Below are 71,751 nucleotides of genomic sequence, written 5' to 3'. Positions count from 1 at the left end.
TTGCATTTTTAAGTGCTTTACAAACATTAGCTAGTCTTCAGAGCAACCCTGCGAGGTAGGTAAGGTATATTGTCCCCATCTTACAGATGTGGAAACTGAGAAACAGAGGGTCAAATTCAACCCTGGTACAATTCCAGTGTTCTACATGAATTAAATTCATTCAAAATGAACACAGTTTAAACAACTTGCCCTAGATTACGGAACAGGTAGTGGCAAAGCAGGGACAAGACCCCAGGAGTGCCCGACTCCTCAGCTTGTTACTGGCCACTTGGTCATTTTTACTCTCATAGGCAATGAAAAACAGCATAAGCTGGGCAATTATTACAGGTATGATTTGCTTCTGTAAGGCATGTGGATGGTAACCAACTGAGTTAAGTGCAATAATACTTTATGAATGTGCCGCCTCAGAGAGCTTAATTAAACATGAAGTAAAACTTTCATACTGTCATTTTTTGCAGGTGCACTGTTGACAAAAACCCAACATAGCTGGATTCAGCAAATAAATAATAAGCACAACACTTGGACAACTAAGCAAAACTATCATTTTAGCAAAAAACAATGAGTCTCTACTTTTAACTCCTAAATTTCTACAAGTGCAGCATGCAGATGAAACCTTTCCCTTTGTTTCCAGACTGCAGACTCCAGTCTTGCTACTGAAGCAGCTCAGAGCTGTACAGATGTCCTGGATAGTGACATTCAAATGAATACACTGCAGAAGAAGTAGTGGTGTATAGCCACAGAGTACGGGTGAATTACTACAGACCAGGTATATCAATCTTACACAAAGATGAGCTTAAAGCTTACAGGTTACTCAGAAGTGCCCAGAAGCTAGGCTTATTGAATATATGCCAACGTGTAGACTGCAGTTCTAGGCACATGCTGATTGCAAGGTGGGGGGGCGCTGTCCGTGCCACCAACGCTCCAGGAACTGGCCCCATCAACAATCAGTTCTCATTGGCACAGGTATGTCAGTCTGAAGGTCAGTGTTGGCCAAACACAGAAAGACACATAGGCATTTTCAGGCCATCACCTCATCTTCCATCCCCCACACAGATTCTACCACAGAAGGCCTGAAAAGCCTTTTTGGTTTTAAAGATGAGCTGTGGAATCCACAGTGTAGACCTTATGGCAGGTACTCAGGCAATAAAAACATTATGACATGTACTTATGCAAAAGAGTTTGTTTTCTAGGATGTCCTTATGCATCTAGTCTGCAGGTTACACCTCCTGTCTACGCTCTGGACACACCTATGATGTTCAGCCATGTGTGCTTTCACACCAAAAAGAGATCCCACGCCCTTACAAGCCACACAAACGCTGACATTGACTTCTACATGAGCAAATTCAAGCATTATAATTATAGATATCTTGTTCCACTTTTAACCTCTTTAACTCAGTTTTGTTCTGTCCATATTTATGGAGACTGGCTATTGGACATGGCAAATGGAGCAATTATCTACATAACATGTCCTTCACTGAATAAACACAGACACTCAGGTAGCGTTTCCCTAGATATTCTCCACACTTACTGTAACTTTTTAATTTGTAGCCACATTTTAAACAAGCAAACAGACAAATGTACATTAATTAGAACTCTTAAAATCTAATCACATCTCCCTGTACCCATTCACTCCTGATTCATACAGCCTGCTTACATTGGCTCAGAGAGCAGTACTTGCAACCAGCATAAACAAATAATTCCATGAGGTGCTCAGGCCCATACACGTGCCTCAACATTTTGCCAATAGAAACTTTTAAATGAAGCAAATTCCTTAATATCAGGGCCAGGTACCAAATCCGCAGCGTGACTGAGGCTCACAGGCAACTCTGGTAACAGCTGTAAGATTCCAGTAAAATTGCAGTTGGTTGCAATCCAACCTTTATACTGTTATCTGTCGTTGAGATATATATAGACGACCCTGTGTGGCCCAACTGCAAATATCAAATGTATTTTTACAAGTTAGCAACAGCCTTTTTTGTCATTGCCTCTTGAGATGCCCTCTGCATTGTGACTGACAAGCACAAATATAATTCATTATACAGTATGCTTGAAAAGCCTTTTTTAACATTTGGCTTTTACTGTTGCTTGTTTCTGAGCTGTCTTCTAGCGCTGAGATTTGCTGTCCCTGGCCTTTTTGATTTCTTTCTTAGTTTTTAATTGCTGGTTGGACACGCTAGTGGCATCTCCCAGGCAAACCCCTTCTACATAATTAGTTCTGAAACTTGGATGAGTCATTGGGCTCTAAGTACCACGTCTCTATTATTTTAACTTGAATACAGCACATCTCAAAGATTTTGGCCTCTTTTTGCAGTTGTGGAAATTCATAGGGTGACATCGTTGCAGGTCTTGAGCCATTTGCTTTCTACTGTGAGTTTCCAGGGGGTTTTCCACAATATAAAGCACGTTTCAAAGCATAACAGTATTGTGAACCAGCCTCCTCTCCCAGTGGTGCAGATCGTTTTCTGTTTTATTGGCAGTTGAATAAAGCAATGCCATATTTATGACAAAAGTTAGTGAAAATATGTAAAATTAAAAATACTTCAAGTCGTTTTCATTTTCTTTTAATGCAGGTTGGCAAATGAAAACAGCACAGACAGCCACACAGGGCCATGCTGGTTATTATGGTCCATCAGTGATAACTCAAGAGGCCACGGTTTGGGAACTGCTGTTTCAGAAAACTCTAGCCAATCTCAAGACACCACAAGTGACCCTACCACAAATTATACACCAGCAGAATTGTGGCTGGCAGAGAGGATATATTTTTGTTAGACCATTCTCATCATTCACTAAGAATCTAAAAGATCCAAACCATTGTATTTAAAATGGATTGAGGTAAAAGATAAAATGAAGTGGGTGTCATTTTCTTTTAGCTTATGCACTTTCATTGGAAAATTTTCACAAAGCTGACATTGGTACAGGACATATCAATTATTGGTTTCTGTGATGGTTCTGACCTGTATTAAGGATTTGACCTCACAATCCCTAGCTGTAGTCCTTCCTATATTCCCATAATAAACAAAGGGGGCTTTGTCTTACAGAAGTCTGTGGCGCTGGACTCTTGGGGTTCGGATGCCATGTCCATCAAAATGGGAAAGATCCAAGCAGAAATGTATTTCCACAACAGGGGCAAAGAGACTGAGTTAAAGAACCACTACGCTGTTGTGCAGCATGACACCAGCATCTCCTAAGGAAGTACCACCCTTCGTTTTGCAAATGGGGTATACAAGCAGTTTCTCACCTGAACTTCAAATTGTAACCCCTTTGTGTAATATTATTGCATACTTGTTCTGTCAGACAAAAATCAAAATGCATCTGTTTAAAATCTGTACATAGTTTACAAAAATGTCTTTCTACAGAGAACAAGTTCAAGCTATAGTTAGCTGTTTGTCATGTGAGAAGGATAATTCCTGGGTTGCTGTGAAAAGGTACTGCTTTGGAAGATGTCTCATAATTCTTGTCTTTGAGCTCCCCCAAAGCTCTGAAAAAGGACTTCAAAACACCCAGCTGCAGTTAATCAAAATAGGAAAAGGTGGGGAATGATGCAAAAGTGCCAGTATCCAGTACTTGTAGAGCCAGGTTTTAGGTCCGGAACCCAGATTCAGCAGTACCTTATTCTGCAACTAATCTTAGGATGGTGAATCCGACAGAGTGCTCTAATTAAAGAGCAGAAGAAACCAGTTCTATGTAATTCTTTAAAAGATCCAGAATGAGATCACATGCATCAGTTATTCTCTTTACATACACAGAACTCCCATCGAGCTTGGCAGGGGCTTATAGAAAGCCTGGCATCTGACTTTGACTCTAAAGGGCTGATTTGGGGGTGATTTACCAGGGAAGATAAAGGGGCCCCTTAGCAACCCGCTTAAAACAACAGATGTTCCTGAGTGCTGGGGGAAGAGCCGTGCCATTATGCAGTACTCCCCTTCTCCCCCCGCCCCTGCTCCAAACCAGTTTGACCCCTTTCTGGTTCAGTTATTTTACATATCCCTCTATTTTATTTTAGTATCCGAGTGCTTACACCAACCACTCACTGCCTGTCTAATTAAAGTCTCTCCATCAACTGGTAATTCCATAATAATTCACAGCTGTTTTTCCTCCCTCTGTTAAATCTATTGTTCCCTGGCTGAAAAGGCTGCAAGACCTTAAAAACTATGGATAGCTATCGATTTGTTTGCATTTAAAATCCAGTATGTGGCCACAAAGGCCTGTTACAGTATCACAGAGGAAGATAAATGTCAGTGCATAATCTGCTAGGAAATCTCACACAGGAGTTGATTAAAAGTCTATGAGTAATCATTGCACAAGTGTCTTCAGATGTATATATATACACACATATATATGTAGCTAATAAATATATAGCTATATATATAAATATATATGTATATACAGAGCTAGTTTAAAACTAATCGTTATGAAATTAGTAACTGGCATTCACAGTTCATGCATTCTTCCTAGTAGCAGAGCTAGATTATTTCAGCTTATACTCTAAGCAGCAACATACCAGTAAGCGTTTGCTTGCTTCCCCTGGTAACCTAGTAGTTTAAAGAACACGAGCAGTTCCGCCATGGTCATTTTCTCTGGCAACTCTCCATGAAAGGGACCTGGCTTTTCCACAGGTGCGTTTCCCCAAGATTTCACAGCATCTTCAGGACATGGTGGAGCTGGTCTGAAGGTCACTGGCCCGAGGGTCTCCGGCCCAAGGGCCACTGGTATGGTAGTTGCTGTCCCAAGGGTCACCGACCTAGCTAGTCCTGCTTGCAGAGGTCTGCAACGTTGAGGAACCTCCTGACAACCACGGCCAGGCAGAGTGCCAGGAGCAGCATATACCCCACAGTGCCCAGGTAGGTGGGGGCGGCCAGGGGTGCCTTGAGGAACTCGGCCAGCCCGTCTTCCACATAGTGCACCTGGTCGTAGATGCTGAGGAAGGTGAAGATGTGGAATAGCTGGTGGCTGTGCCCCACGATGTCGAAGAGCCCTGGCTGGATCCGCTCAGGGATTTTGCTGACATTGAAGAAGGCGGCCACCAGCAGCCAGCAGTAGCGTCGGTAGAAGTAGACAAAGAGCGTGGGGTTGCGGGTGCGGAGGTCAAAGAGGAGGCTCTCCAGCATGATGGGGCAGGCCATGCTCAGCGGCATGGCGAAGACGAAGGTGCGCACGGCGAAGGGGTAGGCGCAGCAGGCGGCGCGGCTGCGGCAGCAGGCGGCCGTGCAGCCCACGGCCAGCGCCAGGGCGACGGGCAGCACCAGGGCGCGGTAGGCCGCGATGGGCAGGCTGCAGTCCAGCTGCCAGCCCAGCCGCTGCTGCACGTAGCGGCTCATGGCGCTGGCGTCTAGCAGGCTCAGCCCTGGCAGCAGGTAGTAGGAGTAGGCCACGGTGCTGGCAAAGCCGTAGTAGCTGATGGAGGCGTAGTCCAGGTAGAAGAAGGCGGCGCGGAGGCGCGGGGAGAGGCAGCTGAAGAGATGGGCCGTGCAGCTCATGGCAAAGGTGAGCAGCACCCCCGAGGCGTAGCACCAGAGGGGCAGCAGGGCCGGGTGGTGGAAGGGCACGTCCCCGGCGCCCCGCAGCAGCAGCAGCCGCCCGAAGCGGCTGAGGAAGAGCAGCAGCGGGATGAAGTGGGTCCAGAAGTTGAGGGTCTCGTTGGTGGGCTGCAGCACCGAGGCCAGGCACTCCTGTGCCGAGCAGTGCAGCCGCCGGTAGCCCGAGAGGATGAAGCACTCCACGAAGTCCTCGGGCACCTCGTCCCACCGCAGCAGGGCGGCAGGGCGAGGAGGCGGCGCCGGCTCCTCCTTGTCCCCCTCGCCCGCCGGCATGCTGCCGGCCCCGGCCGCCCCCGGCCCACCGCCCGCCGCCGCGCCCCGCCGCCCGGGCGAGGTAGAGCCGCCGCTCCTGCAGCCGCCAGCGGAGGAGCAGCGGTGGCTCTGCGCTTCTTCTCCTCCTCCTCCTCCTCCTCCGCCGCCCCCGCCCCCGGCAGCATCACTCATTGCAGCAGGGGCACTGGCGGCATCGCCGCGGCTCCTCCCGCCCCGCCGCCCGGCATCGCGGTAACTGGAAACCGGCGGCGCATCCAGCGCTCCCGGGGAGCGGGGAGAGACGCCCCCGCCGCCCCGGGTAGGGTTTCCCGGGGAAGGAGGCGCTGGACACCCGACCCGCCGTTAATGATTGATGCGGCCGGGGCCGGGCCGGGCAGTGCAGAGCCCCCGGGGCCGCTCTCCGGCGGGGCGAGGGACGGCTGGAGCGGCGGCAGGCGGGCAGACCCGCCGCTTTGTGCGGGGCCCTTCCCGCGGGGGCGTTTGGGTGGAAAAAGCACAAAGGGGACGCGGCACCGGCTGCCCGCGGGTGGCTAAAGCCCCGGGAAGGGGGAGCGGGACCCCGCCGGGCTGGGAGATCCCCAGCAGGCGGGACAGACCTGGGAAACACCCCCAGACCGGGCGACATGTGGCAGCTGGGAGGATTTCCGCCGTGTGTGGCTCAGGGAGGCCGCCTGAGACCTGGTTTCTGTGGTGACATTATCTCATGCGATGAATGCAACCCTTAGGGAAAACGTTCCCGGCCAGGCGGGAAAGGGCGTCCGTCGCACTGACACATCGGGCACCCACCTTATCTCCGCGCTCCAAGCGGGGCGGCTCGGGGGAGACTCGGTAACGGGCTGACAGTAGCTGCTCTGTGTTGATCCATAGACAAATCCCACATTTATCGGCGGTGCGGTTATGCAAGCGGCACAGTTACATAATTGGAATCTAAAAATACAGGGAAAAGCACCGTACGCGTGTTACTGTACCTCAATGTGTCTGAAGTAAATAAAAGGCATTGTGGAAACATGAGTAACTATTGCAGGTGCAGGTGGGAACCAGAGCAAGGAATTGCTCTCCGCTGTTCCAAAGTGTTTCCTTTTTGCTTGTTTCAGACGGTCTTAAACGTCCGATAGCTCTGGGTTTTCAAATGTCTGTCATACATGGTGATATTCAGATATATATGTATGGTCACACAGTATAAACCAAGGTCCAGTGGAATTAGGACGCTCTGTCCAAAGATTTTTATAAAAATCTTCTATTCAATAGTCAGTCATGATAACATGCAAAATCTGAACATGGTGGTAATCAGAAATGCGGTTTTTAAAACTGACACAAAAAGGTAGTAAAAACGTGTTGCCAAAAGTGATTTTCAATGCGTTTTTTTGTCACAGTAAAAATATTGTTTTTACGGAACTGTCAAAAGTAGGGCAGACTGGTGACGCTGCTTATAATCTTTATAAAAATTACACAGGAGTCCTGCTGGGAAAATAAACACAACTGAACAGTGCTGAAAAGCCAAGGGGAGGAGTAAAATATTAAACTGAGAGATCTATTTTTTTTTTAGATAACGGGCCTAACGTGCTCTGATGCCCATGCGTTCCAGAGGGCGAGAGGGTGGGTGAGGGCGCCTGGCGGCGTGCAGGGACGCACCGGCCACGCACTCCTCGAGCAGTGGCTGACAGAGGGCTCTGCGCAACCTGCCTGCAGCGAGCCTCCGCCGCACCAGGGGCGAGCAGGGCCCCCCGCGCTGTGGGCTCTGCAGTGTGTGATTCAGGGAGAGGAAAGGCTCTCCGGGATTAAATGAAAACTGCTCAGCCCCTGGTAGAGGTCAGGATTCTAAAGGCGCTGCTCTGTACTAGAGAGGCTGCCCTGAAGAAGAGGCAGGCTGGATGCTACACCATTTGCCGCATCACCACAGATGGATGAGGTGGTGAGGGGGGGGGCTGTTTGAAGGTACCTCTGCCCCTGCCCTGCTTACCACACCACACCCACAGGCGCTGCTCCGTAGGGCTCTGGTGATCATCCCCCCAGTCCCTAAGCGATACTTCCATCTACGGTGGTGGGCGCCATTGCAGGCTCTAGGGAAAATGACCGAAGCGACCGTGATCTTCAGCCTCCCTCATCAAGGTCAGATGAGGAGAGGTGGTTGACTGGGAGCAATCTGGTTTTAGACCTGCGCTAAAGAGCCTGTTGGAAAGCCACCAGCAGCTGTTGCAACAGATGGTGTCTAAAGAACAACAGCATCCACCGCAGATTGGGAACTGCTGGCCTTGCAGCAGCTCGTTTGACAAGTTCTGACTTTCCTACAACCTCCAGATTTCTGGGATGTGGGAGGTGTTCAGCCCTTTGCCTTGGGGTGTACTGGGGTATCACCTGGCTTCCTGGGAGAAACACCCACTGGGTTTGTGTTTCCGAGGGAGGCAGCCCAGGCGGGAGGAGCAGGTGAGGTTTGCTTGTGGGTCAAGACTGACACAGTCCCAGTGGCCGTGGGACTGGCTGGGTATTGGTGGAGATACGCATTAACACTGCAAAGAAGATAAATGTCTGGAAATTTTTCCCTACTGTTCATGTCTTCCTGTAATATTTTAAGACGTCTTAAAATAATATTTAGGTGGATGGGGGCTTTCTGTTTTGCAGAGACAAGAAACACTTGAGAGATGTCTACGTACCAGCTCCTCTGGAGGAAGCACAGGCTCATGGTAGTGATTTGGTTTTGTTTGCTTTGTCCCTGGTGAGTTTAGCTGTGTGCTACAGATAAATACAAGCAGTGTAAAATAAATATAAATTTTATTTTCCCTGCCTCTATGCAGGGATCCATCTTTGGTTTTTCCCAAGTGCTCTGCTGATGTCACACACGTGCATAACCTGGGTCTCCCTGTCTGGCCAGAAAGTGCCACGGCGATCTCAGAGCTTCTAACAATCACAGTTCACATCATCGCCAAGTGACAGCAATGTAGCTTTAGCAGCCACATTAATGAAACTCATTACCAATGATCTGGTCCTTTTGCTTTTTTCCAAGGCTGCCTCATCACAGGGGAGAATGGTCTCTGAGGACAGATTGGGCTTTCATAAAGACAACTGCATACATCTTACATTGAGTTAATTATTCTGCTCCCAAGCCAGCTGTGGAGCAGTGTACTGGGAACCTTACAATTTAAAGCACTTACATCCTCAAAATAGCCTCTTATTCATATGTAGTACATCAAGGATAGTATTACATGACTATTATGTGGTAGGCAAGGGAAAATCAGGGCATTTGGAGGTCACCGAGAGGAGTCCACGTAATGTAGCACGTGAAGAGGCCTCAGTGCATTTTTCTAAACCAGAGTTTATATTTAGAAAGGCATGGTCTGTACCTACCAGGGTTTCTTCTAGCACATGTAGAATTTTCTGCAGGCTTTCTCTCCAAATAACCCTTGAGAAGATTCTTAAAACACTGGTGAAGGCACTGCCTAATGAGGTAAGTAGTGGAAGGTAATGAGTGCTGGCTGAAGACTCAAAGAAAAGGATGTGCCAAAATACCAAATGTGGGTTTGTTTCTACGTTATACTTTTGTTTTATTCATTTCACAACGTATCATTTTGTCTGAATTACTTCAACCATCCCCAGTGAAATTATGCCTTTTATTTAGAAAAAAAAAAAAAAGCTGAATTTATCTTTTGCACTCTAACATACTCAGCACACTAGGGAAGAGGTCGTACTTAGCCCTCCTATTACCCATTGCCTTTCTGAATGACTAAAGAAATTAACTTAAATCTACCACTAGAGAGAAAGTCCTCTTGTGTACAAGCAAAGGTGCTGTTTGGAAGATTTAAGATGCTTTTGAAGATATACCTTCAGCCTCACCCAACTCAACCCACTCATACTGGCAAACATCAATCTTAAGAGCTCTTGCTTGTCATAATCCTTTACCATACAACTCTGTATTTCTCTTTCATTTATTCTTCCTTTCTATATTTTCACATTCAAGACAGATTTTACTGATTTATTTCTTAATAAGTTTTGACTGAGTAAAAACATTTAACCCCTTTGCTTGCTCTGGAATTTTTACCCTTCTTCACTCAAATCTCTTTAGGAAATCTGATTCTGTGCTGACATCTTCATTGAACCCCACTGACCATGAGTGAGGGTAGAATTTGGCTCTATTCAAGAAGAGTAGCTGTTAAAGAAAGAGATCTAACTTTGCCTGGTGTAGCTCACACCTGCCGTTTCTCTGGGAGAACACCTTAACAGATACACAGAGGTACAAACATGGTCCTTTTGTTCTATGTGATCTTTTTTTTATCCTTTCACAAGTGGGTAGCAATCTTGTGAAAATAATGTCTTGATGGGTAACTTTCTACTGCAGCGATTATGATCTTTTGTAATAATTGAGTAGGCACAGTACTTTGATCTGACATTGAAGAGATTAAGTTGCCTTTAGAGATTCTACCCCACTATCTTTTTCAGGCTGGATAAACAGGAATCCTTGCATCATTTTCTCCTTCTTGAGTAACTAATTACGGACAATTATATTTTATAATTCCTTAATAGATAAAGACAAGTGAAAGTGATACTTGTATTTTAAAGCCTCACTTGGAGGTGAAAAAAGCTAGTTATGGTAAAGGGAATAACAATAACTGACACCATAATGGTTACATAGCAATGCTTATTTTAACCTCTCTTTCACCAGAGTCGTCTAATTTTCTGCCCTCTTTACCTTCAGGTTGAATATTTTCAGGTTTATGAACCTCTTTATGCTTTAAAAACCAGCAATAACACCAATCTGAAAAAAACTGTAAGCACAGCAAACTGGGAAAAAACACATCTTAAGAAAATGTCTCTGAGTATTTGGTTGCTGTCTTTTTAAAGTTCTTGTTTTTGAAAGATTAGGGGTAGAACTTGTGTTTTTCTGGACAGCAGCAAATCTGAACATAAGAAGAACAGCATATTGTGTGTATACATATTTCATATATCTTTCCCGTGGTCAGAATGCACCACTATCCCACCTACCAGGGGCTCACAGCAAGAGCAAAGTACACCTTGTCCTTTGCAAGGGTTGCAGGACTGAACCCTCACTTACAAACTGCACAGCTAAGGAAATTGTTTTGTTTGTATGTGCAGAGTGAGAGTGTTTTCCAGAGCACAAATTGCTACTCGCTGTTAGTAAGCTGAAAGGAGGGACTCTTGGTATGGACAAAGGAAAGATTGCGGTTGCACTCATCTTGAACTTCCATGCTTTTAAACAGCTGATAAATTTGCCAATCTGGATTCAGCCACATAGGCTAATTCTCTCTGACAAGAAGCTGCAGGATAACTTTCGTAAATAAGCCTTCATTTGATACTTGCACTAATGCCTGGAAAATACACGGCAAATTACCAACCTTTCTCAGCCAGCCAGTACGAGTCAGATGTTGCCCCTGTGACTGGTTTGCATAATGGGCCTCACCGCTTGAGGAGCCCCGGGGGAAGAAAGAATCCAGGTTCCCTGATGAGACAAGTGTCCCTGGAAAGCAGTGGGGTCCTGGAAGGGAAAGGGGCTGTTGAATGGCAGGACTGGAGCAGGACTCGCAGCTGAGAGAAGGTAGGGCATCAGCACTCAGAGATGGAGCAACACAGAGATGGCTCCAGCCAGGAGACAGAGAGCAGACAGAGCAGTAGCAACAAGTCCAGGCTGCTGGGAACCTTGGAGCCAAATTGCCGTCTCCCAGCCACCCTCTATGACTCTTTGTTGTTATTCTGGGGGTCCCTGCTAAAGCATCTCAATTTGGCCCAGTGGCTCCTAGCAGCCCAGGCTACCTGTGCTCCGGCTGTGCCTGCTGCCTGCCTCTCACCTCATCTCTGCCCTGGACTCCTCCCGTGCTGCACACCCGTAGCTTCCTAGCAACACACGAGTACACGGGGGAGCGTGCATCTGCCTATTTTGAGGATCCTTGCCTAGCGGTTTTCAGTCTCAGGGGTGGGAAGGAGACGGAGGGTGGAAGAACGGAAAAGCTGGACGACTGCTGCCTAAGCAATGGTGAAGCACCACACACAGCCGGAAGCTTTAGGGAGCCGTGAGCAGTGGCTGAGAGCATGAAATGACTCACAGTTACAAAACTGTACACCCAGCAGCTACACTTCTGTCCTGTTCCTGATCTGCCCGCCTCATGCTCTCAAACGTGCTTCCTTTGCTACAGGGTAGGGAACATCAACAGTGCTTTAAATCTTTCCTCTCCCCTTCCCTCACACCCAGCTTTGCAAAAGGATTGCAGCAGTTCAGCCATGCTCTGGCCTGGGGTGAAAGCAAGGGCGAGATCTCTTCTGAAAGTGGGGAAAAAGCAGCCAGAAAGACAAGGGTAATGCACCACAGCATGTGGTTTACTTAATGTAGCTTAGTGTTAATTATTTATGATAATTCATGATTTTCCCTAGTACATTGCCTAATGATATATGTCGTCGTAACAACAGCTAACAAACAACTCCCAGGTCTGCATGCAACCAGTCCTACTGTGTTATAATGAAACATGTCTAATATTCTCTTTTTCATATTATTATTAGCCTACCCTTTCCAACATTAATTCTCCATGGATTTCTGCATCTCGCTGCTTCCTTTCCTTCCCTCTCTCCTCCCTCCCCTTTCTCTCCCATTAAGCCCAAGACACTGACATATGTTGCCATTCACTAACTGTACACGAGCACCACTGTACTACTGCAATGTGCTATAAATAGCACAGATTCAGGAGTACAGTTCATTCTGAAAAATTATCTTTAGAGATGACCTTTGAAACTCTATCTTTCCTGTTTTTCACAGCGTGCTCTGGATCACGATGCTCTTAATTTGGTGCAGTTTATTAATTACAAAAGAGCATACAGGCTGAGCAGTAAGCAGAGGATTTAAACAATTAAGTGGATAATTAAAAACGATTAATGATGTGGATTAAATAAAGGGTTTGGGGCCAAACAGAGCGCAAATTTTCTAAACATTAGTGGCCCCAAAACTCTAGCATCCAAGGGCACATTCCTCTTTCCATCTCCAGAAGTGTCAGTCTTTCTTTCACACCACGTTTATTAATGCAGTCCCAGAAGAGCTGAGCAGCATCCAGTGCCTCCTCTTGCGGCCCCAAGTTTCCCTTCTATCTGGTACAAGTTCCCCAGCTAGTCTGCTTCTAACTCATTGCTGCACCTGTTTCCACTACCATGTTAAAAAAAAATCCGAAAGCAGGTCACAGATGACACTAATCCTGTGCTTCTGTGAGCTGGTGAAGCGGCTGTCAAGAAAACAGTGACAAAGATGGGGGAAGAGTAGGGCTTGACTTGGATTCTGAAGCAATACCCTGCCTAATCCATCTCTAAACTTCCTTGGCCAACACCATTCCTTCCTGTCAAAGGGCTCTTCTATGGGCAAGTTTGGAGCTCAACAGCAGCCACCTGAGTGGGGTGGTGGTGGGTGGTGCCCACTGCCAGAGCGTGTGCACACAGCCACGGAGGGTGGTGTTTCCCCTGCTCCCCGCTGTCCCTGTGAAGCTGCTCTTCACAGGAGGAACAAGAAATGGTCATAGTTTTTACTTTGTCTGTGCTGCTGGCCTTGCATATTGATGCGTGTTTTCCAGTTTTGAGGGGGACTTTTCTCCTTTTCTCCCACTCCTGAGTGACTGTTCGTTTTCATAACGCTGCAGCGTTACTACTACTAACCAATGTATTTGGCAGCCAGCGTCAGGACCTCTACTATGACAATAGCCATGAAAAGACTCACAGCTAAACCTTCACCCTAAAAATAGCTACTGTCTGAGCAACATGCTCTCATCAGACCACCTCCCGGTGCAGCTAGATGCACACCTACAGCAGGTGAGGCTTCCTGAGGGTTTTGCCTTCCTCTCTAAACTCCCAGTGCTCTAGTTGCCCCTGCCCTTCTCACCCTCTCCTCCTGCTTTCTTTTTGCCTCTTCTGGAAGCTTCCACTTCATCCTCCGCTGACAGATGTGGTTATTAGCATAGGCCCTGCTCCCTCCTGTTGCTAACAGGGAGGTAGGTGTCAGGAGTTGGTGGATTTAAAGATTCATTCATTTTTGTGTATCTACTGTCTTTTCCTTAAGTATTATCTCAGCCTCAGCATCCTCCACACTATGATGAAAATCCATAAAAGGACAGGAATGCAAGACTCACGATAAATGTAACGTGACCTATGGCTATAATCCCTAGTTAAGCAATGTTCAATACAGACAGTTGCTGTGGTAGTGTGCTATCAAACCCAACAAGGAGGATTTGCTGTGCTGTCCTTTTCAGTATTTATTCTTGGGCTTTCCTTGATTTGATGTAACAGTTTGATGTTGTTCAAAACAGTATTCTGTTTCACCTTGCTAGATGTTTCGGGGCAAGCCCTCCCTTCAAACTGCACGGCCGCGCACTGCTCAGTGTCCGCGGACACGGGCGAGGAGAGCCGCGCAGAGCGGCCGAGGCGCAGCGCTCTGCAGCTGCAGGACGCGCTGCCCGCCCAGCCCGGCCCTGCGCGAGGCCTTCCCGCCCGAGCCGCGCTGCGGGCCCTGGGGGCGCCCCCACAGCGCTCCGAGCTTTTCCGCGCCGCCGGGCGCGCACGCAGCCGCCCCGCGGGCCGTCCCAGCGCCCTCAGCCGAGCCCTTCTCTTCCCGCCGGCACCTGCCGACTGCTGGGGGAGAGGGCTCCGTGTGACCTGCGGCCTCCGCTCCCCTCCCCTCCCCTCCCCTCAGAGGCGCGGGCGAGGCGGGCCAGTGCTTTGTGCCCGCGCGCCGGCCCCTCGCGTTCGTGTTCGTCCGGCGGGAGAAGGGCCGGTGCCGGCGCTGAGCCTCAGGCCAGCCGCTGAGGGAGGCGGCAAGGCGGGCTCCCGCTGCCGACTGCCCGCCACCCCGCAGCTGGTTGCTCGGCGGCTTTAGGTCGCCTAGCGACTTCATTTTTTTTTTTCTCCTGTTAACGGGAGCGCGAGGGACGCGGACCCTACCCCGACAGGTTGCCGCCGCTGAGGGGACGGTACCGGGGAAGGAGGCCCCGCCCCGCCCGGGCGGAGGCTGCCCATCGGTGGCTCGGCCATCGGCTTCTCGCCCTCCGCTCGCGAACTCGCAGCGATCGGCGCTCGCTTCCTCGTCGCCAGGGCTGAGCGAGCGGAGAGGCAAGATGGCGGATAAGGCGCCCAGCGGCTCGCAGAAAGCCAGTGGGAAGGTGAGGCCGTTCCGTGGGGCGGCCCGCCGCACCGCTCCGCCGTCGCCGGGGGGGCACGGCTGCCGCCTACCGGCGCGGCGACGGGGTCCCGGGAGTGGCAGGGCGGCGAAGCGCGGGCGGCGCGGCCTGCTCCGTCCCTGCGCGCTGCCTGGGGTGACTGTGGGCCTGGGGCGAAGGCGGGGAGGCGGGACGGGGGCGGTGCGGCGGGGCCGGGGGTCCCGGGGCTCTCGCGGGGTACACCCGCTCCCGGGGCCACCCTGGGTATGGCTCTGCACCCGGCCGGTGGGAGCGGCCTCCCCGCGGGGGGATGTGAGGGCGGGGAGCGGGGCCGGGCCCGGCCCGGCGCAGCGCGCTGCAGCCGCCGGTCGTCCGGGGCTTCTCACCGGTGCGTCCTCGCTCTCGGGGGCGGGGGCTCCGTAACGACCGAGTCTTACCCCTGTACGTGTGTAATTTCGCTCGGGCTGGAAGCCCCGATCCCCCCCATTAGCCTGAAGCCCACGTGGGGTTAGCTTCGAAATTGCGAGTGTGAAGGAAAACGATAATTCTAGATCGAGTCGTTTCTTTTGATTTGCAGTGAAATTAGGAATTTCAGCACCTCCCCACCCAATCCCGCCATTCCCCCGGTGGCGTTCCCCGCTCTTTTCCCTGTACCCGCTCTACTTCCTGTAGCCGCGTTCGTTGGATTTGCAGAGCAGAAGTCCAGGCAGTGCAGGAGTTGTGGCAAACTTGTCCGGAGCTGCGCGCTGGAGCCAGCGCCTGCCTGGCCGCGGGTAGCAGCGGCACAGAGCTGCCCGCTCTCGGAGCATCCCCCCCCGCCAAGGGAGTAGAGGGTAGGATGTCTTTTGGGGGACACACTGGCAGCTGATGGTTTGACGATTAGTGACAATCCCTTTCACTCAGATTTGCCGCAGGTTGTAGACAAGAAGTATATAAATCTTGCACGTTTTGGTGTGGGGTTTTTGTTTGCTTGTTTGTGGGTTTTTTGTTTATGTGTTGTTGTTTTGGTTTTTTTTTGTGCATGTGTGTAAATCAGTCAAGCCACATTTTTGCTCAGGAACTTCTAGTGCTATATAGATTAATAATTTTCACCCATTTTTTAATTCAGCTAAAACAAGATTTTTTTTTTTCTGGTAGGAAACTAGCTAAAATGTAATTACTGAGAGCTTTTGCATGTTTACCCGGTTGGGGGTGTTAGAGTAGAACAGGTTTGGGTTTTTTTTTTGCTTTTATGATTTATTCCAAATATTGCCAGGAAACATTTTTTGGGATCTTGCCTTTAGCTTGGATCTACACGGAAGAGCTGGACAGAAAACTTTAGTAGTACAGTAGGTCTTAACTTATAGAGGATGGCTTCCAGGGAATAAGATATTTGGGGATTTTATATATAATTAGACATAGAAGAATAATTTTATTATTGATTACTGCAACTGATAACATGGTACCCAAAGCCAAGCCAGAAGTGATCCCTTTCTTTTCGTTACATCATAGACTGTTTTGTTGTGTCATTTACTATTTCTGTGCTGATGATACTCTTTTTAATATACAATAATAATTAATTTATAAGAATAGTTTTCTGACCTAGACCTCAGCTCTGGAGAGGTATGCGCAGGCATTTAACTCTTCATACTAAATTGTCCATCCCCTTGAAGTCAGGGGGACTACTAGAGGATATAAAGTTAAATCTATGCATTAATCTATTGAGGCCTGTTGAGGAACTCCTGTGTCTTACCATCTTCGTGCAGTTCACCCTCACTCCTCAATTTCCCATTACTCTAGATATATATGCTGTGTTTCCAGTAGTCTTTTCTCCATGCTTTATGTTGTAGATCTTATTTGGTTTGTATTGTCAGTATTATTTTATGTGCCAAAGTAATAGTGAAGGTTTATACCTGGATCTGTGAGAATGTTTTTGTTGAAAAGTGAAATAAAATAGACATGCCTAGCTCTTGGGATTTATTTCCTTCAATCACAGCTTTCTTTGGGGGGTGGGGTACATGTGGTGTCTTTCTTTGTCATTTCATGAATGCTTATGATGTGTAGATCCATAGAGGTACTTCTCAGATGTCTGCAGAAATAAGTATGACAAAATGGTACTGAAATTAGTAATATTCTTATTTTCTGTAATTAATTTAGTCACGTAAGGATAAAACTGTATTTTTAGTTGAGCCTGTATGAAAATGTTCATGGTTTAACAATCCAAGCAAATAACCATTTTGCTCAATTTCTTAAAGTAATTATTTATCAAACTTTTTAAAATCATTGTAAGATTTATTTACTTACAAATCAAAGTTGATGTTTTAGGATCCATTTCATTGTATTTGCAAGTTATAAGAATAACTGTACTTGCAAAACAAACATGTCTCATAGACTCCACAGGGTATGTTTCAGTGGCAATTTCAAGAGAGCCTTTGGCTCCTAGCCTCCCTCCTGGGAAGACACAGTGACATTTTATTGCCTGTGTTCTGTGAAGAGCTGTGGCCTAGTGGTTGGTGGCTTTAACACATATAGTAAGATGTGGCTTCTCCCCTTCAGAAGGGGTGGTGTTTGTTCTTCTGTCTTAATGTCCAAGTACTGATTTTGAACATCTAACCAGTTGTTTTATAGTGTAAAATAAAGCTTGTTTCAGTCAGGCATTATCTGTTTGATTAGCTGTTTGAAAACTGTTGCTGGTCATGGTACGGGTCCAGGAGCGCCCATTGCCTGTGTCGCTGTGGTGGTAGTTGCTTTTTATGATACCATCAGCTCCTAAATAAGTTTGAGAGTCTCCAATGTTAAATATGTTGCAAAAGCATCACCTATTCCTTTGTCACTTTGAGATTAGGGTAGCAATATATGTGCTTGAGATTTTCAGAAATCTAAATAGGAAACAAGGACAAAATTACGGAAGAGAAACTAGATTGCCCAAGACTGCACAGGGGGTCAGTGTAGGATATGAATCTGAAATGGCAGATACTGATTATGTTCAATTATTATTTTGATGTAATGAATTATTAGCTGCTCAGTGACTCTACCGTTTTCTTATTTTATCTCCTGAGAATAGTGACTGTATTGCATATTCACTGCTTTACATATAATACTGTACAAATTGGGTAACATGTGGCAGAAGAGATTATCCACTTGGACCAAGCTGTATGTTTTCCTCTTTCATTCTAAAAATGTTTTAAAAACATTCCTTAATCTGAAATGCATTTATCAGGCTTTTGAATAAGTTGTGAGTTAATGAAATGTTGAAGAACAGTGATTACTTGCTTGTGAATGGACCACTTTCCTTGGTAAGTTAAAGTGTATGAAGAGCAGCAATGTAAAATCTGTAGGTGTGGTAAATTGCAGTTAGATGTAGTATTCTGCAGGATGGTGAAACTCATGATCTTTAACTTTCCCTGTATTGTTGTTCGGCTGGTGACCAGGAGAGACATAAGTGCATTCCTCTGTTGATGGAAACATAAAAGGAGGTATCCTTCTCATTTCCCCTCTAGCAGGAGAAAGTTAAATGATGGCAGCTCCTGTTCATCTGAGTTTAAGATTATAATGGAATAGCATTCCTTGCAAGTATTTTGGAGAAAACCATTTTTTATTTACTTTTGTGTCTGCAAGTGATGCCTATTTAAATAGTGAATAAATTAATATGTGCTATTCCAGTAAATGTGAAGAGTGAATAGATTAGCTATAAAATAATGTGCAGGTGTTTGGAAGCATTTGTTTTCTAGATGGTTTGCTAGAGAAAGTAAGAATAAAAAAGACAAGTTGGGCTAGAAACCTCCCTGCTTTTGCTGGATTTCAACATCTTAAATTAAGCTGTGATGCCGTTTGCTCTTCCTTGGTATCAGTGCTGACACAAACCAGTCCCAGCCTTAGCTACTTTCTTCTTCCCAAACATTGTCCTCTTTAGTTGACTTGGCATGACTGGAGAGAGGGGGAGCCTGCTATGAATTGGAAACTGGTTTGGCTGAACCTCCTCAGCTCTCTGTTGCCTCGGTGATCAGTTAGATGGGGAAAAGTGGTATAGTTCAGTGTGACCAGCTGCCCAGTATGGGGGCAGAATCAGTGGAAGGTGTTGAAACAGGGCAAGAGTTTCTTGTAAACACTTCACCCAGAAGCTATTAGTTTTTGCAAGGGCAGGGCTTTTATTTTTAAATTGTAGCCATTAGTGTTGTAAAAATAACACTTGGTATTTGGAAGGCCACAGATTGTCTCCTGAGTTTTATTGGCAGCTTTTGTGCTTTTGTTGCTCTTTGACTAAATGGCATCAGTATTAATTAAAAAAAAGTTTGCTTATGTTAACAACATATTTTAAATATTTGTGAAATAACACGATCGTGCCAGTTTTACCCAGAGATTGTTAAATTTGGAGAAACTTTGAAGAGCTGGATTTATGGGCACTTGCACTGCTGACAGGAAGGAAGATGTGGGAGAGCAGTCATCTCTTCTCTGTTTTCTTTGGAAGCTGCTGTGAAGCTGGAAGAAAATTGAAACATCAGAGTCTCAGGGAGGGCTCTCTCCCTCAGCTTTCTGATAGGAATTAATAAAAAATCTCGTTTGTATGATTTTTTTTTTTTTCTTTGAAGGTTGAGTAAACTTGGCTAGACTCAGTAATGGAGCTGTGAGTGACCTGACTTCCAAGAGTGTGGTTTGACAGGGCTGTATTTTACTGGAATGCCATTTCAGCAGCCTGCATTGCTTCTTCAGTTATGCTGGCACAATTCTTTGAGGAACCTGTGCAGTGAAAATGATTGAGAAGGTGATCCAGCTGGAAAATACTCTGGTCTGAGGGTGAAGGGGGAAGGTTTCAGGCAGAGTGGTAGAGGCAGTGAATTTGGGAGTAAGAGGACATTTGTAGGTTGTTTATGCTGGCAATGACTGAAAGATGAACTCATTGCATTTTTTCTCTCCGTGTTTTGTACATGAGTTATTCTCGCATATCGGACGTCACCAGGTGCAGGACAGAGCTTTAGGTATGTTTATTTAAAAAGTCGGTTCAGTTGAGCTACTTAACATGATGAGAAAAGGGGAAAACCAATCCTTTTCTGGGTTTCAACACAGGTGGGCAACATCTTCTGAAATGCTCTCTGTGAATGTTAGATACAGTGATTCTGCTGAGTCAACTCAGCTGGTGTAACTCAAGGAAACAAAATTGCCCCTTTGGCAAGGGGATGCAGATGGATGCAAAGTACAGTGCTGTGGGAATTAGTTTCTTTAGTAACTGCTCTTTAGAAACTGGCAGATAGCAATGCATAATTTTGTCAAGAATCATTTCATTTTGTGCTTTGTGGGTACATTTGCTTGGATGGTCAGAAGCAGTACCAAGGGTACGAGCTAAATTTATAGATGGGAAGAGAAAACCTTAACAATAAGAACTGTTTAAGGAGGAGAATAATGTGGCTCTGCAAAGCTGCTAGTTGCTCTGGGATAAAGTTGGCCTAAAAGCTAAAACTGCTTTTAGAAATTTTCAGAGTGCGCCTTAGTAGAAAGTCTGTTGCTTGGCTAATGTTTGGGGTGGCTTGCTCCACAGTGCTGTGGTCCCTGTTGGTGGGTTGGGGAGCACCGCTGTGCTTCTAGCTCAGTGTCTTCCAGACTTTTCTGATCATTGGCCTGCTTTCCAGCTGTTAGGCTGTGTAATCTCTGCATGCTACCATGCATTGAAAGCCTTTTCGAGCAGAATCATCTGCTCTGTTGCTGGAGAAACAGATTTAGTGTCTGTTACTTTTTTTTTAATGTTCTTCCCCAGGATATTGTGTCTTAAGTGTTATTGTACTGAGTATTGGTACTGCTTGTTACTGTCTGTGATGCCTTGTTTGTCGTTCCTGTTAGCGGCTTCAGCACCCATCCCTGTTGGAAGGTGTTGCTTTCCAAAACTTCTGTAAATGAAACAGTGTGGAGAATTGAGAAATGGTAATTTCATTCTGCTGTTGCCAAACAACCTCCTTCCCCAAGCAGTGCTAGGTCTCGGCTCTGTCGGTACACTAAGATGGCATTGTATCAGTCTACCTTTGAGACTTATCTTTTTAACTGCAGGTCTGAATTTTAAGGGTGGAATTGTAACTGATGTGTTGGTTGCCGCAGGGTGGCAGCTGGCAGCAGGAAGAATGCCATTTTCAAGCCCTGGAATTATTTTGCGCAGAGTCTTTCTGTTATCTGTGTGATGTTGTGCTACACATTCCCCCCTCTCTGGGGGAGGACAGCTTTCCTTAAGCTACATTTCTGCAGTACATAGAACTGTGGATAACAGATTACTGATTTGAGTGCCATAGGCGGTTGTGAATCACAGGAAAAATTCCAGCACCAGACAGAAGAAAAATTTGCAGGAAGCGGTATTAGTAGAAGATGCTTGTGATATTTGCTTCCATGTGTGTTTTAATGAACTGCTACTGGTACAGGTGAACTAAACTTTTTATTAACTTCTGTGCAAAGATATGCCTTGTGAGTAATGTATAGTGTTGCAGGTAAGTGAATTTGGGAGGTCTTTGAGAGTAAGACATAATTTTTTTTTTTTGGTTCAGTGTTGTGTTGTGTCGTCGTCCCATGCCGTCCGTCCCCCGTCCTGTCCCGTCCCCCCCCCTCCCCCCCCCAAAAAAAACCAAAACCCAAAACAAAAACCCAAACATATGTTTGTAGGAGCCTTTTGCTTCTCCCTTTTTAAGGGTTGTATTTTTCTGTCTCTCTTTACTTTTGTGGACTTAGTTCCAGTTCTTGAAGTGCTGTCTGCCATTGTTTCTAAATTGATTTGACTGTAAAATGTAGGAATATAGTTGTCCAAAGATAAATGTCTCAATCTTACTTGATGAAAAAGCATGATGTGAAATGAAAACAAGGTCTAGTGAATTATCTTCTAGAGTAGCATTTGGTGCTTGGCTGTTTTGGAAGACTGGCGATGAGGACTGTATATTACTATTTCTGGTAGAAACTATAAATTCCTGGCAATAAGGAGAAGTGCTAATGTTCTGTAACTAATGAACATATTTCAGCTAATGGAAATGTGTTATTTTGACTTAAATTTCAATTTAGATATGAATTGTGCATCAGGCAGTTATCTATTAATAGTGGATGTTATGTCAGTGAGGTTTTCTGGAATGTGGACATTACAGAATTTAAAAATGTGTTTGGTCCTATTTGGAGTGTTCTCCATCACTTAAGCTAATTTAAAAAAAAAACCTATGCAAATTTTATATATATGTGGGTTTATGTGTTAAAGTTCAGTTACAATTTGAACTAGTAATGTTAATTAGTGCATACTCACAAATTGGACTTAAATTAGTGTTCTTGAGGTGGCCAGCTTCCATCTATGCCCAGCATGCTAAGAACAGTTTTGAAACTTATTTTATAGTTAGGCAAATATAATAAAGTACTTTATGTAATCTTTAACAGCCTTTAATGACAACTCTTGCAGATTCAGTGTAACAAATCTAATTTTTTTGCCTTGCAGTGCTGTTAGTGGCATGTTTATAAAATCTAGCTGTGGAAATTTAGGTGTTTTTAATGGTAGAAAGAACAGTCACTTTAAACCCTTATTTGCCTTATATTGAAATTGTTCACGCTGTGACCCTGTTCAGATATATCATTAAAATACATTGTATGTATCTTTGTTCTTGTGTATTTGGACATTGAAGTTGAAATGAAAATCACATTTGAAGAACTGAATAAAAAAACCCCAGAGGTTATTTGTCTGTTTCTTTTTCCATGCCTCACCTCCTCTTCATTTTCTCTTCAGGTCAGAGTGCCAGATGCAGTACACACCACTGGATCTGCTGATGCACATGTAAGTCCAAAATATGTAGAAACAAAAAAAAACTCAAACGAAAACATCCAATCAAATCCACAAACTCAAAATAAACCTGTTCTCTAAAGAAAACTGCTTGCTGCAGGCAGACTCTGGTGCATTGGGTATCTAATCTGTAGGTGTTTGTAAATGAACCGTTGATTTTCTTGTTTAAAATATTCCTTGAAACTTTCAAGCAACCACTAGTGTAGGAAGCTCTGCTGCATGATACTGCATTCATAATAGATGCTTGAGCAGGAAGAAGCTGTAAGGACTCTGTATGTGTTTATCTCTTATACTGAGGAATAGTTCAGAATACGAGGTGATTAATTTTAAGAATCACTGTATATCAGTGTCTTTTTTGTATACAGTTGGCTTCTCAAAAATGAGTTAGTGTGGCTGTAATTTCATCCTTTTTTCTTCTTTCTGATAAAATATACTTAAAGCAAAAGTTTAGAATAATTACCTAGTCCTTTTTTTTTCCCCTCCCCACTGAAGAGACCTTTGCCTGTCATGTGGTTGGTAATGTTGTTTAAAGGCCTACCTATTTCTGAGCTAAAATGAAAACAGGCAGCAAGAGCCAAACAGAGCGTTAATACCAGACAATTCATTCTGTGGTTTGGATTTTCTTCAAGATTTCAATTTGGTTTTGTATATGAAAAAGTCAATTACCAGCTGTTAAACTGCTTGTAAGATAACATTATTCAAGTTGTGATAGAAGAAACTTTTCACAAAGAAGTAGGTCCTTTTATTGATGTGTTTTACTTGCTACAATTTGCAAAATTACTCGTATCTCATCTGAATATTTTGTGTTGTCAGTGGAACTGGGACTTCAGTACTTTGTGCCTTCTTATAGTCAATGCAGTGTTATGTTTAATGGGAGTTTGCTTTCATACAGTGATGTGATTACTCAGAAGTTGTCTCTTCGCTTCTGTCATTTGCTTTACCCTTTTCACTGTATTAATTTCCATTTTTTGAAGGAAGAAGGCCTTCAAGTTTTGTATAGCTGTGTTGTTAGGAATTCTGTAAAGCTGCATACAGTTAATAATAATGTTATAATTGCCTACTGGAATGTAGCTAGTAGGCATAAATGTGTTCAATCCTATTAACTTTATATTGCTCCAGGCACTTTGAAGGTGGTGGTCTGGGGATTGGTGTGGGTTCTTTTTTTCTGAGACCCTTTCTAAACTGAGGAAATCTTAGTGCTAGAACTCTTGTTATCTTACAGCTGCTTCCCTGATGTCACTAGAACATATATTCATGTGGCTGATCTGCAGGTATCCTGTAACATTACTGTGAGAGATTATTTCCTGATGACAGGATAATCCTTGGGTAGGAGTGTGGTATTTGTTTTGTCTGCATTGCTGTGCCATAGCAATATGCTCATGTTTTGCCAAGGTTATATATTGTTTGTCATACTGAAGTATAAGCTGTCTTTCAGGTAACAGGAAAACTGGATTTTATTAATCTTAAAACACACGGATGCATGGAAAGCTCCTGATAAACCTGCCATAGCAGCTCATGTTGACAAACATAGTGTCATACCCCAGATAACTCCTCACACAGTGTCACATTAGTTTGTGACTGATAGTTTTCCTTTTAATGATGAAGTAGGGAACATTTTTTTAAGATATATGAGGTATTTTGGTCATACGCTTGGCACAGACCTAAGAGGTGTTTGTGATACTTTCAGTTTGTAATCCTTGTTTAGTATTTCAAACAGTTTTTCACAGTGCTTTTTCATATGTAAAAAATTCTGAATAGGAAGCTGATACTAGAAATAAAACCATTTACAAAAAATAAAATTATTCCTAGAGGAAACTCTTCACAGTTAACTGTTGTATTATTAAAAACTTTGAGATGTCAAGATGTTCACCTTACTTGTCTTGATGGTTTACTAAAATGAGATAAAGAACTGTCATAGCAAAAGTGGTGGTTTTAAGCATCACCGTGCACTGTGTAAGATGAAGGCTAATAGCTTATGTTTTGCTCTTTTGAGGCCTTTTTCTTGTTCTTGTGCTGATTCTTTATGAAATGCTGTGTTAAGATAGGAGTTTCCAGAGAAGTTTCTTATCTTTTCTCTCCTTTCCTTCCCATTGCCCATATCTTTCGAACTTGGTCTTCATCCTGTTGTCTTTTCTCTGTCAATGTTTTACTGTCTGTTAACTACCTAAATGGAATCTTGAGAACTCTAATACCATACTCTCCAGAAATGACTGTTATGTGGAGTCTTTCCTTCATCAGAGTTTCAAGAAGGGGGCAGTGGAGGTTAAATGAACTAAAACAGGAAGAATCTAGGAGCTTAATGTGAGGTCTCTCATTTTAGTTAACTAGTAACTAGAACTAGAAACACCCCCCATCTCTCCCCCCCCCCCCCCCCCCGTTTTTTATTTCCCCCTGGAAATGGCAATGGTCAAAAAGGAACTATAGTGCAAAGCATATATTTCCAAAGGTTTAGAAACTGTCTTGAGTAGTGATAAGGTCTCCAGGCTCTTCCAGCAAGTACCCTTCAGGTATCAGCTGTGTTTGCATGGTGTATTAAAAGCTTTCTCATTAAACCAAGGATGTTTTTTTTTTTAAAAAGTGATTTATATTTTTTGCTTGTGTTTGATAATGGCAAGTTCAGAGAGAAGTACAGGAAGCCTTTTCTTTGTTTTGTTTAGGTTAAGTGGCTTCAGGTAGAAAATTTCTGGTCTAGACCAAGGTAGAGAGTAACATTTTTAAACTGTTTTGTAAACAGTTTAATGTTTGCTGTCTTATTCCTTTTGCAGCCTCTAATGGAAAGCAAACTCAAAGCATTCAGTATAGGCAAAATGAGTGCTGCCAAACGGACTCTGAGCAAGAAGGAGCAAGAAGAATTAAAAAAGAAGGTAATGGTATACAATGAAAATTCTATTTTGTATGCAGAGCTGAAATAAGTTTTCTTTTAGATTACAACCAGTTTTACCACCAAATTTCTTTATTTTGATAATTGTCGCTTTCTAAGAATGAGAGTGAATTGTATTTTTACATGTTGAATTTGTTCTTGGCATCTGTGGCTTTAAGATAAAGGGGCTTGCTTCTCTTTCCTTCTGTGTGAGAAATCAAGTTCTCTGGCTTCCTGAAATACTGAATTACAACAATCCATTGATTGTTGTATTGCTTAAAATGAAGACAGCCATCACCTTAGGTTGTTTTCTGTTCTTCATTTGCTCTCTATCATTGGATTTCAGTAATTAGAAAGAGTACCTGTCATCTCTGAAATTGTGTTGATAAGTGCCCTTGTTATTCTCTAAAACATTTTTGTTTAATGACTTCTTTTTGGAATTAATAAAAACATTAACATTTGATACTGAATTTTAGGGTACTCAGGAGCATCCAAATTTTAGGAAATATGTAGCTTATAATTGGTAAGGTGGAAGTTTTAAAAATTTTGGGCTTTGAACTTTACACAGACAACTCTTACCATATTTCAGTGAAATATATCCTGCTAGGTTGTTGGGAATACTAGCATAAATAAACATGGTAGTGCTAAATTTAGTATCTCTCTCAACTTTAAGTCACTGAATTAACTTCTCTGGGAAATACATAAAGGTGATCCTATTAACCTCCTTCAGTCACATGGGTTGGATCGTAGCGGGTAAGATGGAATATGTACTGTTCTCTGATACTTAGGTCTCATAATGCTGGTCTTCCATACGATCTTTTCTATTTGGCATCTTTTGAATGTTAAATTGCCATGTAAACTCTTGTAAATGAACAGTCATGTTTGAGCATACAGGCCTTATTTGCTTTATATATTATGTGGTGTGTTCTTCCCACATCTCAGAAATTTGAATTCTGACTAATATGGAAACTCATTTGATGCTGTTTGTAGCATGAACTCTAGATAATAAAAGGAATGTCACGTAGCTAATTTAAGAGTAGCTGTCTAGTGAAGGTTGTTCTGTGATGATAGTAAATAGATTAACATTTGCTACGTAGGAGGATGAGAAGGCTGCTGCAGAAATATATGAAGAATTCCTTGCTGCCTTTGAAGGAAGTGATGGTAATAAAGTGAAGACATTTGTAAGAGGAGGAATCGTTAATGCATCTAAAGGTATAACAAATTTTTGCTTTTGGGGAGGTGGGGTGGTGGTAGATCATTTGGCTTTGAGTAAAGATGAAGATTGGATTTGAATTGCATTTTAAAATTAATTGGTTACATTAGAAGCAGCAAAGGAAACTTGACGTTAAATTGACTTTATGCTTTGACTCCCTCAGTAGGTAGTGGCGTGATTTGTCTTTTAAACTTCAAAGTAAAAAATGCTTTGTTTTAAAATACCTAATCTTTGTTCTTTTTCTTCGTATTAAAAGATGCTAAATTACAGGAAGTTTGTACTGTCACTTTTTAAAATGAAATAATATATTGAATCGAATGAACAAGACTACAGAATAGCATTCTTTCTAATGAACAGTATTGTGCAGCATTAGTTAATACAACTTGTTTTTAATTTCAGAGGAGCATGAAACAGATGAAAAAAGGGGTAAAATCTATAAGCCTTCATCACGATTTTCAGATCAAAAAAATCAACCAAGCCAGCCATCTAATGAGAAGCCTCCATCCCTCTTAATGATAGAAACCAAAAAGCCTGTAAGTTTTATTTGAATATTAACCCCATATTTAGGAAGTATTTAGAAGTGGTTAGGAAAAGGTCTGTGTGATCTTGCAGAGTAGTTTAAGCTGCGTTTATCACATATTAAAACAAGGTGCAAATTTTGGTTTGCTTAATCCCATAGCAAATAACAAGAGGATGAAATGCAAAGGTCTAGTAGCCCTGTATGCAGCATGATATACCTTGTACTGCACTTTGGCTGCTGTATGTTTTTACTGTTCTGCAAATTGAGACAGACTTCTCATGAATACAGATTTAGTGACTGTTGCAAAGTAACAGTATCTCCAATCCTGAGAATTTGTGAAGTTTTAGAAGCAATTCTTCTTGCTGCCATCTGTTTTTAGGTTTCTATAACTTAAAAAGAAAATTGACCTTTGCATTGATCCAAGTTTTTCTTGATGATGTTTTCTGAATTTTTTTGTGGTGAAGTTTAAGAAGCCCTTTTAGCTCTTTGAGTTGTATCAAATAAGTTGTAGAACTTGCACATTTTTGAAGCTGAACACCTTGGTTTAATTTATTTTGACTCCGGCATGGTTTCATACTTTTTTTTGATAAAATGAGATTTCATCATAAGAAGTAATGAAAATATTATGAACAAACTTAGTCTTCAAGTCAAGTGATAGTTACATATGATTACTGTTACTACTGTATATGTGTAAAGTGTAATGTCTTGGATGTCTTTAAAAAGTTTTAATAGAGCTTACTACAATTTTTAAGCTTAAATGAAACATATGATGCTGCCTGTTAGGGTGGGAAATGACATGTAATGTGATAATTATGGGTAATCCCATCCTAGCATCCCTCCAGCTTTAAACAAAACTCAAATTTACACTAGTGGGATAATATTGGATGGCAGTGTTGATTTTCATTGTATGTAAAGCTCTACAGTTACAGAAATTAATTGTAGCATTTTTTTATTATGCTGAGCTCTGTTCTGTCATATGCAAGTGTTTGTACTGTAAGAATATTACTGCTTTTCAAATTTGTCATAAATACTTATCAAGTAATACAATCAATTTACTCACTTGCCCTGTCCAATGGTGATTGAAGATAATGAGGTAAAAATGATTTTATTTATTTGGCAGACCCTCCCCAAAAACAAAAACAAACAAACAACTTTGCCTGGGGTGAGTAGGAAGTCCAGTTTTTCCAAAGCTGTAGTGTGTAACACAGTATTTTGTATGTCTGCCTATTGGAAACGTTTTCATTTAAATTTGGTTATATAAAAGCAATGTTGTTGAAGATAAGAGTTCACATGAGTTAGTTAAGGTACATATATTACAGTAAAAAAAAGTATTACAATATCCATATTCTTTGTAATACAAGACTCTCTTTTTTCTGAGAATCTTGAACTATTTAGAGTAACTTTCTTCAGACCTGTATTATATCCAAAAGGAAGCAAGAGAAGGAAATTCTTTTCACATAGAATGTTTGTCTGTCGATAAAATAATTGAATATATATGTAAATTATTTTACATATATATGTACTTATTTATATCAATTTAATTAGAGCATGATGGTTTGCCAGGGGTATAGTCAGCTTCTAAGTTTAAGTGGAACAAACTGACAAAATACATCATAGATATTTTAAATTTGTATGTTGCAGAGAGTGTGTTTGATCACACACGCTGCACTGTAATAATGAGCAGTAACAAAGTTTAGTTTAAGCTATCCTTAACTTTATATCTTCTAGATTTGTGTTTGATAGTGCTCAGTCTTAATGTTTTCAAGTCTGTTTGTTTTGGTGTTTTGTTTTTTTTTTCCTTCCTGTAGTTTTCTTGGTTTGAAAGCTGTGGGTAAAATATGCATGGAAATTATCTAAAAATTTGTTATACACATAGAATTTTTATTTATGTTTCATTTTTACCTGCTGAAATGTTGCCTGATACATCTTTCATTTTAGCCTTTGAAGAAAGGAGAGAAGGAAAAGAAGAAGAGTAATTTGGAACTTTTTAAAGAAGAATTAAAGCAGTAAGTTTGGCTAATTTTTACTGTAAATAAAGGAGATGCAAGTTTTTACCAGCAATATTTAGGATCATTCTTGCTAAGCTGTTTCCTAAAGTAGGTTTTTCTTTTGGTTTGGGTCCCTGTCGTCCCGTCCCGTCCTCCCCCCCTCCGAATGCTTGTGGAGTGATATAACTTAATTAAAAATGGCAATGATAATTAAACAGAGTATGAACCTGTGCTGGTAGATGCTTGGTATAGGTATCTGTGATTTGGCTGGGTTATCATTTGCCATCTAATTAGTTCTCTGTTGTTTCTTGATACTTCTGCCCTTTCTTTTGCTGATTGGTGATAGGAAGTGTTTACCGCTATTGCTGAAAAACACTTCTGTGTTGAAATCTAGCATCAACCAGGTGCTATAAAATGATCAGAAACAAACGAAAAAGCCTGGTATGCGTGCTGGCTTAAATTGATGTTTGATTTGAGAGGTGTTTGATTGTGACCTTTGAAACAGTTTGGTACTGCCTTCCTGAGCAGCAGAATATCCAGAGCAATTAACCAAAAAAAATTACATATAAATGCATAAAGTATTTCGGAGATCCCAGTAAGTGAATGACTGGCTATGCTTCCAAAGCTATTGAAGATGACTTTTGGATCAGTTAATTGTGAATAGAAGCTTTGATGATTGAATCAACCAGCCATCTACCAGGAAAAAAAAATGGAAACCTAGGTTTGTTTCTTTGATGGCTGCTGTCAGTATTTTGCTTACAAGTGGAACTTGGGATGCAACTTTGTTAAAAACTAGCAAGTGTGAGCCTGTAAGTGAGAACACTTGTTAACATGGTCTCATGCATTGTTAAAGTTAGTGAAGATACAGCAAAACAGGTAGGTACTGTAATGGGTGAGGATGTTCAGGTTTTTGGTGTGGACTTTTCTCTTGATAGGGATGTAGCGAAGAGATTGGTAGCAAATTGAAATGTGTATCAGACTCAGGAACAATAGAGCTTTGTCAGTGTCTTTAAAAGTATATCCAGAGAAATTGTAGCATGAGGTAGCATGAGCTTTTGTATTAATGCAGAAATAAGACTTGTAATTGAAGTTGAGATGTTCTTCAGCTTGCATAATTTTAAAAAACAAGCTAAATAATGCTTAAAAAAATGGATTCTTTCACTTTTGAATGTGTAATACAACAGAAAGAGCAGCACACATATTGAATGTAACTGAGTGCCATGTATTTGCTCTGATGTTAGAAATGGAAAACAAAATAATCTGTATGTATTAGAAGACAATAGGTACTGCATTATAAATCCATAAATGGCTCTTGTGGGTAGTGTCTGAACTTTACTGTTGTCTGTTCACTAATTGATGTAAATGAATTGAATTGACAGCTGTGTATTCCTGGTACACAATATCTTTGTACCAGGATTTAAGGCCAAACTACCAAGAACCGAATAGTTACTTGTGTGAGTACTGTCCTTGGAGATATAAACTTGAGATGAGATCCTGTATGTTCTGGAAATAGTCATGTGGGGTGTCTTATCCTACAAGGTGACATCCTAAATGAATAAGGCTTAAGAAAGGTGGGAGGAGAAATAGACACTAAGGAGTTGCGAGCATCTTAAAGTCATCTGAATGGTCAGTGGATCTCTGGCAGTTGGGTGTGGAATTTGGGTCTCTCTTTCAAAGCACATTTCTTATTTATGGTCTTGTAAACTGTTTGAGAGTAAAACACCCAGGCAGTATGAATGAGGAAGCATGCAGCTGGAATGTTTCTTGTAGATACATTCCAGGTGATTAAACAGAAATTAAACACACTGGCGATTTGAAATTTTTAATAAGCCCATTTTTTAATATTAAAAATTCTCATAATTCTAAAGTCAATCAAAAATTTTAGAATACAAAGCTCAAAATGGTATTAAGTTGTTACCTATGTTAAACTTGTTTTGTAGAATACAAGAGGAGCGTGATGAAAGACATAAAACAAAAGGTAGATTAAGTCGTTTTGAACCACCCCAGTCAGATTCAGATGGCCAGCGTCGTTCAAGTAAGTAGACGTTATTTTTTATGTTTGTTTGGGCTACAAAATTTGTAGACTAAATTATATATATTTTCTTTTTATTCAGTGGATGCTCCTTCAAGAAGAAACAGATCGTCTGGTGGTAATATAGATTCTTTTTCTCATTCAATATAACGTTGTCACTTAAATGCATAGCAAGGATTATGACTTTTTTTAACCTGTCTTTTCCTCCATCATTGTAGTACTGGATGATTATGCACCAGGGTCACATGATGTTGGAGATCCAAGCACAACAAATCTGTATCTTGGAAACATCAATCCTCAAGTAAGTTTGGAGCTGAGGAGTGAAGTGTAGTGTTGGCATGCTTGGATCTGCTAAATTTTTTTTTCCAGTGTCAATTCTGCCCACGTTTTATTTTAAACCATACACATGTTTATACCTGTGTACTAGGTACAGTGGGTGACTGTAGAGGCAGTATTCATTTGAATAAATGCTCTGTACATGATGCCGCAGAAGTTAAGGTTTAGGCTAGCAGTTACTAGATGCAAAAACACTCAGTTAAAATTATTTTTCCATAGGTATCTCCGTGCAAGGTGGATCATATCTCAAAAATTTGAGTGCGCTCAGTTTCAAATTCTTTAAATTATATTTTTGTAGTAGATTGCATTGAGGAGGTATAAATGAAGTGGTGTTTTTCAAGAAGCTCAGAAAATTAAAATCTCGACACTTGGACAATAACATGAATTAGTATCTTTGAAATACAATAGCAAGATGCTAATTTTTACCTTTTTTCATGCAGATGAATGAAGAGATGTTATGTCAAGAATTTGGACGCTTTGGACCATTAGCGAGTGTTAAAATTATGTGGCCCAGAACTGATGAAGAAAGAGCAAGAGAAAGAAATTGTGGCTTTGTTGCCTTTATGAACAGGAGAGACGCTGAAAGAGCATTAAAGAATTTAAATGGTAAACAGATTTCATAGTTTGGAATTGTCATTATCTTTGTAGGAATATTGAGGGTAACTGTAAACATATCTTCAGGTTGTTTTATTAGGCAGGAATGCTGATAGGTATGCTGTAACTCCAGTAGGTACCACACTGGCAGTGATTTTAGTTTACAGGGGCTGTTTCACTGGTGGCTGAATATCATCGAACTGTAGCATGCACAGGGGCTGGGAATACTGGTGGCGTTTGCTGTGGGCAAAGATGTGAAAATTCTGACTGTTTTGGAGATGTGAGCGGGAGGTAATGTTTGATAATCTCTCTTTAAATAAGACTATTTTAAGACGGAATCTAGTACTTGTAGTTGTTTACCAACAAACATTTTTTTGGTGAATAAATTTAACTAGTGCACAGGATATAATCAGTAATTGGTGATAAATGTGTTATGGTCTTTTGAATAATGGCTGAATTCCTAATACTGAAGAGGTGACTGTACTATACCAGGCATGTAATTTTGCATACACACTATCTTGTCTATCTTCTCTTTGAAAAAAAAGGAAGAAAAAAAATCTTACGTGGTGAAGAAAGCAATGTCCTTACAGTTCAGGAAAAGCCTGAAAATAAAAAGTCAGCATCCTAGACAAAATAAAAAGACAAAAGGTTGCCCTTGCGTAGCTTACTCAAAAGGGTCCATTACTAGGACCATTAGTAAGTAGGCTTGCACTTTGTAGGAGTTCTAATTGGTTATTATGTTTGGTTTTGAACAACATAATGTGAAATTTGTTACTATGGACAAAACACTCTGAAGAAATGAAGTGCAGAAATAATATAATTTTAAAATTTAATCTGTTCATTCTGATGTGCTGAATATCAAATGTTAATTTTTTTCCTCCTGGCAAGTCAAATAAGTGTCCTGTAGTCGCCTGAAAATGTACATTGGGGGAAGATTAATTAAATATTTCATGTAATAGGTGTTCATTTGCACATGATGTCGTCTGATAGATGTGATACACTAATCAAAAATGTAAGCAAAAAGTAAACCGTGGCAGGCAAACCTAAGCACTGCACTTACATGGAAAAACTTTGAGCGATGCAGAACCAGTTTATAATGTAATGGTGTTTTTGATTTGTTTTATTCACCTTCACTTTTTGCAGGCAAGATGATTATGTCATTTGAAATGAAGCTAGGCTGGGGCAAAGCTGTACCGATACCACCACATCCAATATACATTCCGCCTTCCATGATGGAGCATACCCTCCCACCTCCTCCGTCAGGACTGCCTTTTAATGCCCAGCCAAGGGAGAGATTGAAGAATCCTAATGCTCCAATGTTACCGCCACCAAAAAATAAGGAAGATTTTGAGAAGGTAACTTACAGTACCCTGGGCCATATCTCATTGTTAAATACTACATCTGTGACAGTATTTCAGTGGCTTCATAGATTTGCCGTGTTCAGGATGACTTTGGCGGCCCTTAGTGTACAAACTCGTTGGCTCCCTGCTGTAGCCCAAGGGAACCTACTTAATTCCTGAAGCTCTTGTTTCATATCTGTATTGGGGTACAGTATATTGGGTCTTGATTTATTTTAGTGCTGCTTTGTATCTGGCTATCATTTTCCCCCTCCAGGCTCCCTGGATTTTTTTCTCCTACGTCCCCCCATTTTGTTGGCTGCCAAATTGCAGTATCTAAATTGTTTTCTTTAGAGAAAATACTGTGTTTTAATTTGGGTAGCATTATTTCTACACTAGAGGAGTTGATGTGTTTTGTATAGAAGGTAATTAATCTGGACATTGAGTAAGTATTTTATACTACTTATGGAGTCAGTTTTCAAACTTTTTTTTTTCTGGAATATTAGCCGATAAAAGGGTAAGTATCTTGTAATCACAAATCAGCTTGATTTACATTTGTAAGAATTTGTTGATTCTTTGAATGACACTTAAATGTTAGGGCTGCTTTTTGTAAGACTTGGGAATCAAGTAATACCAACATGATCCAAGTCCAATAGTTCAGAACCTTTTCATAAATTTAAGAACTCCTTTCTTAATTATATTCAGTGTAGTACCTATTCAGTGCATCAATGTACATTCTGACAGGAATGTTCTGATACTTTGCAATTAGTGAACCTTTATGGTTCACTGACACAACCATTTGCATTTTGTGTAATTGCTTAGTTATAACTTCACAGCAGTGATTGCCTGCAAAACTTGTGATAGATGTGTAGTATTTTCATTGCATATGTATATTTTTGCTTGTTACTTGTTAACAATACTCACATATTCTATGTTTATTATCTGATGTGACTTCATATACAGACTCTGTCGCAAGCCATAGTCAAAGTGGTTATCCCAACAGAAAGGTACATGTTTTTCTTTATTATTACTGATCTAAATATAGAAAATTTCCCCTTCGGAATTTTAAAGACAAATGATGATGTTGAGGAAAAGGTAATGGCTTGATTGAGCAATGGTTCTTTCATGACCTTGAGAGAAATGTGTGTGTTTTACAGTCTTATTATCCTTAACTCTTTTTTTTTAGTGAGGAGCATTTAATTTGAGCACTAGAAATAGTTGCAGGGTAATTTTGTGAGTGAACGCTAGAGTGAAGTAGCTTGTCTTAGAGTACTTTGTAGCTAGGATACAGCTGTTTCCAGTGTGGTGTTGTGGGTTTTTTCTCTTTTTTTTTTTTTTCCCCCCTCCCTTCTACACTACTACTTTTTTTCCCCTCCTCTACTTTTTTTTTTCTTCTACACTACTTTTTTTCTCTTTTTGACTTGTTCAATCTGGAATCAATTCAGTTAACAATCACTTTTGATTTCTGCTTTTTTTAATGTGCAACAGTTAATAATTTTCATCACTAAAATAGGTAGTTCCGTATTGCAAGGGTATTTTTACATTTTGGTCCCCATTAGTGCTCCTACCTGCACACTAGTCTAGGTATACTCTTGCTCAGTTAAGCTAAAACCTTTTCCCAAACATAGGAACACAACACTGTTTTAAAAGTAAATAAGCACAAAAGATTACCAAATTCTCTTTGACATTGGCCTTGGTGAGCAACACCAGCTGAACTGTCTGCGGCAGCGGGGGACCAGGAAAACATCATGGGATGGATTGGGAAAGTATACAGTTTTTGACCAGACATTGGTACGATCGGCTCCAATAAATGTGGTTTTATTATAAGTGAAAAACTTTTTTTTCTGTTGGCCAACTTAAGCTAAATGACATTTTAAAATAATGCACTTAAAACTATCATCTTTTTACTACACTGTTTTAATTGTCACAAAGTCCCTTTTTTCTTTTTTTTCGTGTGGGGGGGGGGAGAAAGAGGTTTGTGAAGCTAGTTATAGTAGTATATTAACATTTATCAATAGATGCTCAAATGCACGATAATGAAATCTTAGGACGGTACAATTTTTGTTGGGTGAGACATGAATAATTAGGGTGGTCAGGAGTCTTGATCTGAGAAGCATACTGAGTAGTAGAAAGTACTTTGTAAAACTGTACAGTACTTACAGAGTAATTATCTTTCAGAGAAAAATGTTTCCATTTTATTTACTGTAGCATTTTGAAAGCTCATATGATATGAAAAGCTCATGATAATTGAAATGTATTTGAAAATACCTATAAGGTTTTTTTCTGATGACTTTCAAAGATTCTAGTGACAACTGCTAAGACTATTACACAGTGATAACATCATGCAGAAATTTCAGCTCACTTTGGTGGGATATATTTAATTATTCTCCTCTTGAAAATTTTCAGTACTGGTTTTTAACATCTCTTACTAAGTATTTACTAAATGGAAAACTCTGAGTGTACACAATCAAGTTTTTTTTTCCTGAGAAATTCACTTTCAAGTAGTTGTGTCTTATACATCAAAGTGCATGTAACATCCTCTTTCAGATACAGGATGTACTGAATCTTTTTTCATACACCTGGGTCCTTCCAAAGCAGATGATTTTTCAAGCATAAGCTGCTCTTATGCAACTTTTATTGTACTCATTGAAATAAAAATTAGATTAAAACCAATGACATGGTTCTGTAGGAAGCCAGAAGGGATCCCATTGAACTTGCCTTAAAATAAATGAATGGTGTAATAGCTCAGAAACCTGAAAGTTAATTGTGATTTTTTTTTTTTTCTTACTGGTGTTTTCAAATACAGTTCATATAACAAGAAAAGCCTTGCTATTTAGACTTTCAGAACACTGCTTTAAATAAAATGGCTACGGAATATTGAGATTGTGTCCTCTTTACAATGTTTCTGGGATTATAAAAAGCAAACAGACAGGAGAAATGAGCTGTAGATAGCTGTTTGGTTTTTTGTGTAATATTTGAGGCAATGGTAGATTTCATGCTAGGTGGTATAAAAGAGAATGTTTGCTAAGTTTGCAGATGGCAGGGGTAGGTTTTTATTACTATGTTTTTAAGTTGAAGTCTTTTATCTAGTGCATTTTATCTGTGGCAGAACTTTGAATACTCATAGAAAATAACCACCTCATTACTAAGAAGTGATAGAAAATTCTGCAGCTTTTTCCATGTAACAATTCTTGAATTTTACTAACTAAAAAAATCACTAAAAGAAAATGAGATACATGTAAAGAACCAATATCAATTTGTTACATCTAAGAAAATAAATTTTAAAAATGTAAAAATCTGGTTTTATTTTTGTTCGCATTACATTCAAAGGACATGTGCTGTGAAGCTTTTGATATATGTAGGTAATCTATATTTGAAAATTCAGGATCCTGTTTCCGAAAAGCTCCAAAAGTTTGGAAACTGATGGTCACTGTTCTCTATAAAGCTTATATGACTGTCTCCTGTTAGCGTGCTTGTAAGTGGCTCTGCATTTTCAGATGTAGCTTCATGCCTGTCTCAGGATGTAGTGCTGAATGAAACAAATACAGATTTTCATATTTTTTTTTTAAATTGTGATTTGGCTCACTTGAGAGTATGAGGGAGGAAATGTTGGATGGTATGACAGAAATGATGGACAGTTTTTGTTCTATGCCAATAGTTGAGGCTTGACCAAAAAGAGATTATCTAAATTTAAGAAAACCATCTCCCTGTTTGGCATCAAGAAGGCTATTTGCTTTTCCTTTCATACTTGAATAGTTTGAAAGCTGAGTGTAGTTTCTACTGAATATTCAAAACTATGTGTGTTTAATTTTGAGTATAATATTCAGCCACTTGTTCCTCTGTAGAACTTTTAGCTAACACTTTGGTCTTTAGTTCTGGACAATTTAGATGAGGGCTTAGTTTTTGGTAGTTAATTGTACTTTGGTGTTCAGTTGTCCATTTTCATATATAAGGACTATTAAGCTTCTGCTGAGCAAGAGATGGTTGTAGGTTAAGCCGTGGAAATTCAGGGAAGAGGTCTCCTTAAATTCTTACTCCACCACTCCTAGGCATGTCTTTATTTTAGAATGCCCGTGTCTATGATGCAAGGCTATAATGTGTTCCATGTTACCTTATCTTTTATACAGTTTTCTTAACAATACAGCAAAATAATCTCCTGCAGAGTTGTAGTATCTTAGGTGGAGTGTAGCTTTACATAGTGTTAGGTCTGAATCAATTTTTCTTTAACTGTGTTGTTGTTGTAGGAATTTGCTCGCTTTGATACATCGAATGATAGAGTTTGTGGTACGGGAAGGACCTATGTTTGAAGCCATGATCATGAACCGAGAAATCAACAATCCAATGTTCAGGTGCTTATTACATTGCTTCAATTTGAAATAGCACTAACTATTTTCACTGTTGCTAATCTTTTGCATTTCTGAAATACTAATAAGATTTGGCTTTACTATGTCTAGTTTCACGTGAAGATTTGAATTTTACAAATTGTACAAATGCTTATGCTATCATTTTGAACAATGCACTTTTATTCCAGTTGTTGCTAACATGTACATATAAGTAAATAAAATACTATATATGTGCTATAGAACACATTTTTATATATGTAAAGTATATATAATAGATTACATTTAATGCCTACTTTTCTGAGGGATTCAAAGTCATCTGTGGAAGCAGTAGCACATACATTTTTAAAAAACGAAAAAAAAATCCCTCCCAAACTAACTCAATGTAAAGTCCAGACTTCCCGGAGCCTAATTTCTAACCTTTAGCGAGAGCTGGGAGTAATTTTTCTTTGATGTCAATGCAAATAGAATTAAACTTCAGCTGACATAGTGAAGTTGTCATAATTACCAGTTCTTGTCATTAGTGGAATAAGAAGGGATCAATTTCTGAATTTCTTGTGAAATTCAGTCTCTGAAAAACTTTTTCAGGGAGATACTAAATGACCTTTTAAAACTGTTTTATTTTCAGTAAGGTTGAAAGTGAAAGTTCATTGTGATTTTTATATACAAATTGAGAAAATATGCAGGTCAAAATATCTTGGCTGTTAAAAATGGGCTGCCTTTCCTTGCACCCCCAATATTGTCAGTGTGTTCTGACAGACAATTTACTGGTGGAAAACTTCACATCATTTAGTATTTGATTGGAACAACCTAACTGTGTAACTATGAGCTCCTGCACCACTTGTGCTGAGGTTGCACTCTTTCCCGTGGTGACTCTCTGCACTTAATTCTTCTGCGTTACTGTGGGGCTGCACGGTTGTTCTTTCTGACCCTGTTTGTTCTGCTTTTAACTTCTGAGAAATACTGTACCTTTGGAATTCTGCACTCTGCTTTGCAGATTAGATATTTATGTGCGTGGAACAGTTGCACTTGTTCTGCACAGCTGTGCTGTAGTTGAGTGTACATCATTTTAGCTGTCTTGAGTTCACTCGGTAGCTGAGGTGGGATTCTGAACAGGGTTTAGTTATATTTTTTAATTACTTCCTTTGAATTTGCTTCAATTAAATAATTCGTAATGTTTTCTGTCTTTTCTTTGCCCACTGGTTTAGGTTTTTATTTGAAAACCAGACTCCAGCCCATGTATATTATAGATGGAAGCTTTATTCGATTCTTCAGGCAAGTAGAAATTTAGTGACAATTAATAACCTCAAGCATAATGAAATAAAAGAACACCAAAATAGAAATACATGTGGTTTTTTTGTAGGGAGATGCTCCAACCAAGTGGAGGACAGAAGATTTCCGTATGTTCAAAAATGGATCATTTTGGAGGCCACCACCATTGAATCCATACTTGCATGGGATGTCAGAAGAGCAAGAAACAGAAGCATTTGTGGAGGAACCAAACAAGAAGGGTGCACTTAAGGAAGAGTATGAACTTCTATTAATTTATAGTGCTGTATTAATTGCTAATCTGCTTGGTTTTTTTCTCTTTTTTTTCTGTAGTTATAATACATCATCCCTAAATAGTTATGATGCTTGTCATAATATTACTTAGAAATTCTCTTAACCTCAGTGTTTTTCAGTTAGTCTCTTTTGATGATACTTGTTGCAAAATACATTCTGGATTTGGTTAGGTTTGTCAACATTAAACAATGAGTCCTTTCAATCCAGTTATTAACCCTTTATTTCAAGGGGATTGGGAAGATGAGTATTTCCTCATTTTCTGTTCCTGTCTGGTGGGTGTATATAGCACCTTTTTCAACATTGTTATGATCTCATGAACTAAACAGTTGTTATAATCTTAAATTTACTGATGAATTTAATTAGAAATCAAAATTGGGAGCAGTTGTTAATAAACAGGAAGGGACAGGTTGTCAGAGTTCTTTGCTGTGAATTTTAAGTGTGGTGGGGATGGCTGTGGTAGTGGAAATTATATACATGAGTTTCTTAATTCTGCTATTATTATTCCAACCATGCTCTGAGCATGTAGATTTTTTCCTGTTTTATTCTTTTCATCATAGTTATGATACCAGTCATGGTTCTGGAGGTTTTAATATGTAATTTATTTCTTAGATTTTATTTTTGAAATGCTCAAAAAGATATTCTTTTGGAAGTGCTTTCTGTGGAGGTCAGGGAAAACCTGAAATAATTGCTTCTTACTAGCTTTCTGAATCTAATGTTTCTTATCCTGTAGCAGAAATAACTTGCATGCTTTAGATTTACCCATTTTGATTTAGGCATAATCTAAATCCAGGAAGATAACTACTTTATTACAGATACTGATCTGCTGCATTAGGTATTTCTCTGTTGTTTTTCCTTGATTTCTGTGTAGTCAATACTTGAGTGGGAACTTCTTGCACTTTATTTATGTAATGTGAATTCGTATGTTCATGAGTCACTGAAAAAACTCATGCAACAGAATTTAGAAATACTTAAAATTACTTTTGTGCTAAAGATGGAAAAATTAAATCATTATTAAATGGATATTCCCCAAAGTACTGCTAATATTATATTGAAAGTATTAAAATTCCTGGTATTTCAGACAGAGGGACAAATTGGAGGAAATATTGCGTGGATTAACGCCTCGGAAGAATGATATTGGTGATGCAATGGTTTTCTGTCTAAATAATGCAGAAGCTGCTGAAGAAATTGTAGACTGCATTACAGAATCACTGTCCATTCTGAAGACTCCTCTTCCTAAGAAGGTGTGGAGATTTTGTATAATCTTGTTTTTCGGAGGAAGAGCTCACTTAACAGCATGTGCATATTATTTACAAGCATTGTTTTGTAAGTTTCAGATAGCATTGAGGCTTTGTATTAAAAGGTGGGCTTGAATTTAAGTATGCTTTCTTCCTGTGGGATTTTGTTACATATTTTTATTCTTTCTGAACCTGTTTGTAAAGAATGCTATACCATACTGTGAAGTTGAAAACAGCAGAATAGTCCGTTCAAACATGGAAATCAAAATTTTAATGCCATGATCTGTCCTTTGTAATACTAGGTAATACCGTTAGAGGGGCTAGTACCCTGGTAGCATAACGGGCTAATTGCCTCTTACCATATTTATTAACAATATGACCGTTACACTTAGTTCTATTTCGATACTTCCAGATAACTTAAATTATCCTGAAAATGCATGAATTTTCCAGAAAGAATACTTAATTTGAACACTCTTTATTGTAGATTGCAAGATTATATCTAGTGTCAGATGTGCTATACAACTCTTCAGCTAAAGTTGCCAATGCTTCCTACTATAGAAAATTGTAAGTATAATATTTTAGGTGATTGATGATTTAAAAAGAACAACAAAGAATGTCCTTATATTCAGTTTTTTATGTCTCTGGATAAATGTGACTGTAGAGAAATTCACACTTTTCTATGAGGATACTGTTATAACACTGATGATGTTATATCTCTTTGCATGAAAATATATAAAATGTAGCATGTTAGTGCATAGGATTGCTTTGTAATGCAAAAAGTACACATGCCCTATGCAAGGGACCACTTGCATGGAACCTCACAGGGGTGAGAATAACTCATGTGCTTCTTTACAGAATGAGAGCCTGTAGATATTATTCAAGGTATGGTTTAGCAAATAATCCATGCAAAGAAGTCAATTTTTTAAATAGATTTTTTTTTTTAATTACAAAGAGTTTTAAAATTGTCAGTGAAGTTTGGAGAACTGAAAAGGGGGTTACGTACTTTGTTTTGAAGGTGCTGAGCAGAGTTTAGGAAAAATGTCCAAGGGAGAGTACCTTTGTCCCATATAGATATTTGATTTTCTTTACTTCCTCAAGTCTCTCTGATGTTATGGTAGCATGATGGGGAATATTCAGCATGTTACAAAACTCTAGCAATTGCAAATGATCCTTCTTGTTGTAGTGGGTCTTTGCTGTGCCAGTTTATTTTTTGCACATTGAGAGAAGCTCAAGGGAAGCTAGGCAGCTGTTACTGTGCTTTCATTGAGGGCCTCATTGAGTAAATTAGAAACATAACTAAGCCTTTTTAAAAACACAAATTGAATTTTGAGACAATTCTTTCATTGTACATAGGTTGTAAAACTCATTTTATCCTCCTCCAGTCTTTCCAGGCTGCGTAAAGAGACTGCAGCAGATGTGAAGATCTCCCTTCACAATTCTGTTGTTGTCCAAGGTGGTTTAATATATAGTAATCATGTTTACTTTATAGTTCAGTTCATGGCTACTATAGGGATCAGAACCTTGTGCTTTTGAGTCCTGTCCCAGGTATTTTCGTGAATTATGTATGTCCAGAAAACATATTACAAAGTTTAACTAAAGAAATGTATATGTTTAATTCTAGTTTTGAAACAAAATTATGTCAGATATTCTCTGATCTCAATGCTACTTACCGTACAATACAAGGCCATTTACAGTCTGAAAATTTCAAGGTATGTATTTCATTGTTATTTACATGACATAGAAGTCAAATAGATGTTCCTGCACAAGAGATTGCATACTATGATAGGTGGCTTAGACCTCAAGCTTCCTAATTTAGCTTTTAAAAAAAAATCAGCTCTTGGAAAGATATCCTTAAAATTAAGGAAGCGAATGAGCATCCAACAAACACACATGTAGTAGATATATAGTTGAGGAGTTGAAAGGATATCTCTCTAGTACTTAAATTACAACAAAGGCCTTCTAGCTTTATGATTATTTTTGGACCACCTATATTTCAATTTCAAAAATACATTTGGGCTGCTCAGTGTGGAAAGAAACTGCTGGACATAACAGCATAAAGTCACTTTTAAATATTTGTGTGATAGGTTTTATTTTGAGGTCTGATAAGCAGTCTGACTGTGGGTAGTTGAGAATGATTTTTGAGATGAAGTGCTCTGCTTCTCACCATTCTTATGCTTAGCCTAGCTTTTCCTTCTCTTGTTTTAAAGATGCATCTACAGTTCTTTTTTTCTCTTTTTTTCAAATCAGAAGCTTTAAACACAAAGCTTACCATATAGTTAGTTTTTCTGTATTGTCTTCATTGTGGTGGTTCTACCTTCTCTGCTCCCAGTTGCTCTGGATTGAGAATCAATTTTAGTTATCTGCTATTTTAAAACTGTTTATTAAGTTATATGGTAAAGACAGGCAGTAGATTTTTTTCTTTTTATATCTACATCTCCAGCTACATTTAATGTGTCAAGCTTGAGCTGAAGCCCATCATTTCACGTATAGTTCACTTCCACAAAAAAAAGTAGAAACATAAATTCAGTTCAATAATATGAATAAGCCAGTGTTAATTTTAGTTATTTTATTTTACAAAGGGAAAGATATTTTCTGTTATATTTAGTAGAGGTACCTGCTTGGAACATCTGGGCAGAACGAAATTTACTGTTGAGATAGGAACAGTGAACTGCTGAAATTTAAATTCCTGCTACATTAATCAAGGGAAAATTAAATGCAAGTGAGATTTTTAAAAAAGTAGTTTCTATATACATATTTTCATGAAATTACTAGTCTCGTGCAGCATGGTATCGTTGTAATATAGTCCACTATGGACCTACTTAGGAGTAGCTGTCAATAGTAGTAGCTCTCTGTGGTGTACTTCCCATAACTTAAAATTTCTTAATACAAATTTGTTAGAATTCCTTTTTTCCTATTGCTTCTAGCAACGGGTAATGACATGCTTCCGAGCATGGGAAGACTGGGCCATCTATCCAGAACCATTTCTGATCAAACTACAGAATATTTTCTTGGGGCTTGTAAATATCATGGAAGATAAAGAAACAGAGGTAAGTGACCTTGGTAGTGATGCTAGCAGATGGTGAGGAAAAATGTATAAATACAAAATAGGGTTGGCAAGGATTATCTTGGTATCCCTGCTCGTGTGAATAAACCTTTCTTTTTCTCTGAATCCTTGCTCTAAATGCAGTTGTAACATATTTCCAGATGCAAATACTATTTAATCTGTTTATGCATTTGTTGCTTGTAGATAAGCTGCTGAGGTGGAGCTATATTGTGAGACCATTTCAGAGCAGACTAGTGCAGAATGATAGGTGTCTCCTGCATATTGGAAATACTCTGTAGTGCCTGTCTGTGAGTTTTAGGTTAGAATTTCAGGAATTAGTTTTCATTTCAGAATCCTAAATAGCTAGGCATGTGGCTACCTGAATCATCCACTTTCTTTTTGTGTGAATGTCGTACTTGGATGCAATAGAGCCATCTGAGCTTTCTTAGTTGGAGAGAAAGGTTGTGGTAGAATGTTTACATTGGTGATATTCTACTCTGATCTTTACTGTGTTGTATTAGAGCAGCAGGTTGCTAAATTTCTAGTTTTGTTATAGCATTTATCTCTTTTTTTTTTTTTCCTTTATGGAGGTGATTTTAAATGAGATATAATGAGTTTTAGTTACTGCACAGTGACATGTATAAATTATTATTCAATATTTTGAAGCTCTAGGCTTAAAATTTGTAGAATATCATTATCACTGAGTTGAATGTGTACTAATCTGTTTACAGTCATGTATATATTGTATTTAAGAGAATCAAGACAGTAGACACTAATAAATGGATGTATGTTTTGGATAAGTTCATGTATGTTTTGGATAAGTTCATGTATGTTTTGGATAAGTTCATGTATGTTTTGGATAAGTTCATGTATGTTTTGGATAAGTTCATGTATGTTTTGGATAAGTTCATGTATGTTTTGGATAAGTTCATGTATGTTTTGGATAAGTTCATGTATGTTTTGGATAAGTTCATGTATGTTTTGGATAAGTTCATGTATGTTTTGGATAAGTTCATGTATGTTTTGGATAAGTTCATTTTGTAACTCTGGAAACTTTCAGAACAGTGGGAGGGAGACCTACATTATAATTGGAAAGTTAGCTTATTTCCCATAGCAGTAGAGCAGGGTGAACGTGTATGTATATGGGACAGTGCCTGTACCTAACAAGTTTGAATATGTACATGTATTTACCATTTATGTGTATTCCTTAAATTTGCGTTCCTGCTAAATAGTTGATTTCAGACAGTTGTTCAGATTACTGGTTCTCAGGGAATCTTCCATATGTAGTAAGTATAATTTATCTGACTGTAATTGGCTCATTTTGAGCTCAACCTCAGCTTAATATAACTTCTTTTGAATATAGGTATTGTAAAGCTTCCAGTCATTGTGGACAAATTCCATGTTCTTTGTTGTGTGTTTTTAGAGGGGGATATTGTCATATTTTTCCTCTGCAATAAGCAATTGTACTTGGTAGCAAAAACAAAGTTGAGGTTTTTTGGGTTTTAGGTAGTTTTAAAGCTACTCCTTTGAAAAGAAAGGAAACAATAATTGGAGAAGTAAAGTAATGTAGATTTGTTCTTGAAATAATTAACTAGTGTTTGCTTTCAGGAAGTACCAGATGATCTTGATGGTGCCCCAATTGAGGAAGAGCTTGACGGTGCTCCACTAGAAGATGTGGATGGAATTCCTATTGATGCAGCTCCTATTGACGACCTGGATGGAGTCCCAATTAAATCGCTGGATGATGATCTTGATGGAGTTCCTTGTACGAAATGTTTCAACTTCACTTTTGACTTGAATCTTCAATTTTTGATGTTTTTTTTTTTTTAACTCCTGAGTAGTTTTTTATAAGTACAGCCAAGAATTAACATGGCATGTAGCTCCATAAAATGTTTAATTGATTAATTTCAATTTGTTCTAAGAAGAATTAGTTTTAAAACTGCTTTTAGATTAGAATTGCTTCAGGGGCACAGTAGGTGACTTTGGTGTTATGCACATCAGGTTCCAAATCCAAACTTCTTTTCTTAACAAATAATAAAATGGTATAATACGCTTCAGTATTTAAATCTGATTGTTGTATTAGGATTTTTCTGTTTGAACTTTTGAAGAGCTTTGGAGATTATTTTTCTGTGTCTCTTTTCTCCATCAGTGGATGCGGCTGAAGACCCAAAAAAGAATGAGCCTATATTTAAAGTTGCCCCTTCAAAGTGGGAAGCAGTGGATGAATCGGAACTGGAAGCTCAAGGTTAGTTTTCAAACTATATATTTTCTAAAACACTTCCTTAAGTAAACTGAAAGCTTAACGTCACTTGCCTATCTCATGATTATTTTCAGTTGATCTTTTTAAAAGTGCTAATATGATTTCTGTAGTAACACAGTAGGATTTTTAGAAGTAACTTTTTTTGGCTATAACTTCAGCGAGGAAAATAGTGTGTTCTGGTTTTGTTATTCTACTTTGATAACGTACTAGCCTTTAAAAATAATTCCCAGTTCATTAAGAATAAATGCAGAAAAAAAAATCTTTGTGAGTGGTTGGCAGTCTTTCTAAATATTTGTTTGAAATATTTTACAAACTGACAAAACTTGGCTGCTTTTGAAGGCTTTACTGAAACATGTGCAATGCAAGCGAATATCTCTGCAAATAGTAAATATTCTGATAATGTGTAGTTTTGAGTATTTCTATGAAATAGAAAGTCTGTATTAAGTGAAAGGTGCTGGTAACTTTTACCACATTGTAATTTTTATTATATCTACAAATACTAATTTTCAGATTAAGTGATTGCTTTTTCTGTTGTTAAAGTTACCTTACTGTCTCTTCTAGCTGTTACTACTTCTAAGTGGGAGCTTTTTGACCAACATGAAGAATCTGAGGAGGAGGAAATTCAAAAGTAAATACTTTTTCATTCTGATGAAAATATATTAATTTTTTGTCTAAGGTTGAGTGTCTTTTGAAACTCACTGTAAGATATAAATGTACTATAAGAGCAGAACAAAAATGAAATTTTTGACAGTGGGAAAATAAGCAAATGGAGAAGAATCAGGGTTTTAGGTACAGCATGCTTCTAGCCCCCATAATTTTTTCTAACAAGATAAATTACACCTTTTGGTAGAGTTGTTATCCATAATCTTTAAATTGAGACTCATTTGAGAACTGAATGGCAAATACGAAGAACTGAGGTAGTAGTAGTTTATAGTTTGGAAATCTTGATGTCAGATGTGTATGAATGTATCTAAGACTCTGCCTTTTGCTTTTGAGACACAGTGGATAATATGCTGATGTATGTGTTTCTTTGGATGCTGATACACTCCCTGTCACCTGTTAGTGACTTCGCTCTGTAGGCAGTTGAGAACATCTATTAGTAGTGCTTTAAATAACATACTGCATTGCGTGTAGTACTGCAGCACTCTAGTGGCCAGTCTGGGAATTTAATTTTGAATATGTGCCATCACATGCTTGTCTCCAAAGAACAAAATTTACTCTACTTTTGGTTTTTGATAAAACTTATATCTGAAAAGCATGATTACGGTACTTAAAGAGATTTTATTAAGGTAATGGGCATGTTTTGTAGCTGAGTTAGATATGGATTTGGTGACTGTAAATTTCAAGAATTCTGCATTCTGGTTATATGAAAAGTGTTAATTATCTGAGTAATAAAAGCTAACAATTTAATTAAAAGATTGAGATGTCTCACAGATGGAGACTGTTTTGTAGCTGCAGACTTTTACATAATAGTCTTAATTCACAGATTTCAAAACTAGTAACTAATCATAAAAATAAGTAGGGGAGATTGTAAATTTTGTAACAGATAATTGTCTTACTGAATTAACTTAAATATATTTGTTTTCTGTAAAGTCAAGAAGAAGAAAGTGAAGATGAGGAAGATACTCAGAGTTCTAAGTCAGAAGAACAACACATGTATTCCAATCCTATTAAAGAAGAAATGCCTGAATCCAAGTCATCTGTCAAATATTCAGAAATGAGTGAAGAAAAGCGTGCCAAACTCCGAGAGATAGAGGTCAGCATGTGGTGTGTTGTGCCACCCTCTGTACCTTTCTAATCCTTGCCCTCTCAAGTTCTCTACATATAATATGGAGTTACTTTTACTGAAATAATTACAGTACTATTATATAGTGGTTTTTTTTAAGTCCAGTGTATTTTTATAAAGGTATGTTTGTTTATGGCCTGGGCATGCCTTGTTTTGGCTTTCAAAATAATGCAGGACACCCCACCCCACCCCCACCCCCAAAAAAAAAAAAATTGAGTTGGGCGATATTGCATGTTGAGAATGACTCTTCTTTTTCAGCGTCCTTTTTCAGTACTACTGGTAGCCTTAGATTGCTTGAGTTGTTCTGCACTTCCCCCCTCTTGGCAAGCGCGGGTGACTTTGGATGTGGCCTCAGTCCTATGCCTTTCTTGTTCTCTCTCTTGCCTTGAAGTGCCTGTATTTTATTGCCTTGAAAAGTTGCTCTTTCACTGTCAGTCAAGCAAACAAAAAGTAGATGCAACTAAACTAGGTGGTCCTGGAAATGGGGCATTTTAATTGAAGAACCTGCAGGTTATAGAGCTCACTCGTTCTTTTCTCCTTTCTCCAAGCATTGGTGTTAGTATAGCTGTTAAGGTTGAGCACAGATTCTTATGTTTTCATGCTGGCGTCTGAGCTTGTGGTTGACTGAGAAGGTAACTAGGAGGTGAATGCAGCGTGAGCTTTGTCCGGCAGTAAAGCTTTTCTGTCATACAGTGCCATGCAAAAACAGGTTTAAAATTGCATACAACTTTCCAGCTTGTATTCAGTATTAGAACTCACAATACACTGAATACTGAAATTCTTGTACCTTCTGTTCAGTGCATTAAAATGATAATAAGAAACTGCTAAACTACTTGTTGCAGTTGTAGCATCTCCAAGTGACAGATAATAATTTGGGTAATATTTTTGAAGGCGAAGTTGTGGTTGCCTACCTATTTATGCTATAATGTGCTAGTTACCTAAAATCAGACATTAGCAAAGCCCCATAATATTCTTTTAAGATGTACAAACAGTAATATTTTAAAGTGTCACAAATGTGTCTCCCAGATATGCTCGTTTAATAATTCAGATTGTTAGGATTAATGGACTATAACTAAGCACTTAAAACCCTCTTGCTTTGCATAGCAGCTTGAAAGTTTGTGATGCATAGCCATTTGAAGTGAGTACGTTCTGAATTTGAGAAAAGCTAAATGGGATTTGTGTCTGACTTGACTCAGGGTGGCAGTAGTTCTGTAGAAAATGTATGATGTTAGACTGATGACAGTACAAGTGAAACTAGTTTTCATTTTGCTGTGATAATGATTGTAGTGGTTATGGAAAGGGCTTCTTTCAGATTGAGTATCTGTTTTATAGATGTTATTCTGGGAGTTGTGGAGGCAGATTAGGAAGTGATTTACTTTAACCATTGTCAGTTTCACATGCACAAGTGGTGAAGTTCTGTAGTCAAGGTATCCTATCTGTAACAGTTCTGGGTGGTAAATATTTGAGGTTTTCAAGTGCATCCTGCCATCTTTATTCTTTGTGGTAAGTAAATTACCATCTCAATTTCAGACTTTTGGAATTGCCAGAAAAGGATTGTAATTGTTTTCATTTTCAGAACACTTCAGACACTATGTAGAAGTACTTAAATTTTACAATTTTTCAAGTTTGTCATTGACAGGAAAGTATTCCCTGTACTACTTTAAAGCATTCACACTCAAAGTTTCTTAGTATGTACCCGGTCCCTGCCAAAGAATTCTTCCAGTACTAAATTTGAGGGGAGGAACTGAGACACACCCCCACCACACACACACACACACACACACACACACACACACACCCACACCCCCCCAATTAACAGCTTTAACAACTATGCCATCTAATACACACTATTAAAAATGTTGTATAAGGTCTTTGGCAAAAAACGTGGCAATATCTGATTCTCTAGCAGTTGACACAATGACTATCAGGGAAGCTAAAACACATTTTTTTAATGTATTCATGCAAATTCATGAATACAAACAACCAATTCTTTCTCTTGGCACAGTTAGTAGATGAAGTTTGTCTGCTGGGAGGGCAAGTGCAGTAAGAAACAAGCTTTGGCCACAGCCATCAGACTGGTGCCATCAGAGAAGTCAAGTTATTAACCCTTTGCCTTCCCCCATACCCCTTTAACCTTGCTGAAGTGTGAATTCTTCCCAGAACTTAGCAAGGGCAGAGGTGTTTTTCTAACACTGAAGAACAGTGATTTCTTCATTTTTTTCCTCTTTCCCCACCCCATGGACATAAAATAAAGGTATATTCCTCTTCGTAAAGAGACCTCGGTGCTGTGAAGTGTTAGAAAAATGGGAATTTTGTCGTGATTAAATTGTTCATTAAGCTTGTTTCCTCAGAGCGTACAAAAACCATAGAAAAAATGAAGTAGCATTGTAGTCCTTGGACCTTTCTCTAAGGTATTTTAGTTCTGTCTCCATCTTGCTGCACAAGACTTTATAATCCTAACCCAAAAAAAGTATAGTGCAGGCTTCATCTGCAGCAGTAGGCAGGCTCTTGGCAAATCTACACGTATCAGTGCTTCCAAAAGGGTCAAACAGGAGATTTGTTCTCTTCAGTAGCTGCCTTTAGTCACCTTTGTGTTAGCCACCTGAGACCTCAAAGTGGAGTTTGATTGCTTAATCAGAGGTAGAAGACTAATGGTTTTCAGTCTTCCTGTTCAGCCTTTCTGCTACATACCACTGAGCTTGAGGAGATGCAGGGATGGAGTCTGTTATACCACCCTGTGTTTGTGCTCTGTCAGTAACCCCCTGGCCCTGTACATAAACAGAAATTTCACTCTCACCCTGCCTGCCCCTCCCCCCACCCCCCCACCCCAAATGTGTCACAGTATTTGAGGTGCAATGTATTTTTCTACCAAAAGCCAAGTAATTTTTTCCTGCATGTCACAAAGGAAAGGTTACTTTCCTTGCTTTCTTGATACAAATTGCTCTACCAGACAAGATGAAAGTTACTTCACTGTGTAGTATTCAGCCTCCAACAGAGAATGACTAGAGCACAAGATTAGAATAGATTAAGCGTAGCCCACAGGAGCAAATTGTATCCAAGGCCTGTTCTGGATTTCAAGGCCCTTGTATACCTGTGTCAAAGTGAAGTTCCATACAGTTTCCGTTATTTCTTTCTTTGGATGATATGGCGCTTAGTACGCAGAGTACTCACTTCTCTGTGTGTGCTCATCAAGTCGTTGGAGCTATCTGAGGCTTGTAATCATCACTAGAACAATATAACCCATTGGCCTTTACAGGCTATGTAGGCTTCTGTAACTAGCTCATTTGAGGCCAGTGCAAAATGGCAAAAAGATATCCAATTAAATATCTTGCTCGTTGCAGCTTAATAACAACAGATGAGACAAATTGGCTCTTGCTTGACCAATAGTTTCTTTTCTTATAGCAGTTCTTTCTTAGAAGATCATGACTACGTTAATTCAGCATATTCTGGTCTATTTTAAGTCTTTGAATCTACTTCTATTTTACACAAAGAAAACCGAGGATTTGCTTAGCTCCAAGACACATGACATCCTATGAGTGTGACTGAGCATGCCAGAAATCTGTTACAGCTGAAGAGGTGTTTCACATGTGTACACCAGTATTGCTGTCACCTGTTGCTGATAATATTGTAGCTGCAGAAATTCTGCATTGCTCATAGACTTGCTGGAAAACTCAAGCTTTTGAAGAAATATTTTGCTCTGCTTCTGGCAAAGTGTAGGACTTGTTGCAGCCATTGTTGGGGAGAGTCTTTTTTATGCAAAAGCAAAACACTTTGGTCTGCTTGGATGTCTAACCTGTCTGTAATCAGTCTAGATTTGAGTGCAATTATCTATCAAGCAGAAATTCCTGTCTTTCGTCAATTTGATTATTAACTTCCTAGGTAATCCTAGTATGTAGTATTCAGCTAATTTACCTCAAATAAGTTGCGTTTGGACCTGGCCACTTAAGTTCTGAAGCTGTGTAACTGCAATGATCTCTTGTGGAAAAAAAGCCCCCCCTCCTTTTTTTTGTTTTTCCCCTGAAGACCACTGTGTGTGGACTCAGTGTCAGCAGAAGATCAGAAAACCAAGAACAGCTTTTGAAAATAGATGCATTTCAAGCAAGAGAGGCTACCCACAGCACACCTGTTTGTCAAAGTGCAAAAAGCTACAGGCAGGGCTTCAGTCTGCATCAGCCTGGTTTCCCTGAACTGTGATAGCAAGATGTTACCCTTCTCTGTAACTTGCTAGCTTACTGGTTACTGGCCTTGTCTTCTAGGAAAGGCTAAATCTTTCAAACTCTGCTCAGATGAGTTTGAGGAGAGAGGTGGAAAACTTCAAGATGAGAACCAGTAGACAAGAGGCATGTATCTTGAACATATGGGAGATACCTCCTTGTGGTTAGTGAGAAATGTGATCCCTGCATTGGAGCATTTAGTAGGGATTGCTCACAGGAACTCCGATGATATTTAACACTTCTGCATTACAGTCTCTGAAAACCTCTAAACTCTCTTTGCTGTGGGAGAATGCTGCGTCTAAGAAATTAGTATTACAAAGTTTTGGCACAGGGCTTTGAAAAGTTTCCCTTCCCATATTACCACATGCATTACTGACTCCAGAGGTAGTCTAGATGGAGTCAATGTATCTATTTCTAAGGATAAACAGGCTTAGTAGTTTTTGTCTGTTGGACAAGATAGTTAAGAAATAATCAATTCAATTATATATTTTTTCTAAATGCAAGTTTACAAACTGGAATGCTTACAAAATTCATCGATTAATGCTTAAGCAGATTTAAGCCTAAGTTTTAAGGATCTCTTTTTCCTTGGGGGGGTATGTAGAACTCTATGATAGGAATCTAAACATCATATACTCTACATGAAGAGACCAATAAGAAGAATGTTCAATATGGCCAATATGCTATGAATAGTGAAATGGTGAGGGAAGATAACCAAACGTGTAAGTTTAGTAGTTCTGAGTGATAGAAATTACTTTTAGAATTCTTTTCTGGACTTTGGGACCTAAGTAACTTTTCTTTTAAAACATAGTTATGGTGGTTATGTTTTAGAGCAAGTAGCAAAAGCTGCTATACATCAAGGTGTAGGATGAGCTGATCTGATCTAAATGCTCACCTCTGCTGAAAGACAATATCCTGATACTACCTGTGAGATCTGGCATTTGCTCATTGTTCCCCTGAGCCAATACATCTCAATAATGCAGAGGGGCAAAAATTGACAGGGGAAGGGGGTGGGGGTGGGCTTGTGCTGGGTTAGTGAATTGATCTGGCTTATTTATGGAAGACTCAGCCAAGCACTGCAGCTGCTACAAGGGCAGGGTGGAGGAGGAACCTTTTGCTTAAAGTGCAGGATTGGAGAAGGAAGGTGGAAGAGAATGTTCTTTCTGTAGTGAGATGTTGGTATCATCTCAGCTTCTCATAACGCTTAGTTTTCCTTTTCAGGGGATATACTAGAGCTGATTTCCTCTGCCCACAGCATCTTTCCAAAAGGAGTCATTACAGGGGTTCAAAGGGAGATCCAGCAAGTGTGCAGAAGAGAGATCTATTGATTGGTCTGTGAAAGGCCACAGCTGTCTGAGGAGACTAGATGATCTTAGTTGGAATTTGGGGAGGTATTGAGTTTGGTTGCTGTATAGGCTTTCCCTGCTTTTCCTTTCTCGAGGCACCTGCTAATGACCACTACCCCCAGTGCGCAGTTATTGGAAAAGTTACATGCCAATAGTTCCTCTTGGCATTTTACATTTCATGCCAGCAGTGGGTTGTGATATGCATGTAAGATGGGCTGCTAGAAGTTCTGTATTTGTTTGCATACAGATGAGTTTATTAAATCAAGTAAAGCCTGTTGATAGGGTTCCTAAGGGTTTTACCTTCATTTCAGGTTACTTTGGGTTATAGACTTATGCTTCCTTGCTTTCAACAGGGTTAAGCAGGGGTAGTGTCACAGCTTTGTTGGCTAAAAATATAGAGAAATTAGATCTTGTAAGGATGGGTTTTTGTTTTGTGGTGGGGTTTTTTGGTGTGGTTTTTTTGTTGCTTTTGTTTGTTCGTTTAGTGGGGGGTTTTGGGTGTTTTGCTTTTGCGTGTGGGTTTTTTTTATTATCACAGTGATTTAGTTGGGAAAACAAAGTAGAAATCTTATGGGCATGTCCATACCATAACAGCCTAAGAGGCCTTCTGGATCAGCTAAGCCTCCTCTGTACTCCTGTTCAGTACTGGATATGCTAAGCAACTGATGGCCTTGGAGTTTACATGATGGTAGAGAATGCAGTCTTGATTTCTTACCAGAACAGGTGGTACAGGGTGACACTGAATATATGGTTCCAAGAGGTATTCCTGCTTTTGAAATTTCTGCATTTGAAGGGGGTAGAAGAGAAAAACGTCTTTATGGAAGGTGGAGTGGTATGTGACAAACGACGATGTCAGGTTTCCATTGGCTGCTGACTATTTAATTGGCTGAGTTTTAAGGAAAACGAAAAATGCTCAACCATAGATAGAGCATACTCTGTAAATGAGGGAGGTAAGCAGAACATTTGTCAGAAATTTACCATGGAACAAGATGGCAATGCCTTTCCCTGTGTGCCACCCCTGCCCTGAAACATGTTGCTCCATCGTATTTGAGACTACAATGAAAATGTGTTGTTGGCATAAGATCTGTAACTGAAGGGGATCCTGATTCAGAGTACTGCAGTCTTTGCTGGGGTTTTATGTTTCTTAACATATTTGTACTTGTGATTAGTTTGTTTTTGTGAGACCTTTCCTTTGTGTTCAGTCAATAATTGGAAGGGCTGATTAGAATATATGGTATCTTCATATCCAGTTTGGCCTGCTGCTTTTGAGAGGGAAGGAAAAACCTTTAGGGTTTGATTTTATTTTTTTTTTTTTTACCCCTTGCTTCATATTAGGGAATTGAGGACCTGGAGAATAAGAATCCATGCAGATAATCAAAATGGACACAGTTGCAAAGTCTTTTCCGTTTTGTGTTGTCAGTGTGGAAGAGTTAAATATTTCTAAAGAGAAATATTTTGTTTGCTAAAAATGAAACCTCAAGCACTGGAAAAATATATTCTTGTGTATGTGACTGTGCAGGTCGGTATTGAAACAGGAAGGGTCAGAGCATAAACACTTGGAAGAGGGCTGGCAAATACAACATGATTTATTACAAAGCTCCTTCCCATGCCTCCAAAAAAGACACATCCTTATACAAAAAAATGGAAAGATTGTTTGTAGAAGGCCACGTCAGTAAGCTTAAAAAAATGACAAATGATGAGAGTTGTAAGTGAAGTTTTATGATGTGAATCAACCTGGAGAAAGGTTTTAGTGTATCTAGACCACAGCTCACCCCCCCAAAGAAAAAAATTCACATGGAAAAATTCTGACATTTGCTTAACTTTATGGCCCAGTTGGGGATATTATCGCAGTAATGTGAATGAATTTTGTTGCTAAGCCTGAGAGCATGTGAAAGAATATTATGTTAGTAAAAATCACTTCTTTCAAATCAGCCACTCTGTGCAAAAAGCCCTGAAGAGGAGATGCATTTCATTTATGTCCTAATTATGTCAGTCATTTGATTTTAATATTTAGAGTTAAATGGAAAAAAGGCAGTTTCTGAAGGAAAACTGGGAGTAGACAAGAAAAGTTGAAACAATATATTAAGGCACCTGCAGTAAATGATCTCATTTTGAACGAAAAATCGGATAATCATCTAAGAAACGTAAGGGTGCAGTGTTCTAATGATGGAAACAGAATTTAGTAGAATAACAGAAAAAAATCCCTTTATTTTTAGTTCTTAACACATCTGTAAACAACTGCAGGTGCCTGTAGACAAGTATGTGGTTTTGTTGCTTTGATGCAGTTTAAATGAAGTTAGTATCATTTTGTGCACAAACTTGTATAGAAAGAATGAAGGACACTGATTTTTTTAAATCGTGGAAATTTCATTTTCAGCCACCTGCCTAACTGGATAATAATAAGCCCAATAACCTAATGGTCAGTATTATTTTCACAGCTTAAGGTGATGAAGTTTCAGGATGAGTTAGAGTCTGGGAAAAGACCCAAGAAACCAGGCCAGAGTTTTCAGGAACAGGTTGAACACTATAGAGACAAGCTGCTCCAGAGGGTAAGAAATGTTCTTTATGTTTGGCTCTGATTCTGTGATAGGCTTTTGTTGAGTTTATCAAATGTAAGGTGGCATTAAGTGTAACAACACATGGTTCTCATTAAAATTCTGCTGTAATGTCAAACTGCATGTCTAAGTCCAAGTGGATTCTGCAGAGTAGACTATAATCTCTTTTTAATCAAAATGATGTAGTATTTCACACTGTGCAGATGGGTATGATTAGAATGTATTGAAACCTTAAGAGGTCACTTCTGGATCTACTACATTAAGCAAACTGTTAGGTGTGGGAAAGGAAAGGGAGAGCTGTCAATTGAAGATGTTCATCAGACTCTTCATTTTGCTTTTAGTAATTGATCCACTGTGCTAAAGGCTTCCAAAGGAAGAGAAAGAATAGTATTAAGCAGCATATGTGCTTCTGATTCTCCAGTGTCTAAGATTTCCTGCATAATTCCAGCTCATACTGTTGCCCAAAATGTATAATTCTGTAGCATTACCATTTTTAGTAGTCCTCTCTGGACTATGAAGTCAGAGCAGCTTTAAAAATTAGCATCATATATGTGATGTCATGTGATCTCAAATCTTTGAAACATAATGGAAGATCATGTTGCCTGAATGGACAACGCATTTAGTGAGAGAGAGCAAGTGGCAGTTGCTTCTCTAATTTGGTTTCACAGCCTGACAGATCAATGATGAAATTAGGTACCCATGCAGTTTCTTGGAAGCTAAATACAAACGGGCAGTTTTCACCAGGTGTTTCTGTCACCTGGTCTTTGCATTACTTGGTCCTCCGTATCTGACTAATTCACTAAAGTAATTTTGTGCAGTACCCTGAAGAAATAGACTTGTGAAAATTAAGAAAGCTGATCCCTGAAGGAGATTTACACATTTGGAGGTTGATGTTAGCAGTTAAGACTTCAATTTTTATAAGTAATTTTCCATTTAAATGTAGTTGCATCCTAAAGCTTCCCCCTTCCTCAATGTTTTCTGTAATTGGAGAAAGAAGTGATTTGTACAGTAAGCACAGAATGTTTAATGAGACATTAGTTTAAAGAAACAGAAATTGTAATCCTGGTAACTTTGTTAGATGCCTTGTGTTGAATTAATTCAACCAGCCTGCAACAATTTAGATTTTTAACAATTATCTCACTTTTACCTTCGATGATAAAGGTAATACTTACTTAAGAAATATTTAGTAATTATAATAGGTGTTCTTTAAAACAATAACAAACCTGTTAAGGGAATAACTTACTCTTTTGCTCTAATGCCATAATAAAATTAGTTTGTATAATAATAATAATAATAATGTAATGCTGGTTCTGACTGCATTTCCCACTAACTTGGTGGTTAGTCATTGGTTTTTGTCTAATTTACTATAGAATAAGCTTTCCAAGAGTAAATTTCCTAGTAGTTTGTATATTATTAAGGGAATAGGAACTTATTTAAAATACTGTTTATTCCTATTTATCAAGATGAAGTAATTAGTTATGCAATCAAATAAGCTAGGCACATCTTAAGAGCCCATTGATTTTGGTGGAATCTAACAATTGTTTTCAATAGTAGGTATAATGATGAGGGACACGTTAAAATGTTACTGGTAAATCTTCCATGTAAAGAAAATGTGAGACTAGATTAGTGTAGCTGTCCTGGTATTTCCTGCACTTGTGTTATTTCCCCTCCCTCCTTCCCCTCTTCCCCTCCTCCCCCATTTGATTTAGCTAAATCACCCTTTCTTTGTTGTCTTTATGGGGTATGCAGGGTATATCTGTTTATTTTTTGCCATGGAAGGAATTTTTTTAATGCAAATACTGAAAGAAGCACATCTCTTGATCTGTGTTCAGACTTGCTGATGGTTTAGGTTTATTTTTATATAGTGAATTTTCTAACTATTTGACAGACAAACAAGATGTGCTCAGGGTATATATTTTCTTTCAAAACTGTCCTGTTAGTATGTAGAAACGGACCGTATTTGTGGTTTGTTTTTTTTTTGACAGAGTAAATGTTGTTGCAGAATCTTGTTTGTATTTGTTTTGTCTGTAGATGTCTTGTAGTTATGAGATTATCTCAATTTTCATTCTGGATTAATGAAGATGAATGCATATGTTTTAAGTAGAAAGATGTTCCTCATATTCTTTCATGTTTAGTTTAGAAAATGTATTACAGCTGTAATGCTTCCCTGAAATTCGTAGAATTGAAGACGGTTCGTTTCCAATTAGATACTCAGACTTTCTCACGTAGGGTGACATCTTTCATGTTCTTGTCCGTGTTTGAGTTATAACGAAGCAGTAGTAAAGATTTGGAGAGCGGGTATGGTGTGACTATTAGTTTCTTCCCAGATTATGTGCTGTGTTTCTTCAGTGCTTAGTGCTTTTCTGCTGTTTGTGAGTAGCTTTGTTGTCTTTACTTAATAATTAGTCATACCTCATCTGAAATAATGAATGCTTCTATTAATTTAGGAAAAAGAAAAAGAGTTGGAAAGAGAACGGGACAGAGACAAAAAGGACAAGGAAAAATCTGAATCCAGGTCCAAAGATAAGAAGGAAAAGGAGGAATGTACACCAACAAGAAAAGAGAGGTATGGCTTTACTCAGAGTAAAGTGGGTGGGAGGAAAATCTTCACAGGTAGCATCTTTGTATACAATGGCAGCCTTGAAATTACATTGTATCATGCATCTTACTTTAAAAGAAAACCACAAAACCACCCAAACAAAAAATCCACACCCACACCCCCCCCCCCAAAAAAAAACCCACTATCAAAAAAACCTCCCAAGCAAACAAAAAACACCCCAAAAAGGTGCTTTGGATGATAAAACATGCTTCTAAATTTTAAAGGAGTTGTCATTTTTATCCCACCCCAAGTGACATACCCTTTTGAATTGAATCCCCCTTTGGCTTGTTTAGGCCATGAGGAAACATGGTAAAATAATGACCAGTTGAAAACAGGGCAAATTCAACTCTCTTCAGCAGTAAATTGACTGAAGTGTATTAGTCAGAAAATTGTAGTGAAGTCATACCACAAATTATTTGTGGAGGTTTAAATGTTACTCATCTCAAGGTGAAAATTCTTCAAAACAGCTAGTTTTAGGGTAGTTGATTGTACATTCTGATCTTCTAATATTTAGATAGCCAAACTTTTCTGTTGTATCAAGTGTAAATGCAGTAAAATGCCTTGCTTTTAAGGAAACTATGACAATGTTTTTACACTAGAGTAAACAAAGATGAGTCACAGGCCTTAATTTTTTTCAACCAGAGAAGAATCTGGTGCACATGTTGAACTTTTATTTTTTTAAAGTAATAAAAAGCCTACTACTTTTTATTAACTTCGGAGGATCTAATGTTACATTGGCAAAAGAAAATATCTACAGAAAAGAATCCATTCTCTTAATACACATTTTCACTTCTGTGTCTCTATGTATAAAACTGTGTCTGCTTTCTTTACAAAGGAAAAGGCGACACAGTGCTTCACCTAGTCCATCTCGCAGCAGTGGCAGCAGGCGAGCAAAATCTCCGTCACCAAAATCAGAACGCTCAGAGCGCTCTGAACGGTCCCACAAAGAGAGTTCACGTTCTCGGTCATCGCACAAAGATTCTCCCAGAGATGTCAGTAAAAAAGCCAAAAGGTAAGCTGGTATCTTGTCTGTTTCGGGTTTAGGAAAGTTAAATACATAGGTATATTTTGGTTGGGTGTTTTGTGTGCATGCTTTTTAGCAGAGTGCATTTGATAGACAAGTATTTTCTCATAATGGACTATATGCAGGTTCCTAGTTAATATCTTTGGGTACTTGGTGTCTGAAATGTGTACAGCCTCTTGCCTCAATAGCTCAAGACTCTTCACTTCTGTGTTCTTGTTTACCTGTTTACCGATAATTTTGAGAAATACTGCTGTGAACCAAAGGACTTTGCTGCTTTATTAGCCTTTTATTTTCAAAGGACAAATCTCGTGTAGCCTGTAGAGCTTCTAGAATTATAGCGAGCATGCAGTCTTTCCCTGATGATTTGCTTACATGAAGCTCCTCTTCTGTGGTTTGTTTTTTTAAATGAAAAAGGAAAAAATCTAGATTAGATACTGCTTCTGTGTTTTTGTTTCAGAGGTAGGTATTTCCTAATCTCCAGACTGACAAATATTTGTCTTTGGTTAGCATTAAACTTGGGGTGAGATTTTATTATCATATTGATGCTTTTGTAGCTCAAAACTCAAAAGTTCAGCTTCCATTTCTATGAGAGCTGTAGAATATCTTATTGGTATAAGCTTGCTCAGATATGCTGAGGAAAGTTTCTTTGCTGTTGAGAAAATCATAGTACATATTTACAGTAATCAGATTCTTTTGCTGTAAGTTAGGAATTAAAATAGAAATAGAAAAGTATTTGAGTTTTTTTTAAGAGTTCATACAATGATCATTCAATTTAGATTATTTCAGAACTGTCACCTAACCCACACCAAATACATTAGTTTTCAGTGTCCATTCTTATTCTGTGGGGTTACATCACAAGCTGAACATGTTTGAGGATCAAAAGTATTTCTGCATAAAACAAACATAATTTTTTCATTTCTGTTCTATATGGATGTAGGCTGCTATTAATACAAGAGCCAAGGTGGTTGAGGCATATATGGAAGGTTGTGAATTCCTTATGTTGGTTTAAGAAGGACATGAGTTGATGTTATTTTTCTTGTGTTCTAAGCACTGAAGTTAAGTCCAAAATACATGAAAAAATTCATAATGCAAAAATTTCCGTTTTTCTCAAAAGCAAGATATTGTTCTGTTACTTCCCCTTACTAGAGAAAATTGTATTCTACCTTGTTTGGCTCAACAAACGAATGCTAAATAACTGCAGAAAAAGCTGGTATTATCAATTAGTGTTTGACACAAAACTTGGTTGTTTTGCAGGTCTCCATCTGGCTCCAGGACACCCAAAAGATCAAGAAGATCACGATCCAGATCCCCTAAAAAGTCAGGGAAAAAATCCAGGTCTCAGTCCCGTTCTCCTCACAGATCTCACAAGAAGTCAAAGAAAAGCAAACACTGACAATGTTAATATTTTTTATGATGCTGTCACTTACTGGAAATGCGGTTTTGTTTTTGTGCCTGAAGAGTCTGTTAAAAAACAAAAAGGCATTCCTGATTTTTTTTTTTTGTGAATGCACGTGTATGCTCATGAGTATCAGCATCTGTAGACCTGTCATTGTTTTATATTGTACAAAATATCTTCATTGTGACTATTTCCCAAAAGAAACATTTTTGTGTTTAGGAGTTTCATCAGAAATGTGTGTAACTGATCTGCTGGCAGTAGTGGTATTTTGTTTTAGAATGTTGTGACATAGCAGAAATAACTCAAATGTTCCCCCTTTTTGTAGCTTTGACAATTTGAATTAGATTTCAAATAAAATCTGAACAGAAAATTAAGGTGTTGTTTTCTTGCCCCACTGGCGATACAGATCTCTAAAGGAATTCATAGTTTGTTTGGAAGTACTGTGTATTTCAGACATACTATGGCGCTTAGATCTTTCAGTATAGTGGTAGCTCTGTTTCTGTTTCCACTAGTTTGACTATCCAGATAAGAGCACCCTTTGAATCCAGTAGATGGATTTTCTTTCCTACCGTGATATTTTACTGTAAGAACAGTTGAACAGTCTGGTACCTACCATCATAAGCTTTACAAGTAAATCTTTGCTTTGTATTTCTCCATTTTAATTGCAGGGAATATCTGTGACACCAGAGTAGTGGTTTTGTTAATTTTTAAAAAAGCCTCTGCGGAGATGCATCATGTATATGTATATCATACATACATGATGTATCAAAACCAAGCCATATTTATGGCATGCATGGGAACAATAAAAAGACAGCAAGCCTGAGGCTCTGTGACTTCTTCCTTAACTATAGATATGATAACTGCAACCTACAGTACACTGTTTTTTTCCTAAAACTGATTTTTACTCCAAAAGGACAGCTTTTACATTATTTTACTGAATTTATTCCTCTGTTGTGGAAATTCTTTGAAATGGGGAAAACTAAGTTTTTATGTATTTTATTTATTAATATTTTAGAATCAAGAGGCTGTTTAACTTTTTTTTAATGTTAGGATTTCCCTTCTCCAAACCTGTTCTCTGTTTTAGGCATTGATGTGGCTTTAAATCGCTTCACCTTGGTCTCTTATCTTGCAACCTTGGGGGGGGGGGGAGGGGCTGGCGGGCAGGGTTCAGTGTTTATACTTGGAGGTGTGGGAAATTTGTAATAAAAACATAAAATTAAAAGGGATCTGGGCTCCTGTGAACTGTTTCTGAAAGCAAAAGCCGTACTTAACTACAGGCACAGAATGCTGGATGATGGCCTGCCATGATACTTGTGTATCAACGGGTTTTATATTGTAAGCATTTTGTAAATGTGCCAGGCAAAGGCTTATGTTGTACATGTATATAGCCTAAGAGGCCACACTTTCAGAAGGAGGATCTAAAAGGTCTTTTGAAAAATATGCGTATTTACTTTTAGAAGAAAAAAATGAAAAAAATTTATTTCCTCCATTATTTTCCTGATGGGAGACTCTGTTATAGGATTATGTAAATTGTTGCAAATGTGAAAATTAAGTGGAGAATTCTCTTTGCTAATGAAAACTGAGATGATCTTGAATACTGAAAATCTGCAGAATGCATGTGTACTGTAAAGACTTCCTTAGAATGAGTATTGAATAGATGCATTAATAATGAGAAAAGAATACACCTAATATCTGTTTATATGACATTATAAAGAATCTGTTTTAGAAACATGCAGAGTTTATTTTCTGTATTTTTCTTTCTCCCTGTAACATAAGGTGTTCCAGATGTACAGATTTTGGTAGCTAAACTATTAGAAACAAAGTTGTTTTTTTTTTTTAAATGCTGCATGTTCACACCTGGCACAAACTAGACAAGGTTTTCTAGAGCAAAAAATAGATACTAAAATAGGTTGGGGACAGGGAGAATCCTAACTTTACAATAGGAAGAAAATAACTTCAGATCCGATTAACTCCTTTAAAACCATTATCTTGTAGCTGTTTATAAATGGAGGAGTGATAAATGGCAATGTTCTAGGTGAAGTGAGACTAAAGATAGGATATTCCTGTGGCAAACTATCTGCAGAATCAATTGTGTATTTCATTTAATAGCTAAAAATCCTCAGGGTAGATGATCATTTAGCATTATAGGTTAGCTGTACTTTTCAATAATTAATTTTGATTTGAGCTTTTATAAAATTCTCATCAGTGATTATAAAAGAGTCTCAAGCCAAGTAGCTAGAGAGCTAAAGGAGCACACCCGTTCGAATTCATTCTGCAACAGCTTTATTATGCAATATCTTTTTTTCAGTATCTTTATTCTCTAGATACCATTCTCATATCTTTTGTTCTTTGCTTCATATCCTGGGCTTTAGAAAAAGCTGTTTTGTACCTAATAGTCTTTTAAGAGCAATTAAGAATTTGTGTATTTAACTGGATGCCTGGGGTTTTTTTCTCCTGTTGAAAAGAACATCTTTTGGTCCTCCTTACTCTTCATTTTCTTCCCTCTTAGAAATAGTTGTTTATAGTTTGGGTTTTCTGCAAAGAAAGGGTGGGGGAGACAGTATCTGCTGAGAAGTGTTTTGTAAAAGATGCAGATTAATACTGAAGACTGAAAATTAGGCTGCCTGTGAAATTTATTTTTCCTTAGATGATGTTGCAGTGACAAGGTATAGTCGCAGTATGCCATCACTGTGTGACTTGCGTTTCTGCAGTGTTTTGGGGTGAAATGGTGAAAAAAGCATCAGGTTGGTGCAGGATGGGGTAATTTACATATTGATCCTGGTATTCAGACAGTAGCATTGAGATGAATCCTTGTGGAAAAAAAGCTCTGACCTGAGGAGGTGTAGTCCAGCGCTTCCAAATGGTTTTTGTGATTGTACGGGAAGAGGAGATCCCATTATAATCTCTAACAGCCCCGTCAGTGAGCGTCCGACCCTTTGCTTTGGGAAGGGGAGGAGGCAGGAGTGGGTAAGGGGCTTCTCTGTCTTTTCCTGCCCTGCCTTATGGACGATATCCAAGGTAAATATTCATGCTTTAGTGTTTTGGTTTATCCAAAGCAGAGAAACGGAGCATAGCTTGCTGCACCCAAGTTCTAGTGCGGCTGAGTAACCCCCTTGCGGCCTACAGTAGCAGCTGGTGAGGCCCAGCGCGGTGTGGGATCCCATTAGAAATGGAAGGTATGTGGTATATTCCCAGTCAGGTGCTAGAGACCGCCATCTGGTACATTTTGGTGAAGCCTACTGAGTGCTCTACAGGATGTTCAGATATTTATGCAAGAGCCTTCTAGGTACGGAGTTGCAAGTTCACCTCTGTTTTTTCTGAAGCAGTCCTGGCCTCTGTGAGTGTCTCTGTAAGACTTAAACTCTTCCACTCTGAGCATGTGGGCCTTGTCTCAGTGGAGAAAAGCTGCTCGGTTGCATAGTCTCCTTCCGACAAAACCTTTCCTTACCACTATTACAGAAGTGTTTATATTTGAACTGCCTTTTTTAAACTCTGACTTCCTTTGACTTCTCTGCGCACCAGCTGCATATACCTTTTGTAATACCATCTGAGGAAGAGTTGGTTTCTGAAAGGCAGTGTCAGGTTATTACTTGAGCGCTAGCCACCATGCATATGTTCTCCCCCTGCCTTCCCCCTGGAGGTTTTGAAATGTAAGAATAAACCACTTATGAACAAGGGTAACAAATTATGTTTTCCAAAGCATATATTTAGAATCGCAACTATTGCTAACTTGAGTTCATCTGTCCCAGTGACACTGAATGTACTGCCTTCTGCGTTTACAAATCACCTTCTGTACTAACATAGCAGCTCTACCTAAGCACACGAGAACCCTTTAAAGTTGCTGGATTATTGCACTTACTGTGTTTTTCTGCATGTAAAAGTACTCCTGTGCTTTTTCAGTGATGAACTTAGGAGCATCCCCACCACTGGGATAGCTTTCAAATGTGTACTTGTCTTATTTAATACATTAGAAGTCTGATACAAATTTTACAGTTTCAGCTGTAAAATCTGCTTCAAATGTGGCATGAGTGCTGCCTGAGATATCTAAGTTATGGAGCACTAAAATGGGAAATGTAGTTTTATCCTTAGGAGGTTCTTGGGGATCAGTCTGTGTTTGAGGTGTGTTCTTGGCATGTTGAAAACAGTGCTGTCTCTGAACTGTGCCTGTAAGAGGAAGGTATCTTGAAGGAGTTCATGTAACATGACTTAAAAAGTAGAATATTGTGATGAAAAAAGCAAAATTGGCCAAAAATGGCACATTGTTCTGAGCATTGTTGACTTTAGGCAGCTTGCTTGTGTTTTTTTTCTCTACATGCATTTCCAGTCTTTTGGTGGAATCAATGATTTTAATAAATAAAAGTTAGAAATGTATTTCTGCAGGTGGATTAGGGTCTGAACATTGTATCTAGTTTTAGATTGCCAGCTTGCTGTACTTCCATATAGCTGCTTGAGGAATTCGGGGTGAGACTTTTCTCAGCTATTGAGGGTCTACCGTGAATTCTTATATAAGGACACACATATTTGACTGCACTAAGGTAAATGTAGTTCTGAAGGATACTTGAATTGCTGCCTCCTTAGTATAGATGGGTCTATTTCCAATGCATTTTCTTTGTTGAAAAAAAAAAAACAACAAAAAATCTAGATTTTGGGGCAGATATGAAGGTCCACCTAGAAAAGTGAATTACCTACAGCTGAAGACGGCAGCAGTGGAATAATCTAGACAAGAATTTTATAGTTCTCTTATTTTAGAATCAGCTGTTCAGTATCATGATGTTTATCAGATTACAAACCTGATATCAGCAGTCAAACCCTGAAAATTATCTCAGTTTACTTTTCTGAATAAGGCTGTTGAGTTAATAAACTTCTATTTTATTAAAATAGCTCAGTATTTGAAAAATTATTCTTGTTCTTATTGCTGCGTGAGCCATTTTAAGACTTCCAGAATACCGCTGGTTCATGCCGCTGCTGTACCTGCTGCTCCTCAGTATGTAAGCTGCGCTTGTAAGAATCATAACTAAAATGCTAATTTAATTTTGCCCACGTTTATTTTTCCCATGTAGGATGCAGAAGTCTAAAACAATTGCATACTATTTTTTCTCTGCCTGCTTCTGTCAGCACAGTCAGTTTTCATGGGTAGGCCTGTTCCATTTGTCACTTCTGATGTCTAATCTTGTGCAAGGATGTTTTACTGTGTAACTCTGTCATAAGCTGGAAAGTTTTCTGTTTGTGGTTATTTAAAGAGGAAATGGTAGTTTCACATGAACTTTTTTGTCTTACTTGCTTTTGGTTTTGTATTTTATGCAGAAAATTTTCCAAATGACATGGCGACAATAAAATTGTCAGTTTGCCGATATCCAGAAATGGTTTTATTTTTAACATGGAGAAGAGCGATGTTTGTGTGTGTTATGCTAAGGGCAGTTTCTTGGCTTTGCCAGCTCTTCTGCTGGTAGATGCTGATTCTCTGCCTGTGTTGTCGAACTGTAATTGCTGCTGCTGTTCTACTGTCAACAGTGACCTCTTTGCTTCTTGGAAACTCGTTAACGAGGCATGGGCTGCTCACTGCGTAGTTGCTTGTATAATCCTCTCTTGAACAAAGAAAACCTCCTACTTGGAACTGCTGCTCAGATATTGAGATGACGAGCAGCTTTTCAATAGCTAAAACTGTTTGCAGGAACGTGAGGCGAAGGAAGCGGAGCCCATGCCATGCCGTAGCATGAGGTGGTGTGTTACGGCTGGGCCATTGTTGCAGCGTGTTGCTGCTGTGGGGTGCAGGTCTTGTTCCTGCCTTCCCTGTGCTTCCTGTTCTCTTACTTTTTTTGTCCTCTCTGCTGCCTTTTGTGCCCTGTAAGTAGCCAGTTCAATTCATTAAGGGAAAACACTTCTTTTGCGTGCTTGTTTTCACTTGGTTGACTTCCGCTGGCTTAGTGAGTTGAATTGGCTCAGTGCAGGGAACAGGGTGGACAGTGAGCAGGATGATCCACATTTTTGGTAACAGTTCACTTGTAACATGCAACTCCAGCAACAGTAATTTCATTTGGAGTGGTGTTTTGATAAGATGGGCTGAATCAGTGCTGCAGTCTGCATCCCGCTCACTTCCACTCTGGTCACGTACTCCTGTCGCTTTTCTGCCACCAGCTCTAGCACTTGTTTAACCACTTTCCTTGTGGAAAGGTAGGATGAGAACAGGGTAGGCAGGTTTATGTGATGAGGTGCATGGGAGGATGGAAATGCAGAACTGGGGCTGTCTCTCTTAAGAGCAGTGAGCTGTTATGCTGGCTGTGCCTCCGTCGCCCCTTTTCTCCAATGATGCTTGAACCCATCAGTCAATTCTGAGAGGAGCAAATGCCTCCAAGATAATTTGGTTTCTGCAAGATCTGTAGAAGACCAAAAAGAGGAAAGAGACCTCAGGTGCCCCCCACAAGATGTGAAAGGCTGGAATATGAACTCTTGATGTTGTTAGAGCCCAGAGGATTCATTTGGGAGAGATTACAAATCTTAGTTACTAACAATCTTCACTTAAAGCTCGTAGTGAAGAAACACAGTATATTGTGACCTGGACCTACTTGCTCTATTTTTACTTTTACTCTGTGTGACTGGAAACCTTCATGTAGCTGCCTCCCTTAAATACAGACCATCAGTTTTACTCTTAAAGACCTTGTTAAGAGGTGCCTGCAAGCACATGTGAAATCTGTTTCCAGATTCTGGTTCTTGGACTTCTGAGGTTGGATCTAGGTCTGAGACTTCAGTCATTAGAACTTGTGTATGGTAAGTGTGCCTGTGGAAAGGTGAGCATGGAGAAAGGGTAAGCGTAAGGCCTATGTAATAGGCCTCAGAAATCTTTTCATGAAAGGATTTACCTTAGCAGAATAGGTTAATTCTGTCTGACAGACTGTGCTGGGTATACAATTTAGCTGTGTGGGAAGAGGAGGGTGGAATTCATGAATGTAATTTGGATTTGTGGAAGATGGATCAGGGAATTAGCCTGGGCTCAGGATTCAACTTCCTAGATCATTACCATCACGATTATGACGGAAGCCATCACTGGAGGTGGAAACCAGTTTTCATCTTTTTAGCCATGCTAAAAAGGTACGCCTTTTATGTTTCAGGAATGACTTAGCCAGATGTCTTCACCTGCTAAATATTGTGAGAGCTAACACCGCACTGTTGCAAACGAGCTCAGAGACTGGAGGTGAAGCCTCTGAACTTAATACGGTATAGAGGTTTTTACCACAGCTGATAGTGGTAATTTTCATCATAAAATCTGTATCTCTTGGGTTGCTGGTAACTTATTTTTTGCCTGGCATTTTAGTTTATCTTCCCTGCACTATGGGAAAAGAACTGTCTGCTGATTAACTGAATAGAGATTGTTTGCTTGGGCAAACTCTGGAAAAGAATTGGCTATAAAATTTAAGACATGAGAAAGGGATTGAATTCTGGCCATTGTGTGAATTGAGGTGCTGTGGGTTTCTTGTCCTCTGTTTTTGAAGAAAGTAACTATAATAGATAATTTTTTTAAAAAATGTTTACAATGAAGTCTGATTTCTAGGCAATTACATTTCACTGGGGGTGCTCAGTTTCACACCAGCCTGTACGAAGTCCTCACTGTGATATGGAGTAGAAATTTGGTAACATTACATATAGTCCCTTTTTCTCAAATCCTGAAGATCTTCGAGAGTTAATAGTGAATGATTTATGTTACTGAATTTTCAAGAGATGCAATGGATTAATTTCCATATCTTTCCTAGACAGTCATCTATAGCAAGAGACTCTTCCCTGGGATTTAAAAGGGTCCCATCTCTAGTCAAATGACGACCAGCTATTTTGCTCTATCATTGGAATGCTTAGATCCAAGGGAAGGTTGTTGCGTGCTTCTGCTGCTTGCTGTCCTCGGGGAGGCAAGAGGCAAGTGAGGCCCACAGCACCCTGCAGCGCAGCAGGAGGTGTGGGGTGACGCCCTGCATGGCACCGGTGCCTGGGCAGAGCCCCCAGGTATGGGGATGCTAATGAGGGGGAGAGGTGCACTGACCAGCTGAAGAGATTTAGGGGTTCCTAGGCACTGCAAACCGTGGGAGTGGAGGATTGAAGACATTAATTAAGCTAGGTTCATGGTTTTGGTTGTAGGGAGTTTAGAGATACCCTAATGCGTGTGGCTGAGGTTGCTGTTACATGTGACCTGCCAGAGGTTTTGGAAGTTCTTGATGTGAAACAGTACGTTGCCTGTTTTAAGGTACGCAATTATAAAAGTAGAATCTCTTAATTTCCTTTAGAACATGAAACCGTTACACAACAGCTGAGAGAAGATTTCTAATTTTAATAAAAGTCAAAGAGAGCCTTACCTACACCGCAATATCTTCAGGACATTAATAAAGCTCAGGAATTCCTTCAGCTGCACAAACAGGAATTTAGAAATATTTATTGAAGTTAACTTTATTCAAAATGTCACCTGTGCAACTGGAGGTGAATATGAAGGAGAAACGGCAGGCTGGAGGAACAGCTTGCTACAGATAGGTTGTCCACTTCACTATATATTTCTGGTTTATGACTAGCTGGTTTAATTTTGGTTCATGCCAGCTGCTTCTGCAGCACAGCTTCTGCATGCACAGTTCAGGAGGAGCATCCAAGAGAGAACGAGTACTTTAGAAGGCAGATTGCTGCACCCATCGCTTAATCAAATGTCTGCTGAAAACTTCAGCATTACTGGATAAGTGTGATTCGAAGGAAATTAGCTGCTTCTACTGCATGAGGCTTTTGAATAAGCTGTTAGAAGTTATGCACAGTGCTAAAATATAAACATCTGTAATTATAAAGGGTATTGTGCAGTATTTTTTCTCATCTGTTTCTAGTGGTGATGCCAAAATATGGTCTTAAACAAATTCATAGATCTCCAAGTTTGGGCAGCTACTCAATTTTATATTAATTTTATTAGCATATTGTGATCTGTAACTTGCGCTTTAGTTTTAAGAATCTCACTTTTGAGCAAAGTTTCAGGAATTTGGCATCTGTATTTAGCCTGAATAGATTAAGCTAGATACAGAGGTTTTTAATCAACACCCAGAACTTATCACGTGCTAGGTGTATATAGCAGCATAAACCTCCACCTTTCGTCCCAAAATAGTTTGTTTTAAAAGATAAAGTCTTGCTGAAGCTTGACTTCAGGAAAAACTTCTTCATCTTGTGCCCACTCCATCCTTGTGAACGTGGGAAAGGCAAGTCTTAAAGCATAAAAGAACCAAGTCAAGAAGTGTTCCAGTAAGGATCAAACCTTTCACAGCCCCATTGCTTAAATGAAGGGATGTTAGCAGGGGAATCTTGGAGAAGTCTGGCTGGGGTGGTATCGCTTTGGGTGGAAGAGAAATTATTCAGCTAGTCAGGATTTGAGTTGTCTAAATATTACGTGTAAAAATAATAAATTTAATTACTAAATAAATAACTAACATAAAATTAAGCACTAGATGCAAAAAACGAGTTTTTTTTTTTCTCATAGTTTAAATTGGGGAGTTTTGATCGCAGTTACTTATCACTCACTTCATACATTGCTCACTATGGAGTTTGAGATAAATACAGCCACCTTATTTATAACTGAGGGAAGACTGGGTTGTAGCGCATAACTACCTGTACAGGAAAAGATATATTTTTTTGCATCAAAGCAAAAAAAAAAAAGTAATGTTTAAAAGGTGAAGCTGGCCGAGAAATAAGTGTTGGGTTTTTTAAATTTTACTTTTGGGGGGTTTTTAGATTTTATTTTAACGGTGAATTTTCCTTGCTGAGGAAATTTTTTATTATTTGACATGAGTGATCTAGTATACTGAAACTAATGAGCCTAAATTAGACAGGTGTGAAGTACCATAGAGGGTGGAAAATGTACACTGAATATCTGAACAAATTTGTGAAGGGCTGTATCTGTTCAGCTTCAGAATGTTCCTCTTTCACACACTTACTGTGGCTCTTATCATTTAAGTTTTTATTCTATTGGTTTTGCACCATGTGAAGACAATTGCAGAGCCTGAACCACCTGCTGAGAGACCCTCTACCCACTCTCCAAACTTAGGTTTGAGAGACACAGCAAAACACTTTACCCTAGAAATTATTTGAAAAGACAGAAAATTACTGTTTCACTATGGTGTTGATTTTAATTCGTTTTCAATTGGCTACAGTACTATTTAAGCCAGTGGTGAAAATCAAGCAAATACCTAAGTATTTCACTGACTTGGAACTCTATTTCTTGGTATTTTTTTTAAGTCTTGGGGCAGCTGTAAAAATCAAGGTGGCTCTGCAAGTGGGATAAGTTATCAGGGTCCTCTTTGGTGAGGATCATGCCCCTGGGGTCATTGTTACAAAACCCTGCCCCATCACTTTCTTTTCTATTTTTTATCTATAATAGTCTACACATCTTCTCTTGGATTTTCCGCTGAAGTAAAGAAAAGTTTTTAACTGCCAGCTACCTTGTGGTGACTTTTGTCAGCACTTGGAAATAGACAATTGAGTCATTGGTACCATCTCTGTACATTTCACAAATCTGTCTTTTAAACGTGTGTATGTGAACTTTTCAGCTTCCTGTGGGCATTACAAGTACTGTTTCTATCCATTGCTCTGGTTGCGCACTCTGCCGTGCCTTACCACGTAGGTGATACCTGCCAGCCTGCAGCACAGCCAGGAACTCACCGTTACAGCTCTTGATGGCTGCTGCCCTCTTGCCTGCCTGCAATCTTACTCTCGAAGACCGGCAAATACTTTAAATCCCAGACCGCAGAAGAAAAAGAAAAATTCAGAATCCCTTTAAGAAGAGGGGTTTTTTTTTTTTTTTAGACAATGA

At 39.4% G+C, this 71,751-nt stretch overlaps 2 protein-coding genes across 7 annotated transcripts in view; one reads left to right on the top strand and one right to left on the bottom strand.

Moving 5' to 3' along the window:
- The window catches only part of PAQR9 (progestin and adipoQ receptor family member 9), an 8,880-nt gene extending 1,623 nt beyond the window's left edge, over nt 1-7,257 (bottom strand). The window contains exon 1 of the mRNA XM_064457675.1: nt 1-7,257. This exon is cut by the window's left edge and continues 1,623 nt beyond it. Within this exon, the coding sequence (XP_064313745.1) occupies nt 4,746-5,981 (1,236 nt within the window). The 5' untranslated portion in view covers nt 5,982-7,257 and the 3' untranslated portion in view covers nt 1-4,745.
- Nucleotides 7,258-14,789: 7,532 nt separating this feature from the next.
- On the top strand, nt 14,790-61,761 carry U2SURP (U2 snRNP associated SURP domain containing). 6 transcript variants are annotated; one of them, XM_064457669.1, is made up of 28 exons: nt 14,790-14,941; nt 22,647-22,694; nt 25,466-25,564; nt 26,658-26,772; nt 27,173-27,306; nt 28,414-28,455; nt 29,232-29,299; nt 31,222-31,316; nt 31,396-31,431; nt 31,532-31,614; nt 32,090-32,255; nt 33,387-33,598; nt 34,544-34,587; nt 37,825-37,929; nt 39,129-39,195; nt 39,284-39,447; nt 40,562-40,724; nt 41,203-41,282; nt 42,340-42,427; nt 43,643-43,765; nt 45,370-45,526; nt 45,911-46,006; nt 46,583-46,649; nt 47,615-47,777; nt 55,803-55,913; nt 58,367-58,485; nt 59,354-59,530; nt 60,797-61,761. In XM_064457669.1, the coding sequence occupies exons 1-28, from the start codon at nt 14,897-14,899 to the stop codon at nt 60,933-60,935; spliced, it is 3,006 nt and encodes a 1,001-aa protein (XP_064313739.1). In that variant the 5' UTR covers nt 14,790-14,896; the 3' UTR covers nt 60,936-61,761. The 6 variants fall into 6 exon arrangements, with proteins under 6 accessions (XP_064313739.1, XP_064313742.1, XP_064313741.1 ...); XM_064457670.1 differs by having other exon boundaries at nt 14,792-14,941; nt 31,396-31,428; XM_064457672.1 differs by lacking the exon at nt 28,414-28,455 and having other exon boundaries at nt 31,396-31,428.
- The last annotated feature ends 9,990 nt before the right edge of the window (nt 61,762-71,751 follow it).

Source organism: Phalacrocorax carbo, chromosome 7 (assembly GCF_963921805.1).
Source record: "Phalacrocorax carbo chromosome 7, bPhaCar2.1, whole genome shotgun sequence".
Taxonomy (NCBI): domain Eukaryota; kingdom Metazoa; phylum Chordata; class Aves; order Suliformes; family Phalacrocoracidae; genus Phalacrocorax; species Phalacrocorax carbo.
The sequence above is the reverse complement of the archived record's forward strand: the minus strand, read 5'-3'. Positions and strand labels throughout refer to the sequence as shown.

Coding starts and splice junctions, on each gene's coding strand:
- U2SURP (XM_064457669.1), top strand. CDS start 14,897: ATGGCGGATAAGGCGCCCAGCGGCTCGCAGAAAGCCAGTGGGAAG. Junction 29,300..31,221: donor TTTAAAGAAGAATTAAAGCA/GTAAGTTTGGCT, acceptor CTTGTTTTGTAG/AATACAAGAGGAGCGTGATG. Junction 42,428..43,642: donor TACAGTCTGAAAATTTCAAG/GTATGTATTTCA, acceptor TATTGCTTCTAG/CAACGGGTAATGACATGCTT.